Source organism: Oncorhynchus clarkii, chromosome 12 (genome assembly GCF_045791955.1).
Source record: "Oncorhynchus clarkii lewisi isolate Uvic-CL-2024 chromosome 12, UVic_Ocla_1.0, whole genome shotgun sequence".
Lineage (NCBI taxonomy): Eukaryota > Metazoa > Chordata > Actinopteri > Salmoniformes > Salmonidae > Oncorhynchus > Oncorhynchus clarkii.
The window spans coordinates 100,393,288-100,465,376 of NC_092158.1; the positions used below are offsets into that span (position 1 = coordinate 100,393,288).

Genomic DNA, 72,089 nt, shown 5'->3' on the forward strand with positions numbered 1-72,089 from the left:
AAATAGATCGAGATCAGTCTTAAAAGTCAGGTAACAGCGTTTAATTCAAGAGAGTACTAGTTACATACACATTTTTCCACAGGTTATAAACTGAAAATGACGTCATCAGTTTCTCACACTCTCTCCGATCCACACAATAGCGCAGTGTCTTCAGGTCTGGAGACTGTCTTCTACTCCCCTCATAAAACAAACATTCCAATCTGTCTGAAAGATATGCCATCCCTCTCCCTTAAACCCAAGGTACAGACAATTCATTCGTTTTACTTACATTTTCAGTAACAGCTTAACCAAGAACCCATACATTTCATACCATAACATAATAGTATTAAAATAACTGGTTCTAAGCTAAATGTATACATAATTAATCATTTCAACTATAATTTCCTCCAACACCAACCCTCCTGGAGAGCAGCATTTTCTTCCAGACCTATTTTAAACATATACTTCGCCCAAATTACAAAATCTTAAATGTTTGTGTCCGTACCTGAAATCAGTCTATGGACAAGCAGACTGAACTCTGCCATCAACCATTAATATGATGATTTCCTGTGCAGAGCCTTGGTGTAGTGGTGACACTTCCTGGTACGTGTCTGATTTCCTGTGCAGAGCGTTGGTGTAGTGGTAACACTTCCTGGTACGTGTCTGATTTCCTGTGCAGAGCCTTGGTGTTGTGGTGACACTTCCTGGTACGTCTCATACAACTTTCCACCTGAGAACAGAGATCAATCCCTGCTTCCAACCTGTTAATAACCTCTTGCGACGAGCAATCCCGTATCCGGGAGCGTAATTATAGCCTCAAGCTCATTACCATAACGCAACGTTAACTATTTTTGAAAATCGCTAATGAAATGAAATAAATATATTGGCCCACATGCTTAGCCTTTTGTTAACAACACTGTCTTCTCAGATTTTCAAAATATGCTTTTCAACCATAGCTACACAAGCATTTGTGTAAGAGTATTGATAGTTAGCATAGCATTAAGCCTAGCATTCAGCAGGCAACATTTTCACAAAAACAAGAAAAGCATTCAAATAAAATAATTTACCTTTGAAGAACTTCGGATGTTTTCAATGAGGAGACTCTCAGTTAGATAGCAAATGTTCAGTTTTTCCAAAAATATTATTTGTGTAGTAGAAATCGCTCCGTTTTGTTCATCACGTTTAGCTAAGAAAAACCCCCGAAAATTCAGTCATTAAAACGCCGAACTTTTTTCCCAATTAACTCCATAATATGAACAGAAACATGGCAAACGTTGTTTAGAATCAATGCTCAAGGTGTTTTTCACATATCTATTCGATGCTAAATCATTCGTGGCAGTTGCCTTTCTCTTCTGAACCAAATGGAAACGTCCATGCAGCTGGAGATTACGCAATAATTTTGACGGAGGACACCAGGCGGACACCTGGTAAATGTAGTCTCTTATGGTCAATCTTCCAATGATATGCCTACAAATACGTCACAATGCTGCAGACACCTTGGGGAAACGACAGAAAGTGTAGGCTCATTCCTTGCGCATTCACAGCCATATAAGGAGACATTGGAACACATTGCATTCAAAATCTGGGGCATTTCCTGTTTGAAATGTCATCTTGGTTTCGCCTGTAGCATCAGTTCTGTGGCACTCACAGATAATATCTTTGCAGTTTTGGAAACATCAGAGTGTTTTCTTTCCAAAGCTGTCAATTATATGCGTAGTCGAGCATCTTTTCGTGACAAAATATCTTGTTTAAAACGGGAACGTTTTTCATCCAAAAAAGAAATACTGCCCCCAGAGGTTCAAGAGGTTAAGGGAATTTTCATCAATGATGACTAATTATGTATACATTACAATCAGGACTGACTAATCAGAATACTATTATGTTACTGTATATGTACTAATCCGAATACTATTATGTTACTGTATATGTACTAATCAGAATACTATTATGTTGTTGTATTTGTATGAGTTTTAATTCTTGATCCCAGTACTGAATATAATGTGTGTGAATGAATCGAGGATTAGAACAATGACGGTCTGTTCCTGGGTAGGAATGAATGAACGATATCTTCAGACTGGCTAGAATGCTTATCTACACCGGAAAACCTTGGCTCAGTCATCAATTATATTAAATTGGTAGGGAGACAGATGTGGAAAGGCTTGAGATACATCCTTTGTACTGGAACGGAGATGGCACGGGTTGGTACTGGAACTAATGACGTCATTTTCAGTTTATAACCTGTGGTAACCTGTTTCGTGTTCATTACTCTCGTGAATAAACTCTGCTGTTGGACTTTAAGACTGGGCTCTGTCCATTATTATAGAATAAGGGAATAAAAATAATTAATTTTAATTGGGTATTACAACATAGAGCAATTTAATTCCTTTAACAAATTGGTCCTTCGAGCCGGATCTAAATATCCGTCCCTGCCATCTGGAGGTCGTACGCCGTAAAAATCGTGCACGTTAGTTAAGACCTGGCCTCTGAATTGAGGTATAAAAAAACAGGCCGGTATACACCCCAGAAGACAGGGATGGTGACTAGATCCAAACCAACAGGCAGCAGGTCCTTTATTCTCGAATTTGGGAGGGATTATTTAGGATATATTTTTGATTCATGTTCTAAAGGAGTTTGGATTTAATCAATGACGTTGAGACTGATCCCAGACCTGTATGTAGGTGTGTGTGAGAGAGAGGATTTAATCAATGATCGGTGCTTGAATATTCTGAACAAATAAAATGGGTTTCTACCTTGGGTTTTAACCTAAATCGATAGGAAGGAAACAGGTCTGAAATTGACCTGTGGTAAGGTGCACTACCATAAATAAACTAGAGCTTAATAAATCCTGGTTTTGCCACCCGGAAGGTTATTAAAGGAGAGATATAGTACGCATTGGGGAATTAGGACGCTTGTTCCGTACAAATAGGATAGCCATTAATTCAAAAAACATACCTAAATAAAGTTTTAACCTGAGTCTATCTGTATATGGAAAGTAGTCTGACTATGAAGAAGTAGCAGATAGATATATATAAAACAGGTGAGGATAAATTAGGCTTGGTGAGAAGGCAGGGTAATTCTAGGCGAACAGACTAATTGAACCTGTACAATGCTGAAAGAAATTCATATCAAAGGATGAGGTTAACTTAGTGTAGAGTAGTGAGATATTAACGTTGAAAGTCCCAAGGAGAATATCCTACTGGTGAAATGTAATGTCCGATCAAAAGTCATCTATAGACGTGGTTTCCAAAAAGGAGAAATACATACTGATTATCTTTAAAGAGACACACACATAGTCAGACAGAAAAGCAACTAAAGTAACTAAGTAACGGTAAATAGCAGATTCATAGAAATACACGCACATAGAATGTAAAATTAAATATAGAAAGGCATAGATAAGTGATTAAATACCATAGCTAAGTAACGGTAAGGATGGATAGAAATTCCTCAAAGGAAGTGTCAGAACTAACGGGAGATTACCGTTATAGGAGAACAAAGAGAATGGAAGGGAGGCGTCCAAAATCTGACTCAGACAAAGAACCTCAATGTAAGCTGATATTACTAATATAGTCAAAAATCAATGATTTTAGATAAAGTCAGTGAGACGCTTAGTGGTATTTGAGAGATAGGAGAGAAAAGGGTTACTGTTTAAATCGGTAAATATATATATTTAAGAACATATATAAGTAGCACAGATACTTCTTAAAGTAGATAAGACACTTGACAGAGAATTGGTACAGGATTGATTTTTAAAATCTTTATTTAACTAGGCAAGTCAGTTAAGAACAGATTCTTATTTTCAATGACAGCCTAGGAACAGTGGGTTAACTGCCTGTTCAGGGGGAGAATGACAGATTTGTACCTTGTCAGCTTGGGGGTTTGAACGTGCAACCTTCTGGTTACTACTCCAACACTCTAACCACTAAGCTACCCTGCTGCCCCTAATGGATGCCCAAGGGAGAATTGGACATACATGATAATGTCAGAACATAAGGATAATTTACTAATCCTACCTAAGTCATTATTTAGGGTAGATAAGTGCAGAGCCAGGTATGAAAAGGGGGATGGGTAAGTTTGTGGTCTAGGATAGGACACTTAGTGGCCTATTGGATAATAAACTAATAATACATTTAAAAAAATGTAGCTAACAAATAGGCATAGAAGTTAAAGATAGAATCAGATAAAACATATGAGAAACTGTTTGTTAACCAAGCCTGTATGTCCAGGATTTTATGCATTACAGGTGAAGTCACTCAATCCGGTCCCTGAAGCCTGTTGGGGGGACCATACCAAGCACTCCTGGTGACTTCCTTCGCGGTGAGGATAGCTGAAAGAGTTCCCGGGGTGCGTATCACACATTGTGGGAGGGTAGGACACAGTGACACTGTCGAGCAATCACAGACGTAGGAGAGGAACCGCAAACCTTTTAGGGTGCGGGGGTCAAACTACTATTGAAGATTCCCGACTTTTCCCCAGCTGTGAGCGTTCATAGAAGTGAAGTCTTGGCCTCTTGCTGGAGATATATTTTCTGGGAAAAGGGTGGGGCTTCATCGGAGGGCTGTTCGTCTGAGCTGTCTTCTCGTGGGGGCCATATTCCTGATACAGCACGTCCCAAAAAAAAAAAAAAATCAAAATCAAATTTTATTTGTCACATACACATGGTTAGCAGATGTTAATGCGAGTGTAGCGAAATGCTTGTGCTTCTAGTTCCGACAATGCAGTAATAACCAACAAGTAATCTAACTAACAATTCCAAAACTACTGTCTTGTACACAGTGTAAGGGGATAAAGAATATGTACATAAGGATATATGAATGAGTGATGGTACAGAGCAGCATAGGCAAGATACAGTAGATGGTATCGAGTACAGTATATACATATGAGATGAGTATGTAAACAAAGTGGCATAGTTAAAGTGGCTAGTGATACATGTATTACATAAGGATACAGTCGATGATATAGAGTACAGTATATACGTATGCATATGAGATGAATAATGTAGGGTAAGTAACATTATATAAGGTAGCATTGTTTAAAGTGGCTAGTGATATATTTACATCATTTCCCATCAATTCCCATTATTAAAGTGGCTGGAGTTGAGTCAGTGTCAGTGTGTTGGCAGCAGCCACTCAATGTTAGTGGTGGCTGTTTAACAGTCTGATGGCCTTGAGATAGAAGCTGTTTTTCAGTCTCTCGGTCCCAGCTTTGATGCACCTGTACTGATCTCGCCTTCTGGATGATAGCGGGGTGAACAGGCAGTGGCTCGGGTGGTTGATGTCCTTGATGATCTTTATGGCCTTCCTGTGACATCGGGTGGTGTAGGTGTCCTGGAGGGCAGGTAGTTTGCCCCCGGTGATGCGTTGTGCAGACCTCACTACCCTCTGGAGAGCCTTACGGTTGAGGGCGGAGCAGTTGCCGTACCAGGCGGTGATACAGCCCGCCAGGATGCTCTCGATTGTGCATCTGTAGAAGTTTGTGAGTGCTTTTGGTGACGAGCCAAATTTTTTCAGCCTCCTGAGGTTGAAGAGGCGCTGCTGCGCCTTCTTCACAATGCTGTCTGTGTGAGTGGACCAATTCAGTTTGTCTGTGATGTGTATGCCGAGGAACTTAAAACTTGCTACCCTCTCCACTACTGTTCCATCGATGTGGATAGGGGGGTGTTCCCTCTGCTGTTTCCTGAAGTCCACAATCATCTCCTTAGTTTTGTTGACGTTGAGTGTGAGGTTATTTTCCTGACACCACACTCCGAGGGCCCTCACCTCTTCCCTGTAGGCCGTCTCGTCGTTGTTGGTAATCAAGCCTACCACTGTTATGTCGTCCGCAAACTTGATGATTGAGTTGGAGGCGTGCGTGGCAACGCAGTCGTGGGTGAACAGGGAGTACAGGAGAGGGCTCAGAACGCACCCTTGTGAGGACCCAGTGTTGAGGATCAGCGGGGAGGAGATGGTGTTGCCTACCCTCACCACCTGGGGGCGGCCCGTCAGGAAGTCCAGTACCCAGTTGCACAGGGCGGGGTCGAGACCCAGGGTCTCGAGCTTGATGACGAGCTTGGAGGGTACTATGGTGTTGAATGCCGAGCTGTAGTCAATGAACAGCATTCTCACATAGGTATTCCTCTTGTCCAGATGGGTTAGGGCGGTGTGCAGTGTGGTTGAGATTGCATCGTCTGTGGACCTATTTGGGCGGTAAGCAAATTGGAGTGGGTCTAGGGTGTCAGGTAGGGTGGAGGTGATATGGTCCTTGACTAGTCTCTCAAAGCACTTCATGATGACGGAAGTGAGTGCTACGGGGCGGTAGTCGTTTAGCTCAGTTACCTTAGCTTTCTTGGGAACAGGAACAATGGTGGCCCTCTTGAAGCATGTGGGAACAGCAGACTGGTATAGGGATTGATTGAATATGTCCGTAAACACACCGGCCAGCTGGTCTGCGCATGCTCTGAGGGCGCGGCTGGGGATGCCGTCTGGGCCTGCAGCCTTGCGAGGGTTAACACGTTTAAATGTCTTACTCACCTCGGCTGCAGTGAAGGAGAGACCGCATGTTTTCGTTGCAGGCCGTGTCAGTGGCACTGTATTGTCCTCAAAGCGGGCAAAAAAGTTATTTAGTCTGCCTGGGAGCAGGACATCCTGGTCCGTGACTGGGCTGGATTTCTTCCTGTAGTCCGTGATTGACTGTAGACCCTGCCACATGCCTCTTGTGTCTGAGCCGTTGAATTGAGATTCTACTTTGTCTCTGTACTGACGCTTAGCTTGTTTGATAGCCTTGCGGAGGGAATAGCTGCACTGTTTGTATTCGGTCATGTTACCAGACACCTTGCCCTGATTAAAAGCAGTGGTTCGCGCTTTCAGTTTCACGCGAATGCTGCCATCAATCCACGGTTTCTGGTTAGGGAATGTTTTAATCGTTGCTATGGGAACGACATCTTCAACGCACGTTCTAATGAACTCGCACACCGAATCAGCGTATTCGTCAATGTTGTTGTCTGACGCAATACGAAACATGTCCCAGTCCACGTGGTGGAAACAGTCTTGGAGTGTGGAGTCAGCTTGGTCGGACCAGCGTTGGACAGACCTCAGCGTGGGAGCCTCTTGTTTTAGTTTCTGTCTGTAGGCAGGGATCAAGAAAATGGAGTCGTGGTCAGCTTTTCCGAAAGGGGGGCGGGGCAGGGCCTTATATGCGTCGCGGAAGTTAGAGTAACAATGATCCAAGGTCTTTCCACCCCTGGTTGTGCAATCGATATGCTGATAAAATTTAGGGAGTCTTGTTTTCAGATTAGCCTTGTTAAAATCCCCAGCTACAATGAATGCAGCCTCCGGATAAATGGTTTCCAGTTTGCAAAGAGTCAAATAAAGTTCATTCAGAGCCATCGATGTGTCTGCTTGGGGGGGGATATATACGGCTGTGATTATAATCGAAGAGAATTCTCTTGGTAGATAATGCGGTCTACATTTGATTGTGAGGAATTCTAAATCAGGTGAACAGAAGGATTTGAGTTCCTGTATGTTTCTTTCATCACACCATGTCACGTTAGTCATATGGCATACGCCCCCGCCCCTCTTCTTAGCAGAAAGATGTTTGTTTCTGTCTGCGCGATGCGTGGAGAAACCCGTTGGCTGCACCGCCTCGGATAGCGTCTCTCCAGTGAGCCACGTTTCTGTGAAGCAAAGAACGTTACAGTCTCTGATGTCCCTCTGGAATGCTACCCTTGCTCGGATTTCATCAACCTTGTTGTCAAGAGACTGGACATTGGCAAGAAGAATGCTAGGGAGTAGTGCACGGTGTGCCCGTCTCCGGAGTCTGACCAGAAGACCGCCTCGTTTCCCTCTTTTTCTGAGTTGTTTTTTTGGGTCGCTGCATGGAATCCACTCCGTTGTCCTGTTTGTAAGGCAGAACACAGGATCCGCGTCGCAAAAAACATATTCTTGGTCGTACTGATGGTGAGTTGATGCTGATCTTATATTCAGTAGTTCTTCTCGACTGTATGTAATGAAACCTAAGATGACCTGGGGTACTAATGTAAGAAATAACATGTAAAAAAACAAAAAACTGCATAGTTTCCTAGGAACGCGAAGCGAGGCGGCCATCTCTGTCGGCGCCGGAAGTCAATTACCACCTGAAGTCAATTCCCACCTGAGTATGCGGAGAGTGGTAATTGACCCATGGTTTAGACAATGAGGATTTTGTTCCAAACAAGCATAAGAGATCTCTAGATCTGGGTAGACAGGAAGTTGAAGTAGAGGTTGGGAAGGATCTCTCAATGGAGTTTTATATAGACCAAATGGGGTCTTTAACTACATGGCAGTCTAGGACTCTGAGCCATTACGGTATATATCGGTGCAGGTCCCCATGTGGGTCGTGGGGACAGGTCATAGCTCATACGGAGAGAGAGGGCTATATGAATCTACTTACCCAGTATGGAAGGAGGTGGAGTATAGTGAAGGTGAGAGTTTTTGACTGTAATCCGGAGAGAGGGATGTATTGCATAAAGATACGCCTTACCCTTTAAAAAGTAATGAAAGAGGATCTAGGATTATTGTATGTTGGATATGACCAGTTTTCAGTCGACACCCTAGTACAGTTCCGGGTAGAGGAGGTTAGTCCAGTATGGTAAAGCTGTTCACGAAAGCAGGAATGCCAGATAATGACAATTACATTGATTTGCACTATTTATATCCACAGGTTCCCCTTTAAATCAAGACTTCCTCCCTTTACAGTGACCGGAGGAGATTATTACCGTTTGGCCCGGTACAGTACTCTTGGGAAATATGTAGGGGAAGTTAGTACCTGCAATTGGACATAGAATATTACCACTGACGAGACCATGTCTAATTTGATAGGTTGTTTGAACTCTGGGGATTTCAATATGGTAAAGTGGGCCAGGGCTGACATCTGGAGGTTGTGTGGGGGAATGATGTCAGGGCCAGGTTTTACCGGCAGATTGGACAGGATTATGCTCCCTTGTACATTTGGGAATGCCTTTCACACTCATTCAACACCAAGACATGAAGTTGGCCAAACAGGAGAAAATAAGTACTCCATCTGGGTCTTTTGAAGAGAGTATATATTGATAACGTTGAGGTTCTACTGGGGATACCAGACGAGTTCAAAGCAAGAAATCAGATCGTAGCATTAGAGTTAAGCATTTCCTGGTGGTCTACTCTCAATAAGAACATGGACTGGATTAATTATACAGTGCCTTGCGAAGGTATTCGGCCCCCTTGAACTTTGCGACCTTTTGCCACATTTCAGGCTTCAAACATGAAGATATAAAACTGTATTTTTTTGTGAAGGATCAACAACAAGTGGGACACAATCATGAAGTGGAACAACATTTATTGGATATTTCAAACTTTTTTAACAAATCAAAAACTGAAAAATTGGGCGTGCAAAATTATTCAGCCCCTTTACGTTTTGAGCATGGCGCCCGAGGGCACTCTCTCCAGAAGTTCAGTGAGGATCTCTGAATGATCCAATGTTGACCTAAATGACTAATGATGATAAATACAATCCACCTGTGTGTAATCAAGTCTCCGTATAAATGCCCCTGCACTGTGATATTCTCAGAGGTCCGTTAAAAGCGCAGAGAGCATCATGAAGAACAAGGAACACACCAGGCAGGTCCGAGATACTGTTGTGAAGAAGTTTAAAGCCGGATTTGGATACAAAAAGATTTCCCAAGCTTTAAACATCCCAAGGAGCACTGTGCAAGCGATAATATTGAAATGGAAGGAGTATCAAACCACTGCAAATCTACCAAGACCTGGCCGTCCCTCTAAACTTTCAGCTCATACAAGGAGAAGGCTGATCAGAGATGCAGCCAAGAGGCCCATGATCATTCTGGATGAACTGCAGAGATCTACAGCTGAGGTGGGAGACTCTGTCCATAGGACAACAATCAGTCGTATATTGCACAAATCTGGCCTTTATGGAAGAGTGGCAAGAAGAAAGCCATTTCTTAAAGATATCCATAAAAAGTGTTGTTTAAAGTTTGCCACAAGCCACCTGGGAGACACACCAAACATGTGGAAGAAGGTGCTCTTGTCAGATGAAACCAAAATTGAACTTTTTGGCAACAATGCAAAACGTTATGTTTGGCGTAAAAGCAACACAGCTCATCACCCTGAACACACCATCCCCACTGTCAAACATGGTGGTGACAGCATCATGGTTTGGGCCTGCTTTTCTTCAGCAGGGACAGGGGAGATGGTTAAAATTGATGGGAAGATGGATGGAGCCAAATACAGGACCATTCTGGAAGAAAACCTGATGGAGTCTGCAAAAGACCTGAGACTGGGACGGAGATTTGTCTTCCAACAAGACAATGATCCAAAACATAAAGCAAAATCTACAATGGAATGGTTCAAAAATAAACATATCCAGGGGTTAGATTGGCCAAGTCAAAGTCCAGACCTGAATCCAATCGAGAATCTGTGGAAAGAACTGAAAACTGCTGTTCACAAATGCTCTCCATCCAACCTCACTGAGCTCGAGCTGTTTTGCAAGGAGGAATGGGAAAAAATGTCAGTCTCTCGATGTGCAAAACTGATAGAGACATACCCCAAGCGACTTACAGCTGTAATCGCAGCAAAAGGTGACGCTACAAAGTATTAACTTAAGGGGGCTGAATAATTTTGCACGCCCAATTTTTCAGTTTTTGATTTGTTAAACATTTTGAAATATCCAATAAATGTCGTTCCACTTCATGATTGTGTCCCACTTGTTGTTGATTCTTCACAAAAAAATACAGTTTTATATCTTTATGTTTGAAGCCTGAAATGTGGCAAAAGGTCGCAAAATTCAAGGGGGCCGAATACTTTCGAAAGGCACTGTATTTATTATATTCAACAGCGCTTTATCAATTATACCAGAGATGCTATTAAAGGTTTGGCAGAACAGACTGAAGCAACCAGCCTGATGGCTTGGCAGAATAGAATTGCATTAGATATGTTATTGGCTGAAAAGGGAGGAGTATGCGTGATTTTCGGGACCATGTGTTGTACTTACATCCCAAATAACACAGCTCCGGACGAATCAGTGACCGAAGCCTCAGCTGGTTTGACCACCCTGGCTCACGGTTTGGCAGAAAACTCTGGGGTGTATACTTATCTGACTAATTGGTTTGATAGTATGTTTGGCAAATGGAAAAATGTTATGATCACTGTATTATGGGTTACCTTCATCTGTGTAACTGTTTTAGTTTTATGTGGCTGTTGTCTAATTCCCTGTGTACGAGGCCTTATTTCCAGGACTCTGGAGAAATCGATGACACAACAGATGGTGAGGTACGAGCCGATTCCAAGTTCTGACCCGTGGAGTGCTGAATGCATGTCTACAGAACAAGTGGACGAATCTGGATCCTTAATTTGCGGGGAATTTATATTTGATGAGACCATTTTTGATGTTTAGGGAGGTTAGGTTGTATCTTGTTTCATTATTAGACTGTTTTTTTTATGAAGATTGTAACGAAAATCCTGATAAGAAGAGTTATGATTCTGATGTTGGCCTAAAAACAGTCAGTGTGAATGCAAGTAGTGGATTATGTTTAGGTGATGTTTTGATAACAATAAATATTTCTAATAAAAATAGTAGTATGCTTTTTAATATTGTAATATAACTAGATGTGTGATTGGATGTATAATATTTAATCATAGGGTGGATATGTTAAGGGAATTTTTATCAATAATGACTAATTATGTATACATTTCAATCAGGACTGACTAATCAGAATACTATTATGTTACTGTATATGTACTAATCAGAATACTATTATGCTACTGTATATGTACTAATCAGAATACTATTATGCTACTGTATATGTACTAATCAGAATACTATTATGTTACTGTATATGTACTAATCAGAATACTATTATGTTACTGTATATGTACTAATCAGAATACTATTATGTTACTGTATATGTACTAATCAGAATACTATTATGTTACTGTATATGTACTAATCAGAATACTATTATGTTACTGTATATGTACTAATCAGAATACTATTATGTTACTGTATATGTACTAATCAGAATACTGTTATGTTACTGTATATGTACTAATCAGAATACTATTATGTTACTGTATATGTACTAATCAGAATATTATTATGTTACTGTATATGTACTAATCAGAATACTATTATGTTACTGTATATGTACTAATCAGAATACTATTATGTTACTGTATATGTACTAATCAGAATACTATTATGTTACTGTATATGTACTAATCAGAATACTATTATGTTACTGTATATGTATGAATTTTCTTTTTAATCCTAGTACTGAATATAATGTGTGTAAATATAATCAAGAATTAGAACAATGACTGTCTGTTCCTTGGTAGAAATGAATTAACTATATCGCCAGACTGGCTAGAAGGCTTATCTGCACAGGCTGACCTTGGCTCTAGGCGAGGTGGGAAGGCTTGAGAACTATAGAGCCTTTCTACCAGTGTCAAGAAGAGACGGAACATTTAGAAACGCTGACATCATTTTCAGTTTATAACCTGTGGTAAAATGTGTAAGGAGCAGTACTCTCGTGAATAAAGGCTGCTGTTTGACTTTACTCTATTACTATAAAATAAGGGTCATACAAATCCTTATGAATTGACAGAGTATTTCATTTTAATTGGGTGTTAAAACATAGAGGAATTTAACTCCTGCAACACTTTCAGAAAAGACCTCCAACAGAAAAGGGACTAACTGTTCTGTAAACAGTTGTGTAAAACTCAGCAGATATACCATCAGTCCCAGGAGACTTATTATTTTTAAGTTGTTCAATAGAATAAATGATGTGTTCAACTATAATAGGGTTTTCACACTGTTCCCTGTCAGCCTCACCAACTGATTTCACATCCCCCAGACAATCAAAACAAAAGAGTTGAGGACACCTCACAATACTATAGAAGATGCAACTAAAGATGTAGATTAATGTGGGGTCATCTGTGATGAGACCAGTCATATTTAATTGCTGAATTGTATTATTTTTAGAGTGGTATTTTTCTAACCTGAAAAATAATCTGATATATTTTGTCCATCCTCCTCTAGTCATTTCTACCTACATCTGACAAAGGTTCCGTCAGCTTTCAGTTTATACATATCATCCAACTGGTGTTGTAGATCAAACGGAACAGATTTATCCTCCTCTGAAAGACTTTCAACAGGCTTTTGAACAAGACAGGTGATCTTTGTAATGACACTTTTTTCTTGAGCTCTCCTGGTCTTGGCAACAAAACTCTCATGTTTTCTTGCATATCTTCCAACCTTAAAAAGCTCCCAGTTATTACTGTATGAATTGTTATTCATAGCGTTGTTCCAGAAGTGTTTAATTACATTGTTTATCTCCATCTGGACCAAATCATGTTTTAATATAGAGCTATTAAGCTTCCAATAGGATGCTCTGCCAGGGCCATTATCAGAGATAAACAGTGTAATGTCAATGTAAACAGCTCTATGGTCAGTAAGGGCCATTATCAGAGATAAACAGTGTAATGTCATTATAAACAGCTCTATGATCAGTAAGGGCCATTATCAGAGATAAACAGTGTAATGTCAGTATAAACAGCTCTATGATCAGTAAGGACCATTATCAGAGATACACAGTGTAATGTCACTATAAACAGCTCTATGATCAGTAAGGGCCATTATCAGAGATAAACAGTGTAATGTCATTATAAACAGCTCTATGATCAGTAAGGGCCATTATCAGAGATAAACAGTGTAATGTCATTATAAACAGCTCTATGATCAGTAAGGGCCATTATCAGAGATAAACAGTGTAATGTCAATATAAACAGCTCTATGGTCAGTAAGGGCCATTATCAGAGATAAACAGTGTAATGTCATTATAAACAGCTCTATGATCAGTAAGGGCCATTATCAGAGATAAACAGTGTAATGTCAGTATAAACAGCTCTATGGTCAGTAAGGGCCATTATCAGAGATAAACAGTGTAATGTCAATATAAACAGCTCTATGATCAGTAAGGGCCATTATCAGAGATAAACAGTGTAATGTCAATATAAACAGCTCTATGTTCAGTAAGGGCCATTATCAGAGATAAACAGTGTAATGTCAATATAAACAGCTCTATGATCAGTAAGGGCCATTATCAGAGATCAACAGTGTAATGTCAGTATAAACAGCTCTATGATCAGTAAGGGCCATTATCAGAGATCAACAGTGTAATGTCAATATAAACAGCTCTATGGTCACTAAGGGCCATTATCAGAGATCAACAGTGTAATGACAATATAAACAGCTCTATGATCAGTAAGGGCCATTATCAGAGATCAACAGTGTAATATCAGTATAAACAGCTCTATGATCAGTAAGGGCCATTATCAGAGATTAACAGTGTAATGTCATTATAAACAGCTCTATGATCAGTAAGGGCCATTATCAGAGATAAACAGTGTAATGTCAATATAAACAGCTCTATGGTCAGTAAGGGCCATTATCAGAGATAAACAGTGTGATGTCAGTATAAACAGCTCTATGGTCAGAAAGGGTAGTGACCAGGATGTTAACAGAAATATCCTGTTTATCAAAACATTTCGACACCAACCAAAGATCTGTGGTGATTGTCTGGAGTGGGTCTTATTACTCCAAGTGAAAGACTCGTCATTAGGAAACTTTACTCTCCAAATATATACAATATCAAACCTTTCCTTCAACTGGCTTAAACTAATATTCATAGAAATGAACTGTCCTGGAGGCCAAACTAATATTCATAGAAATTAACTGTCCTGGAGGCCAAACTAATATTCATAGAAATTAACTGTCCTGGAGGCCAAACTAATATTCATAGAAATGAACTGTCCTGGAGGCCAAACTAATATTCATAGAAATGAACTGTCCTGGAGGCCAAACTAATATTCATAGAAATGAACTGTCCTGGAGGCCAAACTAATATTCATAGAAATGAACTGTCCGGGAGGCCATCTTTCATTTAAATGATTCAGAGAAATATTAGCCTACTATAAGTAAAGCATTAGGGAACTTGGTTAGCCTACTATAAGTAAAGCATTAGGGAACTTGGTTAGCCTACTATAAGTAAAGCATTAGGGAACTTGGTTAGCCTACTATAAGTAAAGCATTAGGGAACTTGGTTAGCCTACTATAAGTAAAGCATTAGGGAACTTGGTTAGCCTACTATAAGTAAAGCATTAGGGAACTTGGTTAGCCTACTATAAGTAAAGCATTAGGGAACTTGGTTAGCCTACTATAAGTAAAGCATTAGGGAACTTGGTTAGCCAATGGAGAATACGCTTTTCCAAAGATTCAAGTCACTGATCATTTTCAAGTTTGGAATTGAACCAATAAATGTTGGTAATAATGATGATGTCGTTACAGTTGATGACAAGACACAGAGAGTGACCAATAGGGTCACTAAAACTGAGAAGAAACCCTTGTTGCACAACATAATTGAGTGAGAATAGTGGAGCATAACAGAGATAACTGTCAGACCTCCATATAGATTTAAATGATTGAGTGAGAATAACATAACAGAGATAACTGTCAGACCTCCATATAGATTTAAATGATTGAGTGAGAATAACATAACAGAGATAACTGTCAGACCTCCATATAGATTTAAATGATTTATTGAGAATAACTTAACAGAGATAACTGTCAGACATCCATATAGATTTAAATGATTGAGTGAGAATACTGTAGCATAAATGAGATAACTGTCAGACCTCCATATAGATTTAAATGATTGAGTGAGAATAGTGTAGCATAACAGAGATAACTGTCAGACCTCCATATAGATTTAAATGATTGAGTGAGAATAGTGTAGCTTAACAGAGATAACTGTCAGACCTCCATATAGATTTAAATGATTGAGTGAGAATAACATAACAGAGATAACTGTCAGACCTCCATATAGATTTAAATGATTGAGTGAGAATAGTGGAGCATAACAAAGATAACTGTCAGACCTCCATATAGATTTAAATGATTGAGTGAGAATAGTGTAGCTTAACAGAGATAACTGTCAGACCTCCATATAGATTTAAATGATTGAGTGAGAATAGTGTAGCATAACAGAGATAACTGTCAGACCTCCATATAGATTTAAATGATTGAGTGAGAATAAGTTAACAGAGATAACTGTCAGACCTCCATATAGATTTAAATGATTGAGTGAGAATAGTGGAGCATAACAGAGATAACTGTCAGACCTCCATATAGATTTAAATGATTGAGTGAGAATAGTGTAGATTAACAGAGATAACTGTCAGACCTCCATATAGATTTAAATGATTGACTGAGAATAGTGTAGCATAACAGAGATAACTGTCAGACCTCCATATAGATTTAAATGATTGAGTGAGAATAGTGGAGCATAACAGAGATAACTGTCAGACCTCCATATAGATTTAAATGATTGAGGGAGAATAGTGTAGATTAACAGAGATAACTGTCAGACCTCCATATAGATTTAAATGATTGAGTGAGAATAGTGTAACAGAGATAACTGTCAGACCTCCATATAGATTTAAATGATTGAGTGAGAATAGTGTAACAGAGATAACTGTCAGACCTCCATAGAGATTTAAATGATTGAGTGAGAATAGTGTAGCTTAACAGAGATAACTGTCAGACCTCCATATAGATTTAAATGATTGAGGGAGAATAGTGGAGCAGAACAAAGATAACTGTCAGACCTCCATATAGATTTAAATGATTGAGTGAGAATAGTGTAGCATAACAGAGATAACTGTCAGACCTCCATATAGATTTAAATGATTGAGTGAGAATAGTGTAGCTTAACAGAGATAACTGTCAGACCTCCATATAGATTTAAATGATTGAGTGAGAATAGTGTAGCATAACAGAGATAACTGTCAGACCTCCATATAGATTTAAATGATTGAGTGAGAATAGTGGAGCATAACAAAGATAACTGTCAGACCTCCATATAGATTTAAATGATTGAGTGAGAATAGTGGAGCATAACAGAGATAACTGTCAGACCTCCATATAGATTTAAATGATTGAGTGAGAATAGTGGAGCATAACAAAGATAACTGTCAGACCAAGATACAAGAGAGCTCACTGCCTTTACTGCAGGTAAAAACAGCAAAAGTGAGAGAAAAAATGTAATTATAAATATCCATTACTCCAGTAGTCATGTTTAGTTAGAACGAAAGTTAAATCACCTCAGAGCTGGGAGTGAGATCTGTTCACATCAGAGGTAGATAACTAGGTTGTCATGTATTGTCATGTTGTGTCCTGTTCCTGTTCTTTCTCTTCACCCTGTCTCCCTCTGCTGGTCGTATTAGGTTACCTTTTCTTCCCCTCTTTCCCCCAGCTGTTCCTTGTCTTCTCTAACTACCTCGTTCACCCCTTTTCCCACCTGTTCCCTTTTTCCCTCTGATTAGGTCTCTATATCTCTCTCTGTTTCTGCTCCTGTCTTTGTCGGATTCTCGTTTGTGTTACTCATGCCTGAACCAGACTATCGTCGTGTTTGCTGCAACCTTGTCCTGTCCTGTCGGAATCTGCCTGTTCATCTAACCTTGTCCTGTCCTGTCGGAATCTGCCTGTCCATCTGAGCCTACGTGTGTTTCGTCATTAAAGAAACTCTGTTTTGTTAATTCGCTTTTGGGTCCTCATTCACGCACCTGACAGAAGAATCCGACCAAGAATGGACCCAGCGACTTCGGATCCTCTCCACTCAGCCGTCGAGATCCAGGGAGCGATGCTAGGCAGACACGAGCAGGAATTGTCTGCTGCTCGACATGCCGTTGAGACCCTGGCCACCCAAGTCTCCAACCTCACAGAACAGGTTCACCATCTCCGCCTCGATCCACCGGCCACTTCCAGGGCTTTCGAATCACCGGAGCCCAGAATCAATAACCCGCCGTGTTACTCTGGGGAGCCCACTGAATGCCGCTCGTTCCTCACCCAGTGTGATATTGTGTTTTCTCTCCAGCCCAACACTTACTCCAGGAGCACTGCTCGTATCGCCTATGTCATATCTCTCCTTACTGGACGGGCTCGTGAGTGGGGCACGGCAATCTGGGAGGCAAGGGCTGAGTGTACTAACCAGTATCAGGACTTTAAGGAGGAGATGATACGGGTTTTTGATCGATCTGTTTTTGGGGAGGAGGCTTCCAGGGTCCTGTCTTCCCTATGTCAAGGTAATCGATCCATAACAGACTACTCTATTGAGTTTCGCACTCTTGCTGCCTCCAGTGGCTGGAACGAGCCGGCTTTGCTCGCTCGTTTTCTGGAGGGTCTCCGCGCAGAGGTAAAGGATGAGATTCTCTCCCGGGAGGTTCCTTCCAGCGTGGATTCCTTGATTGAACTCGCTATTCGCATTGAGCGACGGGTTGATCTTCGTCACCGAGCTCGTGGAAAGGAGCTCACGTTCTCCGTTGCCCCCCTCTCCGCATCACTACCATCTTCCTCTGCCGGCTCGGGTGCTGAGCCTATGCAGCTGGGAGGTATCCGCATCTCGACTAAAGAGAGGGAACGGAGAATCACCAACCGCCTCTGTCTCTATTGCGGTTCCGCTGGTCATTTTGTCACTTCATGTCCAGTAAAAGCCAGAGCTCATCAGTAAGCGGAGGGCTACTGGTGAGCGCTACTACTCCTGTCTCTCCTTCAAGATCCTGCACTACCTTGTCGGTCCATCTACGCTGGACCGGTTCGTCAGCTTCCTGCAGTGCCTTGATAGACTCTGGGGCGGAGGGCTGTTTTATGGACGAGACCTGGGCTCGGGAACATGACATTCCTCTCAGACAGTTAAGGGAGCCCACGGCCTTGTTCGCCTTGGATGGTAGTCCTCTCCCCAGGATTCAGCGTGAGACGCTACCTTTAACCCTCACTGTCTCTGGTAATCATAGCGAAACCATTTCTTTTTTAATTTTTCGTTCACCTTTTACACCTGTTGTTTTGGGCCATCCCTGGCTAGTTTGTCATAATCCTTCTATTAATTGGTCTAGTAATTCTATCCTCTCCTGGAACGTCTCTTGTCATGTGAAATGTTTAATGTCTGCTATCCCTCCTGTTTCCTCTGTCTCTTCTTCACAGGAGGAGCCTGGTGATTTGACAGGGGTGCCGGAGGAATATCACGATCTGCGCACGGTGTTCAGTCGGTCCAGGGCCACCTCTCTTCCTCCACACCGGTCGTATGATTGTAGTATTGATCTCCTTCCGGGAACCACTCCCCCCCGGGGTAGACTATACTCTCTGTCGGCTCCCGAACGTAAGGCTCTCGAAGATTATTTGTCTGTAGCTCTTGCCGCCGGTACCATAGTCCCCTCCTCCTCTCCCGCCGGAGCGGGGTTTTTTTTTGTTAAGAAGAAGGACGGGTCCCTGCGCCCCTGCATAGATTATCGAGGGCTGAATGACATAACAGTGAAGAATCGTTATCCGCTTCCTCTTATGTCTTCAGCCTTCGAGATCCTGCAGGGAGCCAGGTTTTTCACTAAGTTGGACCTTCGTAACGCTTACCATCTCGTGCGCATCAGGGAGGGGGACGAGTGGAAGACGGCGTTTAACACTCCGTTAGGGCACTTTGAATACCGGGTTCTTCCTTTCGGCCTCGCTAACGCTCCAGCTGTCTTTCAGGCATTAGTCAATGATGTCCTGAGAGACATGCTGAACATCTTTGTTTTCGTTTACCTTGACGATATCCTGATTTTTTTCACCGTCACTCCAGATTCATGTTCAGCACGTTCGACGTGTCCTCCAGCGCCTTTTAGAGAATTGTCTTTTTGTGAAGGCTGAGAAGTGCACTTTTCATGCCTCCTCCGTCACATTTCTCGGTTCTGTTATTTCCGCTGAAGGCATTAAGATGGATCCCGCTAAGGTCCAAGCTGTCATTGATTGGCCCGTCCCTAAGTCACGCGTCGAGCTGCAGCGCTTTCTCGGCTTCGCGAACTTCTATCGTCGTTTCATCCGTAATTTCGGTCAGGTGGCAGCTCCTCTCACAGCCCTTACTTCTGTCAAGACGTGCTTTAAGTGGTCCGTTTCCGCCCAGGGAGCTTTTGATCTCCTCAAGAATCGTTTTACATCCGCACCTATCCTTGTTACACTTGACGTCTCTAGACAGTTCGTTGTCGAGGTTGACGCGTCAGAGGTGGGCGTGGGAGCCATTCTTTCTCAGCGCGCCCTCTCTGACGACAAGGTCCACCCTTGCGCGTATTTTTCTCATCGCCTGTTGCCGTCGGAACGTAACTATGATGTGGGAAACCGCGAATTGCTCGCCATCCGCTTAGCCCTAGGCGAATGGCGACAGTGGTTGGAGGGGGCGACCGTTCCTTTTGTCGTTTGGACCGACCATAGGAACCTTGAGTACATCCGTTCTGCCAAACGACTTAATGCGCGTCAGGCGCGCTGGGCGCTGTTTTTCGCTCGTTTCGAGTTCGTGATTTCTTATCGTCCGGGCTCTAAGAACACCAAGCCTGATGCTTTATCTCGTCTCTTCAGTTCTTCAGTAGCCTCCACTGACCCCGAGGGGATTCTCCCTGAGGGGCGTGTTGTCGGGTTGACTGTCTGGGGAATTGAGAGGCAGGTAAAGCAAGCACTCACTCACACTCCGTCGCCGCGCGCTTGTCCTAGGAACCTTCTTTTCGTTCCCGTTCCTACTCGTCTGGCCGTTCTTCAGTGGGCTCACTCTGCCAAGTTAGCCGGCCACCCTGGCGTTCGGGGTACGCTTGCTTCCATTCGCCAGCGTTTTTGGTGGCCCACCCGGGAGCATGACACGCGTCGTTTCGTGGCTGCTTGTTCGGTCTGCGTGCAGACTAAGTCCGGTAACTCCCCTCCTGCCGGCCGTCTCAGGCCGCTTCCCATTCCCTCTCGACCGTGGTCTCACATCGCCTTAGATTTTGTCACCGGACTGCCTTCGTCAGCGGGGAAGACTGTTATTCTTACGGTTGTCGATAGGTTCTCTAAGGCGGCTCATTTTATTCCCCTTGCTAAGCTTCCTTCTGCTAAAGAGACGGCACAAATCATCATCGAGAATGTTTTCAGAATTCATGGCCTTCCGTCAGACGTCGTTTCGGACAGAGGTCCGCAATTCACGTCTCAATTTTGGAGGGAGTTTTGCCGTTTGATTGGGGCTTCCGTCAGTCTCTCTTCCGGCTTTCACCCCCAGTCTAACGGTCAAGCAGAACGGGCCAATCAGACTATTGGTCGCATCTTACGCAGTCTTTCTTTTCGCAACCCTGCGTCTTGGTCAGAACAGCTCCCCTGGCAGAATACGCCCACAACTCGCTTCCTTCGTCTGCGACCGGGCTATCTCCTTTTCAGAGTAGCCTCGGGTACCAGCCTCCGCTGTTCTCATCTCAGTTCGCCGAGTCCAGCGTCCCCTCCGCTCAGGCTTTTGTCCAACGTTGCGAGCGCACCTGGAAGAGGGTCAGGTCTGCACTTTGCCGTTATAGGGCGCAGACTGTGAGAGCTGCTAATAAGCGTAGAACTAAGAGTCCTAGATATTGTCGCGGTCAGAGAGTTTGGCTCTCCACTCAGAACCTTCCCCTTAAGACAGCTTCTCGCAAGTTGACCCCGCGGTTCATTGGTCCGTTCCGTATTTCTCAGATCATTAATCCTGTCGCAGTGCGACTTCTTCTTCCGCGATATCTTCGTCGCGTCCACCCGGTCTTCCATGTCTCCTGTGTTAAGCCCGTTCTTCGCGCCCCCGCTCGTCTCCCCCCCCCCCCCCCCCCCCATCCTTGTCGAGGGCGCACCTATCTACAGGGTCCGTAAGATTTTGGACATGCGTCCTCGGGGCCGTGGTCACCAGTACCTAGTGGATTGGGAGGGGTACGGTCCTGAGGAAAGGAGTTGGGTTCCCTCTCGGGACGTGCTGGACCGTTCGCTGATCGATGATTTCCTCCGTTACCGCCTGGCGCACTCGAGGAGGAAACCTGGAGGCGCTCGGTGAGTGGGGGGGTACTGTCATGTATTGTCATGTTGTGTCCTGTTCCTGTTCTTTCTCTTCACCCTGTCTCCCTCTGCTGGTCGTATTAGGTTACCTTTTCTTCCCCTCTTTCCCCCAGCTGTTCCTTGTCTTCTCTAACTACCTCGTTCACCCCTTTTCCCACCTGTTCCCTTTTTCCCTCTGATTAGGTCTCTATATCTCTCTCTGTTTCTGCTCCTGTCTTTGTCGGATTCTCGTTTGTGTTACTCATGCCTGAACCAGACTATCGTCGTGTTTGCTGCAACCTTGTCCTGTCCTGTCGGAATCTGCCTGTTCATCTAACCTTGTCCTGTCCTGTCGGAATCTGCCTGTCCATCTGAGCCTACGTGTGTTTCGTCATTAAAGAAACTCTGTTTTGTTAATTCGCTTTTGGGTCCTCATTCACGCACCTGACATAGGTATGTTGACTATCAGTCACAGTCTGGGAGTGAGATCTGTTCACATCAGAGGTAGATAACTAGGTATGTTGACTATCAGTCACAGTCTGGGAGTGAGATCTGCTCACATCAGAGGTAGATAACTAGGTATGTTGACTATCAGTCACAGTCTGGGAGTGAGATCTGCTCACATCAGAGGTAGATAACTAGGTATGTTGACTATCAGTCACAGTCTGGGAGTGAGATCTGCTCACATCAGAGGTAGATAACTAGGTATGTTGACTATCAGTCACAGTCTGGGAGTGAGATCTGCTCACATCAGAGGTAGATAACTAGGTATGTTGACTATCAGTCACAGTCTATGACCGTCCTCAAGGAGGTACATCAGCAAGTTTCCACTGTCCATACCTGCCTACTCCTTTAACACCAGAGACAACATGATTAATGTTTCCACTGTCCATACTTGCCTACTCCTTTAACACCAGAGACAACATGATTAATGTTTCCACTGCCTATAACTGCCCTGATAGGCTCTTTATTGACAACTCTAATAGGACAATTATATCAAGAAGACATTATAACTGCCCTGATAGGCTCTTTACCTACAACTCTAATAGGACAATTATATCAAGAAGCCTTTATAACTGCCCTGATTGGCACTTTATTGACAACTCTAATAGGACAATTATATCAAGAAGCCTTTATAACTGCCCTGATAGGCTCTTTATTGACAACTCTAATAGGACAATTATATCAAGAAGCCTTTATAACTGCCCTGATAGGCTCTTTATTGACAACTCTAATAGGACAATTATATCAAGAAGACTTTATAACTGCCCTGATAGGCTCTTTACCTACAACTCTAACAGGACAATTATATCAGGAAGACTTTATAACTGCCCTGATAGGCTCTTTACTGACAACTCTAATAGGCCAACTATATCAAGAATACTTTATAACTGCCCTGATAGGCTCTTTACTGACAACTCTAATAGGACAATTATATCAAGAAGACTTTATAACTGCCCTGATAGGCTCTTTAGTGACAACTCTAAAAGGACAATTATATCAAGAAGACTTTGTAACTGCCCTGATTGGCTCTTCACTGACAACTCTAAAAGGACAATTATATCAAGAATACTTTATAACTGCCCTGATTGGCTCTTTACCTACAACTCTAATAGGACAATTATATCAAGAAGACATTATAACTGCCCTGATTGGCTCTTTACCTACAACTCTAAAAGGACAATTGTATCAAGAAGACTTTATAACTTCCCTGATTGGCTCTTTAGTGACAACTCTAATAGGACAATTATATCAAGAAGACTTTATAACTGCCCTGATAGGCTCTTTATTGACAACTCTAATAGGACAATTTTATCAAGAAGACTTTATAACTGCCCTGATAGGCTCTTTTACCTACAACTCTATTAGGACAATTATATCAAGAAGACTTTATAACTGCCCTGATAGGCTCTTTATCTACAACTCTAACAGGACAATTATATCAAGAAGACTTTATAACTGCCCTGATAGGCTCTTTATTGACAACTCTAACAGGACAATTATATCAAGAAGACTTTATAACTGTCCTGATAGGCTCTTTACCTACAACTCTAACAGGACAATTATATCAAGAAGACTTTATAACTGCCCTGATAGGCTCTTTACCTACAACTCTAACAGGACAATTATATCAAGAAGACTTTATAACTGCCCTGATAGGCTCTTTACCTACAACTCTAACAGGACAATTAAATCAAGAAGACTTTATAACTGCCCTGATAGGCTCTTTACCTACAACTCTAACAGGACAATTTGGGTCGACATGGAAGAAGAACTCAATGCCCAATTTGGAGCATCATATTATCTGAGTCAACACTTAAATGTGGGACTGCAGAATCCCATAATGCCCCAAACTAAGAAATATGGAGTCAGATAAATAAGAGACAGACATCTTCACCTTTCCTGACAAGCTCTGCTTCGTTATGGAACAACCATGAATACTAATTAGGAGGAAAGGTGGTTGTCTGGAGAGAGTGGGATAGGTTTTGTTTTAGCCTCAACACTGATACATTTCACTTCTGCTTTTAGTGTCAACTTGAATCAGAGTGTGGCTGTGGAAGACTGGTCCCTTGATGATGTCTGCAAGTGTCTGAGTACCAATGATCTCCATGATTCCATCCCATCATTCCAAGGTTCACAGTCATTCTGAAGAATGCCAACTCTATTCTATTGTCCACTTTGCAACGAGCAAACATTCTCTGTGTCCAGACTACTCACACATATTGGCCTCTATCACCAGCATGAACCACATGTTCTAACTACCTGTGGAGTTAATGGGTGTGGGAAAACAAATAGATGTTTCAGCTTCTATCGGTCACACATCTACCAAAACCACACAGAGCTTTTAAGAGCCAACTTAGATGAGAATTGCCCTCATGATGAATTTGAGACTGGGACTGATCCCATTGAAGATGACATGAGTGACGTAGAGAGTCTGCCAGAGGCTGAATATGTTCAAGACACAGAGATCAACACTGAGCAGCTAATTGAATGTCTCTAAAACAATATCTGTCTTGTTATTTAGTAAACCAGGAAAGAACACTGCATCCCAGCTACGGTACAGAATAACATTGTTGAGGACCTCAGAACCATGTTGATGCATTATGACCCACTACAGTCCCCTCGGGTTTCATCTGACAAATAAACTAATAAATGTGGTTGAACAGGACGATCTCAGGGACTTGCTTAACAACTCTGCAGTATTTGAGGAATGCATTAGATGCATAATCTCTGAGTGCACATTTCCCCCAGGCTACATGAATATAAAGAGACATGAGACAAAACAATCATAATGAATCAGATTACATGGAGAGAAGGGACCTGATCCTAGATCATAATGAATCAGATTACATGGAGAGAAGGGACCTGATCCTAGATCATAATGAATCAGATTACATGGAGAGAAGGGACCTGATCCTAGATCATAATGAATCAGATTACATGGAGAGGAGGGACCTGATCCTAGATCATAATGAATCAGATTACATGGAGAGGGGGGCCTGATCCTAGATCATAATGAATCAAATTACGTGGAGAGGGGACCTGATCCTAGATCATAATGAATCAGATTACATGGAGAGATTAGGGACCTGATCCTAGATCATAATGAATCAGATTACATGGAGAGGGGGACCTGATCCTAGATCATAATGAATCAGATTACATGGAGAGAAGGGACCTGATCCTAGATCATAATGAATCAGATTACATGGAGAGGGGGACCTGATCCTAGAGCAAAGCTCCTCCTCTGGGACACTGCCTGTATGAAACAGAACACATAGTTGTAAAGTCTAGTTACAGCAGGTGTTTACTGCCATCTAGTGGAAGATACCAATATAACACTTTATTATCAGGGTGGGGAGGCGGCTGAGCTGAAACAGAACACATAGTTGTAGTCTAGTTACAGCAGGTGTTTACTGCCATCTAGTGGAAGATACCAATATAACACTTTATTATCAGGGTGGGGAGACGGCTGAGCTGAAACAGAACACATAGTTGTAAAGTCTAGTTACAGCAGGTGTTTACTGCCATCTAGTGGAAGATACCAATATAACACTTTATTATCAGGGCGGGGAGACGGCTGAGCTGAAACAGAACACATAGTTGTAATGTCTAGTTACAGCAGGTGTTTACTGCCATCTAGTGGAAGATACCAATATAACACTTTATTATCAGGGTGGGGAGGCGGCTGAGCTGAAACAGAAAGTAAAGTTGTTCTTTTGTTCAGGATCCATTTTGAGACGACAGAGCAGAAAACACTATATGGAGATTATTGAAAAATAAAGTAAGTATTTCTGAACAATAATTTATTCTAATGGACAGAGTAAGAGAATTAATACCTGGAATTAGATATTACTAGTTAGTGGAACTGCTACTTGAGCTGAGTTGCTGACAGACAGCAGTTTTCAAAGTGTAAACTAATCAGTAGTCCGACATGTTATCAGTAACACGTCTGGTAAAGATGGTGGAGGAGCTTTTCAATGATATGGTTTTATGTTTATCTCAGGGTTTCTCCATCCTTTTGTTCTTACCAGCACTTACACACCTGATTCAACTAATCATCACATATTTTAAGACAGATTAATATTTGAGACATACAAATGAACATTCTCAAATTAAAACCTTTTGGGTTTGGAGGCCTGCTTACAATTATTAAAGTCCTACAGTAACTCACATCTTGGAGGAAAGAAACAGCTAAACTTGGTTTAGAGTAAATTATATGTTTCTCAAAAATAATTTAAGAGAGATGTCTTGAAGAAACGCGTCTGGGATTAGAACTCTGTGTCTCTGCTACAGTGGGAGGATCGTTTTGCATGGCCCGGTGCTACAGCTGAGTGGACATATATTTTAAGGACCAATGGAATGGTCTAAAATGCTTAAACTCTGCTCCCCCGGGGAGTCGGGCAATGCACAACTAATTCACCCAGTGACCGTTACTTTATTTCCTCATATGAAATGTAAAGTACTTTTCATTCCCGAGCAAAGATACTTTTTTAAATTTGTTTTATCCATTGTTTTACCAGGTAAGTTGACTGAGAACACGTTCTCATTTGCAGCAACGACCTGAGGAATAGTTACAGGGGAGAGGAGGGGGATGAATGAGCCAATTGTTAACTGGGGATTATTAGGTGACTGTGATGGTCAGATTGAGAATTTAGCCAGGACACCAGGGTTAACACCCCTACTCTTACGATAAGTGCCATGGGATCTTTAATGACCTCAGAGCGTCAGGACACCTGTTTAAAATCCCATCCGAAAGACAGCACCCTACACAGGGCAGTGGGATATATTATTTTTTTCAGACCAGAGGAAAGAGTGTCCCAAATCACTGCCCTGGGGGTATTGGGATATGTTTCAACCAGAGGAAAGTGCCCCCTACTGGCCCTCCAACACCACTTCCAGCAGCATCTGGTCTCCCATCCAGGGACTGACCAGGACCAACCCTTCTTAGCTTCAGAAGCCAGCAGTGGAATGCAGGGTGGTATGCAGGGTGGTATGCAGGGTGGTATACAGGGTGGTATGCAGGGTGGTATGCAGGGTGGTATGCAGGGTGGTATGCAGGGTGGTATGCAGGATGGTATGCAGGGTGGTATACAGGGTGGTATGCAGGGTGGTATGCAGGGTGGTATGCAGGGTGGTATGCAGGGTGGCATGCAGGGTGGTATGCAGGGTGGTATGCAGGGTGGTATGCAGGGTGGAATGCAGGGTGATATGCTGCTGGCGAAAATAGAAAATAATAGAAAATGACTCCAGTACAAGTGAAAGTCACCCAGTAAAATGCTACTTTAGGAAAAGTCTAAAAGTATTTGGTTTGAAATATAATTAAGTATCAAAGTAAAAAGTAAAGTAGTAATAATTTAAATTCCTTATATTAATCAAACCAGACGGCACAATTTTCATGTTATTTTAATATACGGATAGCCAGGGTCACACTCCAACACTCAGTCATCATTTAAAAACAAAGCATTTGTGTTTAGTGAGTCCATTTTCTGTCCTGCTAAGCATTCAACATGTAAAGAGTACTTTTGGGTGTCGGGAAAATGTTCAGAGTTAAAAATACATCATTTTCTTTATGAATGTAGTGAAGTAAAAGTAAAAGTTGTTAAAATATAAATATTAAAGTACAGGACAGATTCCCCCCAAAACTACTGAAGTAGTACTTTAAAGTATTTTACTGAAGTACTTTACACCACTGCATTAGAAGACAGATAAATGTGTTGATTTGAAGGAAAGACGGGCAGATTCTGGTAGGTCGGCTACGAACTATTATAAAGTTAGGTCGTCGTCAGACATTCAACAGTCACAGTAGGTTTGAGCTACAGTATGATCACTAATCATGCCGACCAACCTGATGGTCTCTGTTGGAAATGTTGTGAAAAGAATCTGGCTATAAATATCTGACCTTACTCATCTCATATGGATATACTGTATTCTATACTATTCTACTGTATCTTAGTCTATGCATTACTCATCTCATATGTATATACTGTATTCTATACTATTCTACTGTATCTTAGTCTATGCCGCTCTGACATTGTGACCAATAACATTTGATTTGATTTAGATTAGGCGATATACACTACATGACCAAAAGTATGTGGACACTTGCTAGTCGAACATCTCATTCCAAAATCATAGGCATTCCTATGGAGTTGGTCAGTCCTTTGCTGCAAGAACAGCCTCCACTCTTCTGGGAAGACTTTCCACTAGTTGTTGGAACATTGCTACGGGGACTTGCTTCCGTTCAGCCACAAGACCATTAGGGAGGTCGGGCACTGATGTTGGGTTTTTAGGCCTGGCTCGAAGTCAGCGTTCCAATTCATCACAAAGGTGTTTGATGGGGTTGAGGTCAGGGCTCTGTGCAGGCCAGTCAAGTTCTTCCACACCGATCTCGACAAGCCATTTCTGTATGGACCTCGCTTTGTGCACGGGGACATTGTCATGCTGAAACTGGAAAGGGCCTTCCCCAAACTGCCCAAGACAATTTTTCCTCCGCCACCAAATATATGTAGGCTGTAGCCGAGGTATAGACCTTGATCTCCATATCACTAACAACCCACTACTATACATTATAACCTAGTCTACTTTACATAATATAACATATCACTAACAACTCACTACTATACATTATAACCTAGTCTACTTTACATAATATAACATCTACATATCACTAACAACCCACTACTATACATTATAACCTAGTCTACTTTACATAATATAACATATCACTAACAACCCACTACTATACATTATAACCTAGTCTACTTTACATAATATAACATCTACATATCACTAACAACCCACTATTATACATTATAACCTAGTCTACTTTACATAATATAACATCTACACATCACTAACAACCCACTACTATACATTATAACCTAGTCTACTTTACATAATATAACATATCACTAACAACCCACTACTATACATTATAACCTAGTCTACTTTACATAATATAACATCTATATATCACTAACAACCCACTACTATACATTATAACCTAGTCTACTTTACATAATATAACATCTATATATCACTAACAACCCACTACTATACATTATAACCTAGTCTACTTTACATAATATAACATATCACTAACAACCCACTACTATACATTATAACCTAGTCTACTTTACATAATATAACAACTACATATCACTAACAACCCACTACTATACATTATAACCTAGTCTACTTTACATAATATAACATATCACTAACAACCCACTATTATACATTATAACCTAGTCTACTTTACATAATATAACATATCACTAACAAACCACTACTATACATTATAACCTAGTCTACTTTACATAATATAACATCTACATATCACTAACAAACCACTACTATACATTATAACCTAGTCTACTTTACATAATATAACATCTACATATCACTAACAACCCACTACTATACATTATAACCTAGTCTACTTTACATAATATAAAATCTCTTACTTGTTGCATAAAACCTTTCTGAATGCATCAATGATTTCCCCCTCAGATCAATCATGTCCGTTTTAGCCCTTCTGTCTTACATTCTCAGATACGTTTAGAAAATAACAGATTGAAAGACAGTAAATAGCCACTTTTGGTGAATAAAAACAAGTGTGAGACATGGCCTTGTGTTTCTGTACTGTCTAGAACTACCTTAACAGACTGTGACTTATTATTATTATTATTGTTGCTGTACTGTCTAGAACTACCTTAACAAACAGTGACTTATTATTATTATTGTTGCTGTACTGTCTAGAACTACCTTAACAAACAGTGACTTATTATTGTTATTATTGTTGTTGCTGTACTGTCTAGAACTACCTTAACAAACAGTGACTTATTATTGTTATTATTGTTGTTGCTGTACTGTCTATAACTACCTTAACAAACAGTGACTTATTATTGTTATTATTGTTGTTGCTGTACTGTCTAGAACTACCTTAACAAACAGTGACTTATTATTGTTATTATTGTTGTTGCTGTACTGTCTATAACTACCTTAACAAACAGTGACTTATTATTATTATTATTGTTGCTGTACTGTCTATAACTACCTTAACAAACAGTGACTTATTATTGTTATTATTGTTGTTGCTGTACTGTCTATAACTACCTTAACAAACAGTGACTTATTATTATTATTATTGTTGCTGTACTGTCTATAACTACCTTAACAAACAGTGACTTATTATTGTTATTATTGTTGTTGCTGTAGTGTCTAGAACTACCTTAACAAACAGTGACTTATTATTATTATTATTGTTGCTGTACTGTCTAGAACTACCTTAACAAACAGTGACTTATTATTATTATTATTATTGTTACTGTACTGTCTAGAACTACCTTAACAAACAGTGACTTATTATTATTATTATTATTATTATTATTATTATTGTTGCTGTGCTGTCTAGAACTACCTTAACAAACAGTGACTTATTATTATTATTATTATTATTGTTGCTGTACTGTCTAGAACTACCTTAACAAACAGTGACTTATTATTGTTATTATTATTATTATTATTATTATTGTTGCTGTACTGTCTATAACTACCTTAACAAACAGTGACTTATTATTATTGTTGTTATTATTATTATTATTATTGCTGTACTGTCTAGAACTACCTTAACAAACAGTGACTTATTATTATTATTGTTATTATTATTATTATTATTGTTGCTGTAGTGTCTAGAACTACCTTAACAAACAGTGACTTATTATTATTATTATTATTATTATTATTATTATTGTTGCTGTGCTGTCTAGAACTACCTTAACAAACAGTGACTTATTATTATTATTATTATTATTGTTGCTGTACTGTCTAGAACTACCTTAACAAACAGTGACTTATTATTGTTATTATTATTATTATTATTATTATTGTTGCTGTACTGTCTAGAACTACCTTAACAAACAGTGACTCATTACTATTATTATTATTGTTGCTATACTGTCTAGAACTACCTTAACAAACAGTGACTTATTATTATTATTATTGTTGCTGTACTGTCTATAATTACCTTAACAAAAAGTGACTTATTATTATTATTGTTGCTGTACTGTCTATAACTACCTTAACAAACAGTGACTTATTATTATTATTATTGTTGCTGTACTGTCTATAACTACCTTAACAAACAGTGACTTATTATTATTATTATTGTTGCTGTACTGTCTATAACTACCTTAACAAACAGTAACTTATTATTATTCTTATTGTTGCTGTACTGTCTATAACTACCTTAACAAACAGTGACTTATTATTCTAAATATTGTTGTTATTATTGTTGCTGTACTGTCTATAACTACCTTAACAAACAGTGATTTATTATTATTATTATTATTATTGTTGCTGTACTGTCTATAACTACCTTAACAAACAGTGACTTATTATTATTATTATTATTATTATTATTGTTGCTGTACTGTCTATAACTACCTTAACAAACAGTAACTTATTATTATTATGATTATTGTTGCTGTACTGTCTAGAACTACCTTAACAAACAGTGACTTATTATTATTATTATTATTATTATTATTGTTGCTGTACTGTCTATAACTACCTTAACAAACAGTGACTTATTATTATTGTTGCTGTACTGTCTATAACTACCTTAACAAACAGTGACTTATTATTGTTATTATTGTTGTTGCTGTACTGTCTATAACTACCTTAACAAACAGTGACTTATTATTATTATTATTGTTGCTGTACTGTCTATAACTACCTTAACAAACAGTGACTTATTATTGTTATTATTGTTGTTGCTGTACTGTCTATAACTACCTTAACAAACAGTGACTTATTATTATTATTATTGTTGCTGTACTGTCTATAACTACCTTAACAAACAGTGACTTATTATTGTTATTATTGTTGTTGCTGTAGTGTCTAGAACTACCTTAACAAACAGTGACTTATTATTATTATTATTGTTGCTGTACTGTCTAGAACTACCTTAACAAACAGTGACTTATTATTATTATTATTATTGTTACTGTACTGTCTAGAACTACCTTAACAAACAGTGACTTATTATTATTATTATTATTATTATTATTATTATTGTTGCTGTGCTGTCTAGAACTACCTTAACAAACAGTGACTTATTATTATTATTATTATTATTGTTGCTGTACTGTCTAGAACTACCTTAACAAACAGTGACTTATTATTGTTATTATTATTATTATTATTATTATTATTGTTGCTGTACTGTCTATAACTACCTTAACAAACAGTGACTTATTATTATTGTTGTTATTATTATTATTATTATTGCTGTACTGTCTAGAACTACCTTAACAAACAGTGACTTATTATTATTATTGTTATTATTATTATTATTATTGTTGCTGTAGTGTCTAGAACTACCTTAACAAACAGTGACTTATTATTATTATTATTATTATTATTATTATTGTTGCTGTGCTGTCTAGAACTACCTTAACAAACAGTGACTTATTATTATTATTATTATTATTGTTGCTGTACTGTCTAGAACTACCTTAACAAACAGTGACTTATTATTGTTATTATTATTATTATTATTATTATTGTTGCTGTACTGTCTAGAACTACCTTAACAAACAGTGACTCATTACTATTATTATTATTGTTGCTATACTGTCTAGAACTACCTTAACAAACAGTGACTTATTATTATTATTATTGTTGCTGTACTGTCTATAATTACCTTAACAAAAAGTGACTTATTATTATTATTGTTGCTGTACTGTCTATAACTACCTTAACAAACAGTGACTTATTATTATTATTATTGTTGCTGTACTGTCTATAACTACCTTAACAAACAGTGACTTATTATTATTATTATTGTTGCTGTACTGTCTATAACTACCTTAACAAACAGTAACTTATTATTATTCTTATTGTTGCTGTACTGTCTATAACTACCTTAACAAACAGTGACTTATTATTCTAAATATTGTTGTTATTATTGTTGCTGTACTGTCTATAACTACCTTAACAAACAGTGATTTATTATTATTATTATTATTATTGTTGCTGTACTGTCTATAACTACCTTAACAAACAGTGACTTATTATTATTATTATTATTATTATTATTGTTGCTGTACTGTCTATAACTACCTTAACAAACAGTAACTTATTATTATTATGATTATTGTTGCTGTACTGTCTAGAACTACCTTAACAAACAGTGACTTATTATTATTATTATTATTATTATTATTGTTGCTGTACTGTCTATAACTACCTTAACAAACAGTGACTTATTATTATTGTTGCTGTACTGTCTATAACTACCTTAACAAACAGTGACTTATTATTATTATTATTATTATTATTATTGTTGCTGTACTGTCTAGAACTACCTTAACAAACAGTGACTTATTATTATTATTAATATTATTATTATTATTATTATTATTATTATTATTATTGCTGTATTGTCTATAATTACCTTAACAAACAGTGACTTATTATTATTATTATTATTATTATTATTGTTGTTGTTGTTATTGTTGTTGTTGTACTGTCTATAACTACCTTGACAAACAGTGACTTATTATTTTTACAGACATTTACCATGGAGATGAAATGTCACAACTACGTTTTCATGTGATGCATTAAATCATCTGATTGTTTCTGTGTCTGTTAATAAATGTTTTATAAGAGATAATTAATAAATGATAAATAATTACTGTGTTAACCACAAACAACATTTTGGATCTCTGTTTAGGGGTCAGTGCTCTAAAATGAGTCTCTCTGGGGAGAGAGAGGAGGGGGTCCCTGCCTCTAAAATGAGTCTCTCTGGGGAACTTGACACCAAAGCTAAGAGGTGAGATGACAATTTTTGATATCATTATTCTGAGTTTATTTCCAAAATGTTCACATTTGTTTTTTAATCAGAAATGGTTGCTTATGGGTACCTTCAATATTACTGTTCTCAGATTTTTAACTAATAGATTTTAGATGGGTATATATATTTATATATATATATATATATATATATATATATATATACTCACGTAGCTATCTTAATTAAGATGAAAGCACTTACTGTAAATTACTCTGGATAAGAGCATCTGCTAAATTAGGGGTTCTCAATCCGGGGTCTGTGGAGGTACTCCAGGGGTTCTCAATCCGGGGTCTGTGGAGGTACTGCAGGGGTTCTCAACCCGGGGTCTGCGGAGGTACTGCAGGGGTTCTCAATCCGGGGTCTGTGGAGGTACTGCAGGGGTTCTCAATCCGGGGTCTGCGGAGGTATTGCAGGGGTTCTCAATCCGGGGTCTGCGGAGGTATTGCAGGGGTTCTCAATCCGGGGTCTGCGGAGGTATTGCAGGGGTTCTCAATCCGGGGTCTGCGGAGGTATTGCAGGGGTTCTCAATCCGGGGTCTGCGGAGGTATTGCAGGGGTTCTCAATCCGGGGTCTGTGGAGGTACTGCAGGGGTTCTCAATCCGGGGTCTGCGGAGGTATTGCAGGGGTTCTCAATCCGGGGTCTGCGGAGGTATTGCAGGGGTTCTCAATCCGGGGTCTGCGGAGGTACTGCAGGGGTTCTCAATCCGGGGTCTGCGGAGGTACTGCAGGGGTTCTCAATCCGGGGTCTGCGGAGGTATTGCAGGGGTTCTCAATCTGGGGTCTGTGGAGATACTGCAGGGGTTCCACGGCACCCTGACTGTACTCGTTGTAATGTTAGACATTTGATAGATTTTTCACATGACACGACAACTTTGCCTACTCTTAATTATAGACTAATATAATGGAATGCATCTTTTAGACAATATAACCGTTATATCAACAGTTCCGTTGATCAACACTCTTCACTTCCATTTAACAACACTAAATAGCTTTGGCATAGAAGGCATCAAGTCCCTTGAATCCATTGAATACAATGTTCATATTCATCAAACACATATTACACCCTAGATGCCTTCAAATGCCCCATTTATATCCATGCCCAATTTAGGATTATTATTTAACTTCTTGAGAATACTTGACACGCAGACGTCCCAAGTATGCCCCTGGAAATGCAAATGCGCTACGCTAAATGCTAAATGTACTCGTTACAACTCAATCTTTGATCAAAATTCACAAGCAGGGTATTGAATTAAAGCTACACTCGTTGTGAACCTAGCCAGCAAGTCAGATTCTTAAAATGCTTTTCGGCGAAAGCATCAGAAGCTATTATCTGATAGCATGCACCCCCCAAAATGCCAGCTCGACACGTAAACAACAGATTTTGCGATAGCCGGCGCTACCCAAAACGCAGAAATAAAATATAAAACATTCATTACCTTAGACGAGCTTCTTTCTTGGCACTCCTATATGCCCCATAAACATCACTATTGGGTCTTTTTTTCGTTTAAATCGGTCCATATATACCCAAAATAGCTTTGTATGGAAGCTGTGTCATTCAGAAAAAATCAACGTTTTTAAACGCTGCGTAATTTTTTAAAATTAAAAAAGTCGACGATAAACTTTCACAAAACACTTCGAAATCCTTTTGTAATCCAACTTTAGGTATTATTAAACGTTTATAATCTATCAAAATGATTACAGGGCGATGTCTCTTCAATAGGTCCTCACTTCAAAAACAATGCCATCTGATCTCTCCCTCAACTGCATCCGGGTGAAGACTGGGAAAATGGAGGTCAGATAGATATATTTTCCAACAATTAATTCAATTGAAAATTAGTACAATGGCGCCATCGTGCGGAATTTGTATGAATTGCAGGCAGATTCCCATTAAATTCTGTTCTCTTTTAACAACTGGTGGAAGTGACTTATGGAAATTATTTTTTGCTTTCAGAGAGCAGTTTTTCTTGCATTTTTCAATGAAACACACGATCTGTTATAGTCACAGCCGTGATTTAACCAGTTTTATAAACTTCAGAGTGTTTTCTATCCACACATACTAATCATATGCATATACTATATTCCTGGCATGAGTAGCAGGACGCTGAAAAGTTGCGCGATTTTTAACAGAATTTTCAAAAAAGGAGGGGGTAGAAGTAAGTTAACAACATGATGTTGTGCTCCAAAGGGAGAACTTGAAATAACATGATGTAGATAATTAAATAATCAGAAGAACAACGTGTTTATTATTATACACTCTTAGAACAGAAGGTTCCTTCTAGAACCAAAAAGGCTTCTATCACTTCCTTAATATATGGAACCACTAAAACATTATATGTATATTTTGGTTATGTGAAGAAGAACCTCTAGAGTTGTGATCAACGGAAGGTTAATGTTTAGAGGATGTGAATGAAGCAGCCTTCCAGTCATCAGATCACTTCTGGTGAAGGTTAATGTTTAGAGGATGTGAATCAAGCAGCCTTCCAGTCATCAGATCACTTCTGGTGAAGGTTAATGTTTAGAGGATGTGAATCAAGCAGCCTTCCAGTCATCAGATCACTTCTGGTGAAGGTTAATGTTTAGAGGATGTGAATCAAGCAGCCCTCCAATCAACAGATCACTTCTGGTGAAGGTTAATGTTTAGAGGATGTGAATCCAGCAGCCTTCCAGTCATCAGATCACTTCTGGTGAAGGTTAGAGGATGTGAATCAAGCAGCCTTCCAGTCATCAGATCACTTCTGGTGAAGGTTAATGTTTAGAGGATGTGAACCCAGCAGCCTTCCAGTCATCAGATCACTTCTGGTGTTGTTTTCCCGGCCCGGGATTTGAACCAGCCACCTTTTGGCCACAGCACCAACTCCTTAGCTGCTGGGCAAAAACCTGAGTTAATCTGCCAAAATGAAGACACAATGCTGTGCAGACATAAATGGTATGACTTATTATAATTATTATACATAAATCATTGCCAAAAGCACAAGACATACTGTTGCATATATAAAACATTATTTTAACTACTCAAAGTAATTACATGTGGCTCAGGAACCACTGACTAACTGAATTATTCTATAGTATTATCAAGACACCTGCTGTTAACTCTTAACTACTTAGGACACCTGCTGTTAACTCTTAACTACTTAGGACAGCTCACCAGGTGTCCTAAATATCTGCCGACTAGGTGGGTAGGTAATTTAGGTAATGGGTAGGTAACTAGTTAATTTATACCCATAAGTGTAAACTGTCTTTATTCTCAGCACTTATACGACCAATTTTCTACTCTGAGACACTTTGTGGATGTGGTCCCAGATCTCAACATATTGTTATAAAAAAACATAGAATGTTTGTTTTACATAATATATATAGAACCCTTTATAGGAGGTTTAGGAAGTGTCTGAGTATACAGTATATATAGAATATATATAGAACCCTTTATAGGAGGTTAACCTGTCTGAGTATACAGTATATATAGAATATATATAGAACCCTTTATAGGAGGTTAGGAAGTGTCTGAGTATACAGTATATATAGAATATATATAGAACCCTTTATAGGAGGTTAGGAAGTGTCTGAGTATACAGTATATATAGAATATATATAGAACCCTTTATAGGAGGTTAGGAAGTGTCTGAGTATACAGTATATATAGAATATATATTTAACCCTTTATAGGAGGTTAGGAAGTGTCTGAGTATACAGTATATATAGAACCCTTTATAGGAGGTTAGGAAGTGTCTGAGGATACAGTATACCACCTAACCAAAACGTATGTCCCTGTCCTCTTTTTCAAGATGTGGCAGATTTAAACAGCCAGAAGACATTTTTTAATTACGAAATAACATTTTTTTTTGATGACTTGTTGTTTCTAAATGGCTGCTGGGTAATTTGATATGCATCTAAATGTTTGTTCATAGACATCGGATTGAGTGAAAGCTGCGCAGATTCACTGAGTTAGAAAACAAATGGAAAGGTCTAGCTCATTGATTTGTAGATCTGACGCAGTTGCTACCTCAGATTATGAGCCTAGCAGGTGTCGTGAATGAGTTATGTAGTACCCAGAGAAGGCCACAGGGAGGAGCAAGAGAGCTGTTAACCCAATACTGTTTTTTGCCTTAAAATCCCTAAACCTAACAATCAATCAAATGTATTTATAAAGTCCTTTTTACATCAGCATCTAACCCTACGTATGACCTATTTAGCATTAACATTAACCCTTTATTATTGCAAGGCAGAACACTTGATCAACAAGCCACATCTGTTTTATTTTTCATATGTGGTTTGAACTGGGTGACCTAGTAACCTCTATGTGAAAGTCCAGCAATTGTCGTGGGAAAGGTGGGGCAGGTTTGAGACTGATCTAAGGAATTAACCAGAAAAATACCCTTTATTTCTCAGCTGCCCCTCCAACGTCTGTACATGAATTAATAACTTTTCATTGCAAAATGTCCAATAGACGGCAGCATAAGACCATGAAGCATCAGTCATAGGCTACAAGCAGCAATATGATGGACATAAAATAGAATGCAACCACAGAGTATATGTACCATGATTTTCTAATGTGGTTACTCATTACTTTAGTTAGCTATATATCTCGTATTTGGGCTGTGTTGCTTTTGGGAGAGAAAAAAAAAGTGACTATAGCAGGTATTGAATCCCGGGTAAATAATCACTAGTCAGAACCTCAACCTCAGTATACATTCATTATAAAAAATCATGTTAATATCTGATATTGCGAGTAAACCATCTCGGAATAGAAAAGACAGAGTGCGACTTCCAGCCGTCAATAAATGACATCATGCAACCCTAGTGGTTACCAAATAGCACATTTCAACCGGGATTCAAACCAGCCACCTTTAGGCCACAGGTCCAACTCCTTAACCACTGGGTGAAAACCTGAGTTAATCTTGGGGAATAAGCATGAGTTAATCTGCCAAAATGAAGACAAAACGCTTTAGAGACACACATGGTATCACTTTTTATACGTAATTATTTTACATAAATTATTGCCAAAAGCACAAGACATATATTATTGATGTATTAATTTTGCACGCCCAATTTTTTAGTTTTTGATTTGTTAAAAAAGTTTTAAATATCCAATAAATGTCGTTCCACTTCATGATTGTGTCCCACTTGTTGTTGATTCTTCACAAAAAAATACAGTTTTATATCTTTATGTTTGAAGCCTGAAATGTGGCAAAAGGTCGCAAAGTTCAAGGGGGCCGAATACTTTCGCAAGGCACTGTATTATCTCAATTATAGTCTCATTATTACCTCAACTACCTGGTACCCCTGGACATTGACTCAGTACTGATACTCCTTAAAGTGTCATTATTACCTCAACTACCTGGTACCCTGCACATTGACTCAGTACTGGTACTCCTTATAGTCTCATTATTACCTCAACTACCTGGTACCCCTGGACATTGACTCAGTACTGGTACTCCTTATAGTCTCATTATTACCTCAACTACCTGGTACCCTGCACATTGACTCAGTACTGGTTCTCCTTATAGTCTCATTATTACCTCAACTACCTGGTACCCTGCACATTGACTCAGTACTGGTACTCCTTATAGTCTCATTATTACCTCAACTACCTGGTACCCTGCACATTGAGTCAGTACTGGTACTCCTTATAGTCTCATTATTACCTCAACTACCTGGTACCCTGCACATTGACTCAGTACTGGTACTCCTTAAAGTGTTATTATTACCTCAACTACCTGGTACCCTGCACATTGACTCAGTACTGGTTCTCCTTATAGCCTCATTATTACCTCAACTACCTGGTACCCTGCACATTGACTCAGTACTGGTACTCCTTATAGTCTCATTATTACCTCAACTACCTGGTACCCTGCACATTGAGTCAGTACAGGTACTCCTTATAGTCTCATTATTACCTCAACTACCTGGTACCCTGCACATTGACTCAGTACTGGTTCTCCTTATAGTCTCATTATTACCTCAACTACCTGGTACACTGCACATTGACTCATTACTGGTACTCCTTATAGTCTCATTATTACCTCAACTACCTGGTACCCTGCACATTGACTCAGTACTGGTTCTCATTATAGTCTCATTATTACCTCAACTTCCTGGTACCCCTGCACATTGACTCAGTACTGGTACTCCTTATAGTCTCACTATTACCTCGACTACCTGGTACCCCTGGACATTGACTCAGTACTGGCACTCCTTATAGCCTCATTATTATCTCAACTACCTGGTACCCTGCACATTGACTCAGTACTGGTACTCCTTATAGTCTCATTATTACCTCAACTACCTGGTACCCTGCACATTGACTCAGTACTGGTTCTCCTTATAGTCTCATTATTACCTCAACTACCTGGTACCCTGCACATTGACTCAGTACTGGTTCTCCTTATAGCCTCATTATTACCTCAACTACCTGGTACCCTGCACATTGACTCAGTACTGGTACTCCTTATAGTCTCATTATTACCTCAACTACCTGGTACCCTGCACATTGACTCAGTACTGGTACTCCTTATAGTCTCATTCTTGTTATTTTATTGTGTTACCAGCTTTTATGTATGTTAGTCAAGGGCAGGGTCAAATAATAATCACTGTGGTTATAGAGGGTCAACAGGTCAGCACTATAGGAGTAAATAATAACCACTGTGGTTATAGAGGGTCAACAGGTCAGCACTATAGGACTAAATAATAACCACTGTGGTTATAGAGGGTCAGCACTATAGGAGTAAATAATAACCACTGTGGTTATAGAGGGTCAACAGGTCAGCACTATAGGAGTAAATAATAACCACTGTGGTTATAGAGGGTCAGCACTATAGGAGTAAATAATAACCACTGTGGTTATAGAGGGTCAGCACTATAGGACTAAATAATAACCACTGTGGTTATAGAGGGTCAACAGGTCAGCACTATAGGACTAAATAATAACCACTGTGGTTATAGAGGGTCAACAGGTCAACACTATAGGAGTAAATAATAATCACTGTGGTTATAGAGGGTCAACACTATAGGAGTAAATAATAATCACTGTGGTTATAGAGGGTCAGCACTATAGGACTAAATAATAACCACTGTGGTTATAGAGGGTCAACAGGTCAGCACTATAGGAGTAAATAATAACCACTGTGGTTATAGAGGGTCAACAGGTCAGCACTATAGGACTAAATAATAACCACTGTGGTTATAGAGGGTCAGCACTATAGGACTAAATAATAACCACTGTGGTTATAGAGGGTCAACAGGTCAACACTATAGGAGTAAATAATAATCACTGTGGTTATAGAGGGTCAACACTATAGGAGTAAATAATAATCACTGTGGTTATAGAGGGTCAACAGGTCAGCACTATAGGAGTAAATAATAACCACTGTGGTTATAGAGGGTCAACAGGTCAGCACTATAGGACTAAATAATAACCACTGTGGTTATAGAGGGTCAACACTATAGGAGCAAATAATAACCACTGTGGTTATAGAGGGTCAACAGGTCAACACTATAGGAGTAAATAATAACCACTGTGGTTATAGAGGGTCAACAGGTCAGCACTATAGGACTAAATAATAACCACTGTGGTTATAGAGGGTCAGCACTATAGGAGTAAATAATAACCACTGTGGTTATAGAGGGTCAACAGGTCAACACTATAGGAGTAAATAATAACCACTGTGGTTATAGAGGGTCAACACTATAGGAGTAAATAATAACCACTGTGGTTATAGAGGGTCAGCACTATAGGACTAAATAATAACCACTGTGGTTATAGAGGGTCAACAGGTCAACACTATAGGAGTAAATAATAATCACTGTGGTTATAGAGGGTCAACACTATAGGAGTAAATAATAATCACTGTGGTTATAGAGGGTCAACAGGTCAACACTATAGGAGTAAATAATAATCACTGTGGTTATAGAGGGTCAGCAGGTCAGCACTATAGGACTAAATAATAACCACTGTGGTTATAGAGGGTCAACAGGTCAGCACTATAGGAGTAAATAATAACCACTGTGGTTATAGAGGGTCACCAGGTCAGCACTATAGGACTAAATAATAACCACTGTGGTTATAGAGGGCCAACAGGTCAGCACTATAGGAGTAAATAATAATCACTGTGGTTATAGAGGGCCAACAGGTCAGCACTATAGGACTAAATAATAACCACTGTGGTTATAGAGGGTCAACAGGTCAACACTATAGGAGTAAATAATAATCACTGTGGTTATAGAGGGTCAACACTATAGGAGTAAATAATAATCACTGTGGTTATAGAGGGTCAACAGGTCAACACTATAGGAGTAAATAATAACCACTGTGGTTATAGAGGGTCAGCAGTTCAGCACTATAGGAGTAAATAATAACCACTGTGGTTATAGAGGGTCAACAGGTCAGCACTATAGGACTAAATAATAACCACTGTGGTTATAGAGGGCCAACAGGTCAGCACTATAGGACTAAATAATAACCACTGTGGTTATAGAGGGTCAACAGGTCAACACTATAGGAGTAAATAATAATCACTGTGGTTATAGAGGGTCAGCACTATAGGAGTAAATAATAACCACTGTGGTTATAGAGGGTCAACAGGTCAGCACTATAGGAGTAAATAATAACCACTGTGGTTATAGAGGGTCAGCACTATAGGAGTAAATAATAACCACTGTGGTTATAGAGGGTCAGCACTATAGGACTAAATAATAACCACTGTGGTTATAGAGGGTCAACAGGTCAGCACTATAGGACTAAATAATAACCACTGTGGTTATAGAGGGTCAACAGGTCAACACTATAGGAGTAAATAATAATCACTGTGGTTATAGAGGGTCAACACTATAGGAGTAAATAATAATCACTGTGGTTATAGAGGGTCAGCACTATAGGACTAAATAATAACCACTGTGGTTATAGAGGGTCAACAGGTCAGCACTATAGGAGTAAATAATAACCACTGTGGTTATAGAGGGTCAACAGGTCAGCACTATAGGACTAAATAATAACCACTGTGGTTATAGAGGGTCAGCACTATAGGACTAAATAATAACCACTGTGGTTATAGAGGGTCAACAGGTCAACACTATAGGAGTAAATAATAATCACTGTGGTTATAGAGGGTCAACACTATAGGAGTAAATAATAATCACTGTGGTTATAGAGGGTCAACAGGTCAGCACTATAGGAGTAAATAATAACCACTGTGGTTATAGAGGGTCAACAGGTCAGCACTATAGGACTAAATAATAACCACTGTGGTTATAGAGGGTCAACACTATAGGAGTAAATAATAACCACTGTGGTTATAGAGGGTCAACAGGTCAACACTATAGGAGTAAATAATAACCACTGTGGTTATAGAGGGTCAACAAGTCAGCACTATAGGACTAAATAATAACCACTGTGGTTATAGAGGGTCAGCACTATAGGAGTAAATAATAACCACTGTGGTTATAGAGGGTCAACAGGTCAACACTATAGGAGTAAATAATAACCACTGTGGTTATAGAGGGTCAACACTATAGGAGTAAATAATAACCACTGTGGTTATAGAGGGTCAGCACTATAGGAGTAAATAATAACCACTGTGGTTATAGAGGGTCAACAGGTCAACACTATAGGAGTAAATAATAATCACTGTGGTTATAGAGGGTCAACACTATAGGAGTAAATAATAATCACTGTGGTTATAGAGGGTCAACAGGTCAACACTATAGGAGTAAATAATAATCACTGTGGTTATAGAGGGTCAGCAGGTCAGCACTATAGGACTAAATAATAACCACTGTGGTTATAGAGGGTCAACAGGTCAGCACTATAGGAGTAAATAATAACCACTGTGGTTATAGAGGGTCAACAGGTCAGCACTATAGGACTAAATAATAACCACTGTGGTTATAGAGGGCCAACAGGTCAGCACTATAGGAGTAAATAATAATCACTGTGGTTATAGAGGGCCAACAGGTCAGCACTATAGGACTAAATAATAACCACTGTGGTTATAGAGGGTCAACAGGTCAACACTATAGGAGTAAATAATAATCACTGTGGTTATAGAGGGTCAACACTATAGGAGTAAATAATAATCACTGTGGTTATAGAGGGTCAACAGGTCAACACTATAGGAGTAAATAATAACCACTGTGGTTATAGAGGGTCAACAGGTCAGCACTATAGGAGTAAATAATAACCACTGTGGTTATAGAGGGTCAACAGGTCAGCACTATAGGACTAAATAATAACCACTGTGGTTATAGAGGGCCAACAGGTCAGCACTATAGGACTAAATAATAACCACTGTGGTTATAGAGGGTCAACAGGTCAACACTATAGGAGTAAATAATAATCACTGTGGTTATAGAGGGTCAGCACTATAGGAGCAAATAATAACCACTGTGGTTATAGAGGGTCAACACTATAGGAGTAAATAATAATCACTGTGGTTATAGAGGGTCAACAGGTCAGCACTATAGGACTAAATAATAACCACTGTGGTTATAGAGGGTCAACAGGTCAGCACTATAGGAGTAAATAATAATCACTGTGGTTATAGAGGGTCAACAGGTCAGCACTATAGGAGTAAATAATAACCACTGTGGTTATAGAGGGTCAACAGGTCAACACTATAGGAGTAAATAATAACCACTGTGGTTATAGAGGGTCAGCACTATAGGACTAAATAATAACCACTGTGGTTATAGAGGGTCAACACTATAGGAGTAAATAATAATCACTGTGGTTATAGAGGGTCAACAGGTCAGCACTATAGGACTAAATAATAACCACTGTGGTTATAGAGGGTCAACAGGTCAGCACTATAGGAGTAAATAATAATCACTGTGGTTATAGAGGGTCAACAGGTCAGCACTATAGGAGTAAATAATAACCACTGTGGTTATAGAGGGTCAACAGGTCAACACTATAGGAGTAAATAATAACCACTGTGGTTATAGAGGGTCAGCACTATAGGACTAAATAATAACCACTGTGGTTATAGAGGGTCAACAGGTCAGCACTATAGGACTAAATAATAACCACTGTGGTTATAGAGGGTCTGTGTTCTTGTTTGTGTCTCACTGCTATGCTTTATGTTGGCGAGGTTGCAGTTGTAAATGAGAACTTGTTCTCAACTGGCCAACCTGGGTAAATAAAGGTGTTCTCAACTAGCCAACCTGGTTAAATAAAGGTGTTCTCAACTGGCCAACCTGGTTAAATAAAGGTGTTCTCAACTAGCCAACCTGGTTAAATAAAGGTGTTCTCAACTGGCCAACCTGGGTAAATAACGGTGTTCTCAACTGGCCAACCAAAAGGTAAATAAATATGAAATAAAATAAAGAAAAATAAAAATAAAAATCTCTAATTTTATCCAATGTAAAAAACACAATTTCAAATGTTGCCACAGGAGCCCAAATTTAGCCAGTCAGTCACATTTGACTGTAAAACCTAGCAGTACTACTGATATCTCTGAGAGTGAGGCAGATATATATTATTACTGTGTAAAACTGTGTAAAACCTAGCAGTACTACTGATATCTCTGAGAGTGAGGCAGATATATATTATTACTGTGTAAAACCTAGCAGTACTACTGATTTCTCTGAGAGTGGGGCAGATATATATTATTACTGTGTAAAACCTAGCAGTACTACTGATTTCCCTGAGAGTGAGGCAGATATATATTACTACTGTGTAAAACCTAGCAGTACTACTGATTTCTCTGAGAGTGAGGCAGATATATATTATTACTGTGTCAAACCTAGCAGTACTACTGATTTCTCTGAGAGTGAGGCAGATGTATATTATTACTGTGTAAAACCTAGCAGTACTACTGATTTCACTCAATAAATTTGCTTCATTTGAATATGTTTTTTTTTAGGATGCGTGCCAGTGTTGATGTTGAGACCTGATGGATATCGTTGAAAATGGCGTGGTTATTGACAATGTTAGCTTGGAGCTGCTTGAGTGTTATAGCATTGTTGGCCAAAAACGTGTTTACTATCTCCCTCTCTTGCTGTGAACAGGCCTTCCCCCTGACCCTCAAAAAAAAAACTATATTCAATAGTCCAGCATCCCTCCACGCAACAGTGTTGCACGGATCTCATTTGTCAGATTCGGTCCTCTTTGAGCACCTTCTTGTCTTCCTCTTCCTCCTCCTCGTCCTCCTCGTTCTCCTCCTCGTCCTCCTCGTTCTCTTCCTCGTCCTCCTCCTCGTCCTCCTTGTCCTCCTCGTCCTCCTCCTCCTCCTCGTCTTACTCTTTCTCTGACTCTTTCCATTGTGCTTGAAGACCGATGAACTCACCTGCTGCTTTTTATAGTGCTAAGGGAAAACACCTGATTGCAATCCCAAAAAACTGTAACACTTTTCTGCCCATGATTAGCTACTGAAAAACACACCAATCTCTTTCATAATGTCTACGAAATCAAATAAAATGTACAAACATTTCTGAAAAGTGGTATGAAGCATTTTAGAATGAAACTCTTCTTATGTTTCCCCATCTGAGCTCAGAGTAGATGAGAGATGTAATGTTTGTCTCTGTTGTGTTGAAGCCCAATCAAGCAGGAGAGACCAGCCTCCCCTGTTCCCAGCTGTGTGTCCATGAAGAGTGACAAGTCTATGGGTCAACCTTTAAACTTTAGAGAGGGAGACTTTTCTACTGAACAAAGGTAAGAAGAACTCATGGGTCATGGTCATTGAGTTAAACAACACTGTCTCTAGTTATTTCTCCTCTTTTCCCATTTATTGATGTTGTTTTCATAATCCATAGGCTAATCATTTTGTCCATTTTCATAGTCCTAAAACAATATTAAACAAACACAACATTCCCTCCTGGTGTGTGTGTGCATCTCTGTGTGTGTGTGTGTGTGTGTGTGTGTGTACTCCCTAGATGAGGGGATGTAATCTCATGTTTTGTCCACAGAAACCAACAGGAGAGATCAGAGTCAGAGATTCTCAGTGGTCAGTCTTCCCAGAGTCATCAAACAGACCTGGCCTCCATATTCAGTGTATGTGGTCCTGTTATGTACATTTATTTTTGTTTACCTCAAGAAAAGTTGATCTGTCAATCATTCATTAATGTGTTTATGAGAAAGCATTTATTCTCTTGCTTAACTTATTTACTTGATTTATTTCAGTTGCTTGAAGAGAAAATTATGACATTTGTGAAGAACGAGCTGAAGACGTTCAAGAGGATTCTTAGTCCAGAACTCCCAGAAGGCTTTGAGAGTAAGAAGCAGGATAAGGAAGTGGTGGACGCTGAAAATGAGAAGCAGGAGAGCAGTGCCAGAGAGGGGGCTCTGAAGATCACACTGCACATCCTGAGGAAAATGAACCAGAAGGAGCTTGCTGACACACTGGAGAAAAGTAAGATCTGTCTGCCTCATATTGAATGTTGTTTTATAACATTTAAAAGCTGTAGCTAAAGTACAGCTAAAGTAGCTGTGTAACTCAATGATATTGTAGCTGCCTCAACACAACACCTAGTGACCTCATCAAGTAGCAGCAGGGATGTGTTGTGGTGATTAATTTAGAGAGAGAGACAACATTAATAATACCATCAATAATACCAATAATAATATAATCAGTCACACCAGTCTGTAATGCATTATGAAAACATTTACACATTTATACAGTCAGTTAAGAAAGTGTTATAATTGAAAACTTTATAACAGTCCTACAATACTGTAGACATTAAAACAGACGTAATATTAATATCCTCTGTGTTATTTCTAGATTCAGATGAGCTTGCTGTGATTTGCCAACGTGAACTCAAATCTAATCTAAAGAAGAAGTTTCAATGTGTATTTGAGGGGATCGCTAAACAAGGAAACCCAACACTTCTCAATAAGATCTACACAGAGCTCTACATCACAGAGGGTGGAACAGGAGAGGTCAATAATGAACATGAGCTGAGACAGATTGAGACAACAACCAGGAAACAAGCAAGACCAGAGACTGCAATCAAATGTAACGACATCTTCAAACCCTTAACTGGACAAGACAAACTTATCAGAACTGTGCTGACAAAGGGAGTCGCTGGCATTGGAAAAACAGTCTCTGTGCAGAAGTTCATCCTGGACTGGGCTGAAGGAAAAGCAAATCAGGATGTCCAATTTGTATTTTCATTCCCTTTCCGGGAGCTGAATTTGATGAAAGGGGACAAACACACTTTCATTGAACTTCTCAATCACTTCTCAATGGAAACCAAACAATCAAGAATCTCCAACTACAACAAGTACAAAGTTCTGTTCATCTTTGATGGTCTGGATGAGTGCCGACTGCCCCTAGACTTCCAGAAGAACAAGATCTGTTGTGACGTCACAGAGTCAACCTCTGTGGATGTTCTGCTGACAAATCTCATCAAGGGAAATCTGCTTTCCTCTGCTCTCCTCTGGATAACTACCCGACCTGCAGCAGCCAATAAGATCCCTTCAGTGTGTGTTGACCAGGTTACAGAGGTACGAGGGTTCAATGACCCACAGAAGGAGGAGTACTTCAGGAAGAGATTCAGTGCTGAGGACCTGGCCAGCAGAATCATCTCACACGTAAAGACATCAAGGAGCCTCCACATCATGTGCCACATTCCAGTCTTCTGTTGGATTTCTGCAACAGTCCTTGAACACATGCTGGAACATAAGTTAGAAGAGATGCCCAAGACTCTGACTGAGATGTACACACACCTTGTTGTGTTTCATACCAAACAGAAGAATGAAAAGTATCTTGGGAAAGAAGAGACAGGTCCACACTGGAATGAAGAGAGCATTCTGTCACTGGGAAAACTGGCTTTTCAACAGCTTGTGAATGGCAATCTGATTTTCTATGAAGAAGACCTGAAAGAGGCTGGCATTGATGTGATTGAAGCCTCAGTGTACTCAGGATTGTGCACACAGCTCTTTAAAGAGGAATGTGGGCTGTACCAGGACAAGGTGTACTGCTTTGTTCATCTGAGCATTCAGGAGTTTCTGGCTGCTGTATATGTGTTCCTCAACAACAATGAGAATCTAATGGACAAACCGCGAACAAAAGACGAGCCTGCAGTTACTTTCTACAAGAGTGCTGTGGATAAAGCCTTACAAAGTGAGACAGGAAACCTGGACCTTTTCCTCCGCTTCCTTCTGGGCCTCTCAATGGAGTCCAATCAGAAGCACTTACGAGGTCTACTGACAAAGACAAGAAGCAGCTCACAGAGCCATGAAGAAACAGTCAAGTACATCAAGGAGAAGATCAGGGAGAATCCCTCTCCAGAGAGGTGCATCAATCTGTTCCACTGTCTGAATGAACTGAATGACCATTCTCTAGTGGAGGAGATCCAAAGCTACCTGAGCTCAGGAAGTCTCTCAGAACGCAACCTGTCACCTGGACAGTGGTCAGCTCTGGTCTTTGTGTTGCTGACTTCAGAAAAGGAGCTGGATGTGTTTGACCTGAAGAAATACTCCAGATCAGAGGAAGGTCTTTTGAGGCTGCTGCCAGTGGTCAAAGCCTCCAGAGCTGCTCTGTGAGTGAATAAAGTTACATATAAGAACTAATCATCAGGAAGAAATTCAGTTTAGAGAATAATATGTATTATAATATGTCTATAATATTATATTGAATAACATATTGAGTAAATGCATTGATTTTCACATTAGTATAACAATATGACCGTACAATTCTAGGAGACGAAAGATGAATCTATATGTTGTTTGAGAGAAAAAGCCAAATGCATCTGCCATTGTCCTTCTACACTACTGGTGTTAAATTAACAGTGTGTTTGTGAAGTCATGATGATTTCTTTTGCAGGCTGTCAGGCTGTGGATTCACAGAGGAAGGCTGTTCTTCTCTGGTCTCAGCTCTGATGTCAAACCCCTCACACCTGAGAGAGTTGGATCTGAGTAACAATGACCTGAAGGATTCAGGAGTGAAGCTGCTCTCTGCTGGACTGGGGAATCCCCACTGTAAACTGGAGACTATGAGGTCAGTATTCCTGTAGTTGGTCAACAAGTGATAACTGTTCACCAGATCCACATGTGTTTACCAGACACACATAGTCCACACCATATGTGTTTGGACAGTGAAGATTACAGTTTTACATTTGGTGCTTTGCTCCAGCATGTTGGATTTGAGATAGAATATGTTGTATTAGGTGACAGTACAGCTTGGCATTCTCTCAACCAGGTTCATGAGGTAGTCACCTGGAAGGCATTTCAATGAACAGGTGTGCCTTCTTAAAAGTTAATTTGTGGAATTTATTTCCATCTTAATGCGTTTGGTAGGGGGGTATGGAGATGGTAGCCCTATTTGGTAAAATACCAAGTCCATATTATGGCAAGAACAGCTCAAATAAGCAAATCATTACTTTAATAACCTCTTATGGATCTGCTCCTTAAATATCATCCCCAATCAGAGACAACGATAAACAGCTGCCTCTGATTGAGAACCAATCTAGACAACCATAGACATAAAAAAAAACCTAAAAAAAAAAAAACCCCTAGACAATACAAAACTAAACCAACCACCCATGTCACACCCTGGCCTAACCAAAATAATAAAGAAAAAACAAAGATAACTAAGGCCAGGGCGTGACACAAGGATCATACCCCTCTGTTATTGGTAATGGTGAGATGTTAGCGTGTTTTGTTGTATCCTCTGTTATTGGTAATGGTGAGAGGTTAGCATGTTTTGTTGTATCCTCTGTTATTGGTAATGGTGAGAGGTTAGCATGTTTTGTGGTATCCTCTGTTATTGGTAATGGTGAGAGGTTAGCATGTTTTGTTGTAGTCTCTGTTATTGGTAATGGTGAGAGGTTAGCATGTTTTGTTGTAGCCTCTGTTATTGGTAATGGTGAGAGGTTAGCATGTTTTGTTGTAGCCTCTGTTATTGGTAATGGTGAGAGGTTAGCATATTTTGTTGTAGCCTCTGTTATTGGTAATGGTGAGAGGTTAGCATGTTTTGTTGTAGTCTCTGTTATTGGTAATGGTGAGAGGTTAGCATGTTCTGTTGTAGCCTCTGTTATTGGTAATGGTGAGAGGTTAGCATGTTTTGTTGTAGTCTCTGTTATTGGTAATGGTGAGAGGTTAGCATGTTTTGTTGTAGCCTCTGTTATTGGTAATGGTGAGAGGTTAGCATGTTTTGTTGTAGTCTCTGTTATTGGTAATGGTGAGAGGTTAGCATGTTTTGTTGTAGCCTCTGTTATTGGTAATGGTGAGAGGTTAGCATGTTTTGTTGTAGTCTCTGTTATTGGTAATGGTGAGAGGTTAGCATGTTCTGTTGTAGCCTCTGTTATTGGTAATGGTGAGAGGTTAGCATGTTTTGTTGTAGTCTCTGTTATTGGTAATGGTGAGAGGTTAGCATGTTTTGTTGTAGCCTCTGTTATTGGTAATGGTGAGAGGTTAGCATGTTTTGTTGTATCCTCTGTTATTGGTAATGGTGAGAGGTTAGCGTGTTTTGTTGTAGCCTCTGTTATTGGTAATGGTGAGAGGTTAGCATGTTTTGTTGTAGCCTCTGTTATTGGTAATGGTGAGAGGTTAGCATGTTTTGTTGTAGCCTCTGTTATTGGTAATGGTGAGAGGTTAGCGTGTTTTGTTGTAGCCTCTGTGGACTGTATACTCAATACAATCTAAATCTGATACCTCACTGTCTAAATAGATATGGTGTGGACTGTATACGCAATACAATCAATCTGATACCTCACTGTCTGTCTTCTGACTGATTCTGCTTTTTAAACTGGTCTGGTCAGTCTATTATAATATTTGTACTATACATGTTTCTATCTGCAGGCAATACTTTGATCAATTGTCATTTCAAAAAATGAAACATCCATTTATGAATAGATATGGGAGGTTTCAGGACACTGATGAATCTGAATATTTAGAAAAAAATATACTGCCACTTTTCACCACCAAAAGATAGCAGAGTGAATTGAATATGATTTGACTCTTTGCAGGCTGTCACGCTGTCTAGTCACAGAGGAAGGCTGTGCCTCTCTGGTCTCAGCTCTGAGGTCAAACCCCTCACACCTGAGAGAGCTGGACCTGAGCTACAATCACCCAGGAGACTCAGGAGTCAGACTGCTCTCTGCTAGACTGGAGGATCCACACTGCAGACTGGAGAAACTCAAGTATGTAGAGGGTTTATGTCAATGTTCATATCAGACATGTTTGACTTATCAGGCTAGTTAAGACAAACACTCTTACCATCACTTAGACAAAGTTATATGCTGACTGTTTGTGTGTGTGTGTGTGTGTGTGTGTGTGTGAGAGAGAGTTCACGTGTATCACTCAATGACTGTCTGTTCTTCTGCTTACCGCTACAGTGTGGAGCATGGTGGAGAGTACACAATGAAACCTGGGCTTAGAAAATGTGAGTCTTGACTGATGTGACGAATATGACTAAGAATAAGTCTTAATTCAAGTTAAGTCAGGATTCAAGTTAAGTCAAGTTAAGGCAAGACCACCAAAGACCACCATGATTACAGAAGCAGAAATCAGGGACACCAAAGTTGACAAAGAGTTGCTTTGACAATGTGTGTGTCTCCCTGTGTGTGTGTGTGTGTGTGTGTGTGTGTGTGCGTGTGTGTGTGGCGTGTTCGTGTTACATAAGAAATGTGTGTGTGAAATGAATGTGAATAAGTGTGTTTTATATTACCATACAGAATAACATATTCAACAAGTCTCACATTACCTTAACTTCTCCTTTTGATACCTAGAAACATCTACATTAAATTAATTAGTGAAAAGTGAGTTAACATTCTAATGTGAATGATGATGATTTCTAATATTGTGTCTGGTTTCATCCATCAGATGTCTGTGATCTCACACTGGACCCAAACACAGTAAACAGACTCCTCTCTCTGTCTGAGGAGAACAGAAAGGTGACACGTAGGAGAGAGAAGCATCCGTATCCTGATCACCCAGAGAGATTTGAGGACTGGTACCAGGTGCTGTGTAGAGAGGGTCTGACTGGGCGCTGTTACTGGGAGGTAGAGAGGAGTGGGAGTGGGGCTGATATAGGAGTGACATATAAAGGAATCAGCAGGAGAGGAGAGGATGATGACAGTAGGATTGGATACAATGACAAGTCCTGGAGTCTGTTCTGCTCTGACAACCGTTACACTGCCAGGCACAATAATATTCACATAGACGTCCCCTCCTCCAGCTCCCACAGAGTAGGAGTGTATCTGGACTGGCCAGCCGGCACTCTGTCCTTCTATAGAGTCTCCTCTGACACACTGACCCACCTGTACACATTCACCTCCACATTCACTGAGCCCCTCTATCCAGGGTTTAGGGTTTGGTATGATGACTCCTCAGTGTCCTTGTGTCAGGTGGTCCCTGTGTCAAACACAAAATGATGTTTCACTCTAATCATGGTCATGTTCAGTAAGTATCAAGGAACAAGGCCAGACCCAAATGTGGACACAGGAGTCAGATGGTTGGAGTCTTACAGTGTTTATTAATCCAAAGGGTCGTGGACAGGCAAAAATATCAAAACCATTAGGTGCAGAGTGGCAGACAGGTTTGTGGTCAAGGCAGGCAGAATGGTCAGGTAGGAGGGTACAAAGTCCAGAAACAGGCAAGGGCCAAAACCAGGAGGACTAGAAAAAGGAGAATGCAAAAAGCAGGAGAAGGGGAAAACCTCTGGTTGACTTGGAAACATACAAGACGAACTGGCACAGAGAGACAGGAAACACAGGGATAAATACACTGGTACAGAGAGACAGGAAACACAGGGATAAATACACTGGTACAGAGAGACAGGAAACACAGGGATATATACACCAGGGAAACACAGGGATAAATACACTGGCACAGAGAGACAGGAAACACAGGGATATATACACTGGTACAGAGAGACAGGAAACACAGGGATAAATACACTGGTACAGAGAGACAGGAAACACAGGGATAAATACACTGGCACAGAGAGACAGGAAACACAGGGATAAATACACTGTCCCAGAGAGACAGGAAACACAGGGATAAATACAGTGGGGAAACACAGGGATAAATACACTGTCCCATAGAGACAAGAAAACACAGGGCTAAATACACTGGTACAGAGAGACAGGAAACACAGGGATAAATACACTGGTACAGAGAGACAGGAAACACAGGGATAAATACAGTGGGGAAACACAGGGATAAATACACTGTCCCATAGAGACAGGAAACACAGGGCTAAATACACTGGTACAGAGAGACAGGAAACACAGGGATAAATACACTGGTACAGAGAGACAGGAAACACAGGGATAAATACAGTGGGGAAACACAGGGATAAGTACACTGTCCCATAGAGACAGGAAACACAGGGATAAATACAGTGAGGAAACACAGGGATAAATACACTGTCCCATAGAGACAGGAAACACAGGGCTAAATACACTGGTACAGAGAGACAGGAAACACAGGGATAAATACACTGGAACAGAGAGACAGGAAACACAGGGATAAATACACTGGTACAGAGAGATGGGAAACACAGGGATAAATACACTGGTACAGAGAGACAGGAAACACAGGGATAAATACACTGGCACAGAGAGACAGGAAACACAGGGATAAATACACTGTCCCAGAGAGACAGGAAACACAGGGATAAATACAGTGGGGAAACACAGGGATAAATACACTGTCCCATAGAGACAAGAAAACACAGGGCTAAATACACTGGTACAGAGAGACAGGAAACACAGGGATAAATACACTGGTACAGAGAGACAGGAAACACAGGGATAAATACAGTGGGGAAACACAGGGATAAATACACTGTCCCATAGAGACAGGAAACACAGGGCTAAATACACTGGTACAGAGAGACAGGAAACACAGGGATAAATACACTGGTACAGAGAGACAGGAAACACAGGGATAAATACAGTGGGGAAACACAGGGATAAGTACACTGTCCCATAGAGACAGGAAACACAGGGATAAATACAGTGAGGAAACACAGGGATAAATACACTGTCCCATAGAGACAGGAAACACAGGGCTAAATACACTGGTACAGAGAGACAGGAAACACAGGGATAAATACACTGGAACAGAGAGACAGGAAACACAGGGATAAATACACTGGTACAGAGAGACAGGAAACACAGGGATAAATACACTGGTACAGAGAGACAGGAAACACAGGGATAAATACACTGGTACAGAGAGACAGGAAACACAGGGATAAATACACTGGTACAGAGAGACAGGAAACACAGGGATAAATACACTGGTACAGAGAGACAGGAAACACAGGGATAAATACACTGGTACAGAGAGACAGGAAACACAGGGATAAATACACTGGAACAGAGAGACAGGAAACACAGGGATAAATACACTGGTACAGAGAGACAGGAAACACAGGGATAAATACACTGGTACAGAGAGACAGGAAACACAGGGATAAATACACTGGAACAGAGAGACAGGAAACACAGGGATAAATACACTGGTACAGAGAGACAGGAAACACAGGGATAAATACACTGGCACAAAGAGACAGGAAACACAGGGATAAATACACTGGCACAGATAGACAGGAAACACAGGGATAAATACACTGGAACAGAGAGACAGGAAACACAGGGATAAATACACTGGTACAGAGAGACAGGAAACACAGGGATAAATATACTGGAACAGAGAGACAGGAAACACAGGGATAAATACACTGGTACAGAGAGACAGTAAACACAGGGATAAATACACTGGCACAGAGAGACAGGAAACACAGGGATAAATACACTGGTACAGAGAGACAAGAAACACAGGGATAAATACACTGGAACAGAGAGACATGAATCACAGGGATAAATACACTGGAACAGAGAGACAGGAAACACAGGGATAAATACACTGGTACAGAGAGACAGGAAACACAGGGATAAATACACTGGCACAGAGAGACAGGAAACACAGGGATAAATACACTGGATCAGAGAGACAGGAAACACAGGGATAAATACACTGGAACAGAGAGACAGGAAACACAGGGATAAATACACTGGAACAGAGAGACAGGAAACACAGGGATAAATACACTGGTACAGAGAGACAGGAAACACAGGGATAAATACACTGCCACAGAGAGACAGGAAACACAGGGATAAATACACTGGAACAGAGAGACAGGAAACACAGGGATAAATACACTGGAACAGAGAGACAGGAAACACAGGGATAAATACACTGGTACAGAGAGACAAGAAACACAGGGATAAATACACTGGAACAGAGAGACAGGAAACACAGGGATAAATACACTGGAACAGAGAGACAGGAAACACAGGGATAAATACACTGGTACAGAGAGACAGGAAACACAGGGATAAATACACTGGCACAGAGAGACAGGAAACACAGGGATAAATACACTGGAACAGAGAGACAGGAAACACAGGGATAAATACACTGGAACAGAGAGACAGGAAACACAGGGATAAATACACTGGCACAGAGAGACAGGAAACACAGGGATAAATACACTGGTACAGAGAGACAGGAAACACAGGGATAAATACACTGGAACAGAGAGACAGGAAACACAGGGATAAATACACTGGTACAGAGAGACAGGAAACACAGGGATAAATACACTGGTACAGAGAGACAGGAAACACAGGGATAAATACACTGGTACAGAGAGACAGGAAACACAGGGATAAATACACTGGAACAGAGAGACAGGAAACACAGGGATAAATACACTAGTACAGAGAGACAGGAAACACAGGGATAAATACACTGGCACAGAGAGACAGGAAACACAGGGATAAATACACTGGAACAGAGAGACAGGAAACACAGGGATAAATACACTGGAACAGAGAGACAGGAAACACAGGGATAAATACACTGGAACAGAGAGACAGGAAACACAGGGATAAATACACTGGCACAGAGAGACAGGAAACACATGGATAAATACACTGGAACAGAGAGACAGGAAACACAGGGATAAATACACTGGTACAGAGAGATAGGAAACACAGGGATATATACACCAGGGAAACACAGGGATAAATACACTGGCCCAGAGAGACAGGAAACACAGGGATATATACACTGGCACAGAGAGACAGGAAACACAGGGATAAATACACTGGTACAGGGAGACAGGAAACACAGCGATAAATACACTGGGGAAAATGAGCGACACCTGGAGTGGGTGGAGACAATCACAAGGACAGGTGAAACAGATCAGGGCATGACAGTAAGACACACTGGAGCAACAATGTAGAGTATCTCTCTAGTGTGTAAACATATGATTGCAAATATTCTTGAATAAACACCATTGAAGTTGACAGACATTGTCAACTAGAGTCATTCATTAATAGAATGAATCACCACACTGTATTGTAAAAACTGGTTTCATTTAGAAATCATTGATCGTGTTGATATTGGGCGTCTTGGTGTTTGTAAATATTGTAGAATGTTTATTTGTCAAATTCTTGACACAACAATCTTGTTTGTGTGTAAACTCAATTCAACTGAATGAAAAGATGTGACTAATAAAGGATCATCAACCAGATGGAAGAGAGGTGGAAATGTTTTAATATTGATCACAATGTGACAGTACAGTAACAGCGTGAGTTGGGGTGGGCAGTCTATGTTTGATTTTCTAGGTTTTGGGTATTTCTATGTTTCGGCCTAGTATGGTTCTCAACCAGAGGCAGGTGTCTTTAGTTGTCTCTGATTGAGAATCTGATTGAGAATCATACTTAGGTAGCCTGGGTTGCACTGTTTGTTTGTGGGTGATTGTCTATGTTGATTGCATGTTTCAGCACAGTTCTCATTAGCGTCACGGTTGTTATTTCGTTTATTGTTTTTGTATAGTGTTTCAGTGTTCAGTGTTCTCTTTATTAAATTTCATCATGAACACATACCACGCCGCATTTTGGTCCTCCGATCCTTCTCGCCTCTCCTCTTCAGATGAAGAGGAGGACGACCGTGACAATTGATCACAATGTGACAGTACAGTAACAGATGGAAGAAGAGAGGTGGAAATGTTTTAATACTGATCACAATATGACAGTACCAGTACTGACTGATGGGAGAGCTATTGCCTTGTGTGTGGTGATAAAGTATGTAGCTCAATAGCTCTGTTGAGACACATATTGCCACAGAGTCACCATGACGGTAGGCCCTTAACTCCACCTTGGGAGCACCATTCACATAACCCCCACCGTGAGCCTATGGACATGAGTCACCATGACAGTAGGCCCTTAACCTGTTGCGTCGAGCCATCCCGAATCCGGGATCGTGAATACAGCCTCAAGCTCATTACCATAACGCAACTTAACTATTCATGAAAATCGCAAATGAAATGAAATTAATATGCTAGCTCTCAAGCTTAGCCTTTTGTTAACAACACTGTCATCTCAGATTTTCAAAATATGCTTCTCAACCATTGCAAAATAAGCATTTGTGTAACAGCTAGCGCAGCTAGCGTAGCATTTAGCGTTAGCATTAGCAGGCAATATTTTCACAAAAACCAGAAAATCATTCAAATAAAATCATTACCTTTGAAGAACTTCAGATGTTTTCAATGAGGAGACTCTCAGTTAGATAGCAAATGCTCAGTTTTTCCTGAAAGATTATTTGTTTAGGAGAAATCGCTCCGTTTGGTGCGTCACGTTTGTCTACCAAAAAAAAACGAAAATTCAGTCTTCAAAACGTCAAACTTTTTTCCAAATTAACTCCATAATATCGACTAAAACATGGCAAACGTTGTTTAGGACCAATCCTCAAGGTGTTTTTCACATATCTCTTCATGATATATCTCTCCTCTCAATCACTGGATGACTGCGTGCGGCTTGAAGATTACGCACCAATTTACACAAAGGACACTGGGCGGACCCGTGGTAAATGTAGTCTCTTAAGGCCAATCTTCCAATGATATGCCTACAAATACGTCACAATGCTGCAGACACCTTGGAGAAACGATAGGAAGGGCAGGCTCATTCCCGGCGCATTCACAGCCATATAAGGAGACAATAGAAAACAGAGCTTCGAAAATTCTGCCCATTTCCTGGTTAAAGTATGATCTTGGTTTCGCCTGTAGCATGAGTACTGTGGCACTCACAGATAATATCTTTACGGTATCTTTGCAGTTTTGGAAACCTTAGAGTGTTTTCTTTCCAAAGCTGCCAATTATATGCATAGTCGAGCATCTTTTCGTGACAAAATATTGCGCTTAAAACGGGCACGTTTTTTTATCCATAAATTAAAAGAGCGCCCCCTATAACTCCACCTTGGGAGCACCATTCACATAACCCCACCGTGAGCCTATGCTGCACTATTAACTCAATGTTTTTACCTCGGTGCTATGGATTATCATCGTCTTCATCAGACAGGAAATACATCAGGGTTCTGAGGCGTCTTCTTTTTTTTCTTTTTTTTTATTTTACCTTTATTTAACCAGGCAAGTTCAAGGGTCTTCAAGGGTCAGTCATTTTTATTTATTTTATTTTACCTTCATTTAACTTAGCAAGTCAGTTAAGAACAAATTCTTAATTTCAATGACGGCCTAGGAACAGTGGGTTAACTGCCTGTTCAGGGGTAGAACGACAGATTTGTACCTCGTCAGCTCGGGGTTTTGAACTTGCAACCTTCCAGTTACTAGTCCAACGCTCTAACCACTAGGCTACCCTGCCGCCCCAGTAATGGCATGGCAAGAATAGTCTGCACAATTTCTTATATAACCCCGACTATAAACGTTATACAACCCACATTTAGAATGACAGTTTTCAGTGGTCCACTTTAAGTCTATCACTCAAATTCAAGACCCTCAACTTAGCACACACCTATACAGTTAGAATGTAAATTTACAAACGGGACCAAATATAGACAGTTTTTACCAGTATTAACTTTTTATCATTACAGCCCCAGTTTATCCCTGCCTTACACTGTCGAGAGTGGCATAGTAATGACAGATCCGTATCTCAATGCATTCTTAGTCTCAATTACTTTACATTTCGCAGTGTGCAGAACTCCACAACCCAAATAAACAGTTCCTGGCTGACCAGGCACTCCTCCTTCTGGCGCGTCTTGATGTTCTTCTTCAGATTTTCAGTTCGTCCTTCCAATGGCACATGTTCAAAGTGGATGGGCCTTGATAATGCCTCTCACCTGAGCTGCCAGTGTCCTTTACAGTCCATTATGTCTTGTCCATTGTTCCTCCCAGTACACCAGCAGCATGAAAGAAGTTGACAGGATCTCTCTCCATGCTCCACGTGGACTCATGTCACGCTCCCGAGAGGAAAGGCAGTTGATAGCTTCGACTGGATGCTGTGTACAGGTTGCTCGGACTCACGGTAGGAGTGGTGAAGGACAAGGTTGTAGTGAACGCCATTTCTTATACTGGTTAGGGGGGTTGAGGTCCACACCCTGTTTGGTCAAATGATCCCTTCCTTCGTCAAATGCATCTAGATACCATCTGTAGTCATCTTCGCCATAATCCCGGAAGAGGACAGACGAGAACAACACTTTAGTTCAGTTAACTTCTGATTCAGGAAATCCAGGCAAGCATTGACTGTTTGACAAATTATTACTTTTACCAATTATTCTTAACTTCTTATGGGTACGTGGGACGGTAACGTCCCACCTGGCCAACATCCAGTGAAATTGCAGAGCGCGAAATTCAAAAATACTCAATTCAAATATTGAACATTCTTGAAAATATATGCGTTATACATCAAAATAAAGCTTAACTTCTTGTTTATACATTTATGTCAGATTTCAAAAAGGCTTTACGGCAAAATTAAACCTTGCGATTATCCGAGAACAGCGCCCAGCAGACAAATAATTACAAACAATTACCAGACAAGTAGAGGAGTTACACTAGCCGGAAATAGTGATCAAATTAATGACTTACCTTTGATGATCTTCATATGGTTGCACTCACAGACTCCCATTTACTCAATAAATGTTTGTTTTGTTCGATAAAGTCCCTCTTTATATCCAAAAACCTCAGTTTTGTTTACGCGTTTGTTCAGTAATCCACAGGCTCAACAGACAGACGAAAAATCCGAAAAGTATCAGTAAAGTTCGTAGAAACATGTCAAACGATGTTTATAATCAATCCTCAGGTTGTTTTTAGTCATAATAATCAATAACATTTCAACCGGACAATAGCTTCGTCATAATAAAAGGAAAACAAGAAAAGCATGCTCTCGGTCACGCACATGAAAAACCTCTGGGACACTACGGTGTCCACTTATTCAAAGTGGTCTTACTCTCTCATTTTTCAGAATACAAGCCTGAAACCATGTCTAAAGACTGTTGACATCTAGTGGAAGCCATAGGAAGTGCAATTTGAGTCCTAAGTCAATGGATACTGTAATGGCATTCATTAGAAAACTACAAACATGAAAAAATCCCACTTCCTGGATGGATTTTTCACAGGTTTTTGCCTGCCATATCAGTTCTGTTATACTCACAGAATTTTTTTTTAAACTGTTTTGGAAACTTTAGAGGGTTTTCTCTGCAATTGTGTATGAAACAATTCAACATTAGGGGGTCATTTGCATATAGGGGGTCTCGAAAAACAACAGGTGTTATTTCCTGAGGTTGGATCAACAGTCAACCACACCTAGAGAGTCTTCAAGATAATCAAAAGGCCTTATTTTATATGAATACAGTCTTTCCTACAACAAACAATTATAAATATAAGCATTTAAAGGGTATTAAAGTGTAGTGCGGTAATAATATGTATTTATATATATATCTGTTGTATAACATAATTTTTCTGTGTATAAAAACATTCTGGCTTGGTTAAATATTGCATAGTAAAATTGTTTAACTAATTATAACATGTTTAAAAGGTCTGTACTAAAGATTTTACTTAAATAAAGGGTTTTACAATTGTGTCTTACCTTTAATGAAAGGAATCTCAGTTTTTTCTCTCTGTCTATATATCTAAAACAGGTGTAATTTCCCGAGGATGGAGGGATCAACAGTCAATCCCACAGTCTGTAAATTCATTCCATACTATGACTCAGTTAGGACACAGATGCTCATCTGAAAACTCTTTTCAGGCCATTACGCATTACCATTAGGATAATTTTGAAGGTGAGGATGTTAAAATAATATATATTAGATGTTGTTTTTCATTAGGTAGTTTGTGGGAAATGTTTGATATTACAGGGTAGCTATTACTGTACGGTTGGAACTCTATTATTATGGAGCTATTATTATTCCTATATTATTAAAACGTCTATAGAATACCCAACATTTACCCAGCTGCTACCAGGAATAATTGATTTGGATCATTCAACATCAGCTGTTATAACTATCCAAGATGAGGATTCAGAGGAACAAATGTAGGCCTGTTCTTCTTTACGCAGCCCTACACCCTCAAGCCATTTTAGATGTAATACCAAAAAATAAAAGGTGTAATAATCTTTATGCATTAAGTCACAAAAATCATGAAAAGCAATCAAATTAATAATTTACCTTTGATGATCTTCGGATGTTTTCACTCACAAGACTCCCAGTTACACAACAAATGTTATTTTTGTTCCATAAAGATTATTTTTATACCCAAATACCTCTGTTTGTTTGTCGCGTTATGTTCAGAAATCCACAGGAAAGAGCGGTCACGACAACGCAGGCGTATATTCCAAATAGTCTCCATAATGTCCACAGAAACATGTCAAACGTTTTTTTATAGTCAAACCTCAGGTTGTTGTTAAAACATATATTCGATAATATATCAACCGGGTGTGTAGGTTTTTCAGTAACACCGGGAGAAACAATGGCCGCTTTACTCTGTAGCTCAAAACTCACTCTGAGAGCCCCCACCTATCCACTTACGCAATGTGATCTTTCACTCTCATTTTTCAAAATAAAAGCCTGAAACCATGTCTAAAGACTGTTGACACCTTAGGGAAGCCATAGAAAAAGGAATCTGGTTGATATCCCTTTAAATGGATGATAGGCATGCATACAGAGAGGTTTCAAAATAAGAGGCACTTCCTGATTGGATTTTCCTCAGGTTTTTGCCTGCAATATCAGTTCTGTTATACTCACAGACAATAATTTTACAGTTTTGGAAACTTTAGAGTGTTTTCTATCCTAATCTGACAATTATATGCATATTCTCGTTTCTGGGGCTGAGAAATAGGCCGTTTCAAATGGGTACATTGCCCCCTACACGCAAAAGGTTAAGCATTAAACAAAAGTGTGTACACTATTTTTTTTTTTTATAATCTTGTGTTTACAGCGGACAGCATGCCAACAAGAATACATCAGGCATTATGGACCCTACCAGTGACTGACTTCGGGGTCGTTGAAACCGACGATATTCTACCGTTCTGTACGGCCGGCTTTAACAAAACACCGAAAACAAGAATCATAGATTTAACACACAACTACACACCCCCTGGAAACTCCAACCAATCACTATATAACCCAGCACATGAGGAGCATCACAATACTTCAAGACTCCACAAGTGCACCCTGCAGAATCACCCTGGCCCGAGAAGGGCGACTGGTCTGAAAACGATTGGATTCAAGAGCATGCTCTCTATGGATACGGTATGACCAGTTATGCATTTATTTTATTTTATTAGTTATACCTTATTTGATAGAATATGTTAAAAGAATGTCAAATAATGTTTTTTTTTTTCAGACTCCAACGATAGCTATACAAACCATGCAGAATCTACACAGCCAGAGAACATAACCACGTTATCAAGGATTCCTCAGAAAAACAGGCGTCAAACAACCAGAGGTAATTTAACTAAAACCTCAAGGCCTAACAGTGAGAACTTTGTTAATATATTAATATATTTGAAATGTATTTGAAATTGAATTTTCTTATATAATATATATTTTATTTTTAAGACACTATTTTTGTATATACTTTTCTTTCAGACACCTCTCGTTTACCGACACAGAAGGCCCAATATGTCGAGAGGAAGAGGCCGAGGAGGAAGAGGGCGCCCAGGACATACATAGTAAAACACCTGAACCTGATGATAATTTCAACGCTGTAAATGACAAGGACGAGGAAGACGATGTGTTGATGTATGAAGCGGCCAAACAGCTTGACAGATAGAAGGTAGAGGCAGAAACAATATTCACTGAAGATATTCGAAAAGTGGCGGACATTGAATTGTCCGGTATGCCTTTGTCAATTGTATGTATTTTGTAGTTAAGTTAAAATGTATATATTTCATATAAATATATTTTAATATTATTTAAAACGTCTATAGGATACCCAGCTGCTGCCGGGAATAAATGATTTGGATCATCCAACATTAGATGTTATAACTATTGAAGATGCAAAAAGGTGTTTTAAGAAATACATTTGGTTGATTGACAGATTTGTATTATTATAAAAAGTAATATAACATTATTATTATTATTATCATAATCTTTATTATTATTATGTTACAGGTGAGACATACCCAGAAATGTCAACATCTTGTCAAGTGCTCATATCTGTACAGCAGTGTTACAACTTCTATAAATGGTGCGGTGGAAGAGTCAAATGCAGAGAGCAGGTAATGTCGTACGTGAATCTATTTACTCCAACGACAGCGGAGACATGGACATGACAACACTAGGGCGTAAGAAACCACCTGTCCAAAATACACAGGACTAAAACTGTCCGGAAAATAATGAAATAACACTTATACACCAACACCAAAATAACAGAGAACAAGCCCGCACAAATACCCAGCGGGCCTAGTGCCCTTAAATAGCCGACAAACAACACTAACTCAAAACAGGTGTACCCAATTAAACCCAATTAAACAGAAACAAAAGGAAAGGGAATCGATTAATAGTCTGGTGACGACGACCGCCGAGCGCCCCCCGAACAGGAAGAGGCACCATCTTGGGCGACACGTGACTCCAGCAGGCCTCGAGGATGAGGCGCGGGGCGATCCGGGTGGAGGCGGTGGAAATCCCTCAAGAGGGAAGGATCTAAAATGTCCCTCACCGGTACCCAGCACCTCTCCTCCGGACCGTACCCCTCCCAGTCCACGAGGTACTGCAGGCACCTCACCCGGCGTCTCGAGTCCAGAATAGCTCGTACTGTGTACGCCGGGGACCCCTCGATGTCCAGAGGGGGCGGAGGGACCTCCGGTACCTCACCGTCTTGTAGGGGACCAGCTACCACCGGCCTGAGGAGAGACACATGAAACGAGGGGTTAATGCGACGGTAAGAGGGAAGTTGCAATCTATAACACACCTCGTTTATCCTCCTCAGGACTTTAAATGGCCCCACACATTGCGGCCCCAGCTTCCGGCAGGGCTGGCGGAGGGGCAGGTGCAGGGTCGAGAGCCAGACCCTGCCCCCTGGTGCGAACACCGGGGCCTAACTGCGGTGGCGGTCAGTGTTTCTTTTCTGCCGTTCACTGGCCTGCCCACGGGACGTACCTCGCCCATTCTCCTGGCCGGTCCTGCTAATACGACCTCAGAAACCTACCCACTTCCTGGTTTACTCTCTCCACCTGCCCCTTACTTTCGGGGTGATAACCAGAGGTAAGGCTGACCGAGACCCCAAGACGCTCCATAAATGCCTTTTCAAACCCGGGACGTGAATTGGGGACCCCGATCAGATATGATGTCCTCTGGAACCCCGTAGTGCCAGAAGACGTGGGTAAATAGAGCCTTTGCAGTCTGTAGGGCCGTAGGGAGACCAGGCAATGGGAGGAGACGGCAGGACTTAGAGAACCGATCCACAACGACCAGAACGGTAGTGTTCCCCTGAGATGGGGGAAGATCAGTAAGGAAATCTACCGAGAGATGGGACCATGGCCGTTGTGGAACCGGGAGGGGCTGTAACTTCCCTCTAGGCAGATGCCTAGGAGCCTTACTCTGAGCACATACCGAACAGGAAGAGACATAAAGCTTCACATCCTTAGCTAAAGTGGGCCACCAGTATTTCCCCCTAAGACCCCGCACTGTCCTATCAATCCCCGGATGACCTGAAGACGGTAGTGTGTGGGCCCACCGAATCAACTTATCACGGACACCAAGCGGCACGGACCTACGACCGGTCGGACACTGTGTAGGCGCAGGTTCAACCCTGAATGCCCACTCGATGTCCGAGTCCACCTCCCATACCACCGGGGCCACCAGCCCAGAGGCTGGAAGGATGGGAGTGGGATCGATGGACCGGTCCTCGGTGTCATAGAGACGGGACAGCGCGTCGGCCTTAGTGGGAACCTGGTCTGTAAGAGATCATAAATCTAAAGCGTGTAAAGAACATGGCCCACCTAGCCTGACGCGGATTCAGTCTCCTCGCTACTCGAATATACTCCAGATTGCGGTGGTCAGTCCAGATGAGGAAAGGGTGTTTAGCCCCCTCTAGCCAGTTTCTCCACACCTTCAGGGCCTTTATCATAGCTAGTAACTCCCGGTCCCCCACATCATAGTTCCGCTCCGCCGGACCCAGCTTCTTAGAAAATAAAGTGCAGGGACGGAGCTTCGGTGGCGTGCCCGAGCGCTGAGACAGCACGGCTCCAATCCCAGCCTCGGACGCATCCACCTCCACTATGAATGCTAACGAAGGGTCCGGATGCGCCAACACGGGAGCCCCAGTGAACAGTGCCTTCAACTGGTTGAAGGCTCCATCAGCCTCTGCCGACCACCGCAGACGCACCGGCCCCCCCTTCAGCAGTGAGGTAATGGGCGCCGCTACTTGGCCAAAACCCCGGATAAACCTCCGGTAGTAATTCGCAAACCCTAAAAACCGCTGCACCTCCTTTACCGTGGTCGGAATTGGCCAATTACGCACGGCGTTAACACGGTCACACTCCATCACCACCCCCGAGCTGGAAATGCGATAACCCAGGAAGGAAACGGCTTGTTTAGAGAACACACATTTCTCAGCCTTGACGTATAGGTCATGCTCCAGCAGTCGCCCAAGGACCTTGCGCACCAGGGAGACATGCGCGGCGGCGCGTGTGGCAGAATAAATCAAGATGTCATCAATATAGACTACCACACCCTGCCCGTGCAAGTCCCTGAGAATCTCATCTACAAAGGATTGGAAGACGGCTGGAGCATTCTTCAACTCATACGGCATGACGAGGTACTCATAGTGGCCTGATGTGGTACTAAACGCTGTTATCCACTCGTCTCCTCCCCGAATACGCACCAGATTATACACGCTCCTGAGGTCCAGTTTTGTGAAGAAACGCGCTCCGTGGAATGATTCCACCGCCGTAGCGATGAGAGGTAGCGGATAACTAAATCCCACTGTGATCGAATTGAGACCTCGATAATCAATGCACGGACGCATTCCTCCCTCCTTTTTCCTCACAAAAAAAAGAAACTCGAGGAGACGGGTGACATGGAGGGCCAAATGTACCCCTGTCCCAGAGCTTCCGTGACATGTCTCCATAGCCAAAGTCTCCTCCTGTGACAATGGGTACACGTGACTACAGGGAAGTGCAGCGTTCTCCTGGAGGTTTATCACGCAATCCCACCGACGATGGGGTGCTAATTTGGTCGCATTTTTCTTACTAAAAGCGATAGCCAAATCGGCATATTCTGGGGTAATGCGCACAGTGGAAACCTGGTCTGGACTCTCCACCGTCGTGGCACTGATGGAAACTCCTATACACCTACCTGAACACTCGTCTGACCACCCCTGAAGAGCCCCTTGTTTCCAGGAAATTAGGGGATTGTGAATAGCCAGCCAGGGAACCCCCAACACCACTGGAAACCCAGGTGAATCAATAAGGTAGAAACTGATCTGCTCCCTATGATCCCCCTGCGTTACCATGTCCAGCGGAATCGTGGCCTCCCTGGCCAGCCCTGACCCTAACGGCCGGCTATCTAAGGAGAGCACGGGGACAGGTGGGTCTATCTGCACTAACGGAATACCCAATTTACGGGCGAGTCCGCGATCCATAAAACTCCCAGCTGCGCCTGAATCGACTAGCACCTTATGCTGGAGAGAGGGGAAAATGCAGGGAAAAAAATAAACAAAAACATGTGACCAACAGGGAGCTCTGGTTGAGTTTGGTGTATCACCGCCTGGTACGGCAACTGCTCCGCCCTCAACCGTAAGGCTCTCCAGAGGGTAGTGAGGTCCGCACAACGCATCACCGGGGGCAAACTACCTGCCCACCAGGACACCTATACCACCCGATGTCACAGGAAGGCCATAAAGATCATCAAGGACATCAACCACCCGAGCCACTGCCTGTTCACCTCGCTATCATCCAGAAGGCGAGGTCAGTACAGGTGCATCAAAGCTGGGACCGAGAGACTGAAAAACAGCTTCTATCTCAAGGCCATCAGACTGTTAAAGCCACCACTAACATTGAGTGGCTGATGCCAACACACTGACACTGACTCAACTCCAGCCACTTTAATAATGGGAATTGATGGGAAATATTGTAAATATATTACTAGCCACTTTAAACAATGCTACCTTATATAATGTTACTTACCCTACATTATTAATCTCATATGCATATGTATATACTGTACTCTATATCATCGACTGTATCCTTATGTAATACATGTATCACTAGCCACTTTAAACTATGCCACTTTGTTTACATACTCATCTCATTTGTACATACTGTACTCGATACCATCTACTGTATCTTGCCTATGCTGCTCTGTACCATCACTCATTCATATATCCTTATGTACATATTCTTTATCCCCTTACACTGTGTACAAGACAGTAGTTTTGGAATTGTTAGTTAGATTACTTGTTATTACTGCATTGTCGGAACTAGAAGCACAAGCATTTCGCTACACTCGCATTAACATCTGCTAACCATGTGTATGTGACAAATAAAATTTGATTTGATTGATTTGATTTGATTTGGTGTCTATCAGTTCATCAAGGGAGAGAGTTGTGTCCCGACAAGCTAGCTCCCGGCGGACTGCAACGGTAATGGTCCATCAGGGCCCTGTCATTCCACCCAGCACAAGCAGCCAGGGATAGACATATGTTACAGACTGTGTGATAGACATATGTTACAGATTGTGTGATAGACATATGTTACAGACTGTGTGATAGACATATGTTACAGACTGTGTGATAGACATATGTTACAAAGTGTGATAGACATATGTTACAGACTGTGTGATAGACATATGTTACAGACTGTGTGAATCCCTCTATCTGCAATATTCCACTTAAGGAAAATGTAACCTTGGGATTATATCTAAGGATCAACAGAAAATTCAATGTGTACTTATTATTGAAGAAAATAAATGAAAAGAAGTTGAACCAATGGTTGCAGAGGGATTTATCCTGGAAAGGTTGAGTGTTGCTTTCTAAAGATGAAGATATTTCCAGATCTACTTACAGATCTACTCCAGATCTACTTCCAGATTTAATTATAGATCTACTTCCAGATCTACTTCCAGATCTACTTCCAGATCTACTTACAGATCTACTTACATATCTACTTACACATCTACTTACACATCTACTTACACATCTACTTACACATCTACTTCCAGATCTACTTACAGATCTACTTATAGATATACTTCCAGATCTACTTACATATCTACTTCCAGATCTACTTACATATCTACTTACAGATCTACTTACAGATCTACTTACAGATCTACTTAGTTCCTGAATTAAGTTTTGAGATTATGCTGCAGGATTTAGAGGTAATTTGTGTTTTAGTACATTACCCTGTGTGACTGCTTATTGCATTGCTCCACACCACCACAAGGGGGAATTAGAGCACTGACTATGCTCTTGGGTTCCAAGGCACTAATTTGTCTAATGTAGCTGACAGTGAATGAATGGACTGATATAGCTGACAGTGAATGAATGGGCTGATGTAGCTGGCAGTGCATGAATGGGCTGATGTAGCTGACAGTGAATGAATGGGCTGATGTAGCTGACAGTGAATGAATGGGCTGATGTAGCTGACAGTGAATGAATGGGCTGATGTAGCTGACAGTGAATGAATGGGCTGATGTAGCTGACAGTGAATGAATGGGCTGATGTAGCTGACAGTGAATGAATGGGCTGCATAAACCAAACAGAAACTGATAATTGTGCACAACTTCAAAACTGTATTTCAATGAACTGAATGATGAGGATGAAGAAGGTGATTGAATTTAGAACAAGGTAAGGATTGCTATTCCTCTGTCCTGCACTTGTTTGTTCAGGAGAACTGTACCTGTGGGAAATGACAAACTGTTGTTCCACTGAGGTTGTGATTCTAAGAGAAACTAAAATGACCTGGTTGTCATGTATTATAGTCTCTAAAAGGAAACATATTACCACCGTCTCTTATTGTCCTTTCATAATGCATCCTGATTTACACAGTTATTATTATTATTAGATATTCTCACAGAACAGATTTGCACTAATGAAAAATGCCCCTTAGATATGAATTCGGAGGGCAGAATGTTTAAAGCATTAGACTAAATCACTAAATTTTTCTTTTACCTTTATTTAACTAGGCAAGTCAGTTAAAAACAAAATCGTATTTTCAATGACGGACTAGGAACAGTGGGTTAACTGCCTGTTCAGGGGCAGAACGACAGATTTGTACCTGGTCAGCTCGGGGGTTTGAACTTGCAACCTTCCGGTTATTAGTCCAACGCTCTAACCACTAGGCTACACTGCCGCTAAAGGCATCAGTCATACACAAGTTGTATGCAGCCCAGTCCCTACATCTTAACCACAAAATAGGGAAAGAGGTTGACTTCATCTGGGAAAATCATACACATTATATAAGGACATCTGACATTATGAACATCTTGTTGATTTGGTTGATTTTACTATAAATAACACTAATAATACTTTAAAGATAAATTGGGAAAAACATTTCTTAAAGAATCCAACTTCAATTTGGAATTTCATCCCTCATTATATCTTCTCCCGTTTTGGTGACTTCAATTTTGTTACTTTGTAACTATAACACCGATAAGATTCCTACAACAGTATTCTTAACGTGCTCGTTAATATATTAAAAAAGGTATTTCATTTAGAACAATAAGGATATTTTGTATAGAAACAAGTCTTTATTTTTGAAGAACTGGTGTAATAATCATATCCTGCTGGTAAGTCAACTTTTTAATGCAGAAGGATTGTTACTCAATTATGAGGAATTTTTATCTTGTTACAATATCCCTGTAACACCTAGAGAGTTCTCCATAGTCTCTGATACTGTTCCATCTGGAACTCATGTTATTTAGATGTGTAACCAGACCTCACCTTGTTGACCTGCCCTCCTAGAGAGTTCTCCATAGTCTCTGATACTGTTCCATCTGGAACTCATGTTATTTAGATGTGTAACCAGACCTCACCTTGTTGACCTACCCTCCTAGAGAGTTCTCCATAGTCTCTGATACTGTTCCATCTGGAACTCATGTTATTTAGATGTGTAACCAGACCTCACCTTGTTGACCTACCCTCCTAGAGAGTTCTCCATAGTCTCTGATACTGTTCCATCTGGAACTCTCATGTTATTTAGAGGTGTAACCAGACCTCACCTTGTTGACCTACCCTCCTAGAGAGTTCTCCATAGTCTCTGATGCTGTTCCATCTGGAACTCTCATGTTATTTAGATGTGTAACCAGACCTCACCTTCTTGACCTATCTTCGCTTAATCCAGTTGACTCTCCAATAGGGAAACTGTTTCTCTCCTTGCTCCCTCAGAACAACAGATCTATCTATACCTGCTTCATTTCAAAGGGAGATTGTATACATTCCTTATGTCACAACTTACTGGAATACATTTGACAATAATATCTGTTGGAAAAAAGTCTGGTTATTACCATTTAAATACCTTCTTGTTAATTTGATTGCTTTTCTGATTTTCGTGACCAACATGAGCTTTGCATAATGCTATGCTAGGCTATCGATAAACGTACACAAATGCTTGTCTTACTTTGGCTGTAAAGCATCATTTCAAAATCTGAGATGACAGGGTGATTAACAAAAGGCTACGCTGTGTT

The 72,089-nt window shown here is 40.6% G+C and overlaps 1 protein-coding gene across 1 annotated transcript; it reads left to right on the forward strand.

Annotated features, from left to right (window-relative positions):
- Nucleotides 1-25,967: 25,967 nt before the first annotated feature.
- On the forward strand, nucleotides 25,968-54,684 carry LOC139421754 (NLR family CARD domain-containing protein 3-like). The gene is made up of 10 exons (XM_071172874.1): nucleotides 25,968-26,140; nucleotides 34,100-34,198; nucleotides 46,746-46,862; nucleotides 47,117-47,201; nucleotides 47,331-47,559; nucleotides 47,929-49,690; nucleotides 49,975-50,148; nucleotides 52,118-52,291; nucleotides 52,487-52,533; nucleotides 52,974-54,684. The coding sequence occupies exons 2-10, from the start codon at nucleotides 34,116-34,118 to the stop codon at nucleotides 53,522-53,524; spliced, it is 3,222 nt and encodes a 1,073-aa protein (XP_071028975.1). The 5' UTR covers nucleotides 25,968-26,140; nucleotides 34,100-34,115; the 3' UTR covers nucleotides 53,525-54,684.
- The last annotated feature ends 17,405 nt before the right edge of the window (nucleotides 54,685-72,089 follow it).

What these genes read in the sequence shown, in the direction of transcription:
- LOC139421754 (XM_071172874.1), top strand. Translation starts at nt 34,116, where the DNA reads ATGAGTCTCTCTGGGGAGAGAGAGGAGGGGGTCCCTGCCTCTAAAATG. An exon ending in CTTGACACCAAAGCTAAGAG is followed by an intron (nt 34,199 to 46,745) that starts GTGAGATGACAA and finishes GTTGTGTTGAAG; the next exon opens with CCCAATCAAGCAGGAGAGAC. An exon ending in GACTTTTCTACTGAACAAAG is followed by an intron (nt 46,863 to 47,116) that starts GTAAGAAGAACT and finishes TTTTGTCCACAG; the next exon opens with AAACCAACAGGAGAGATCAG.